Source organism: Schistocerca americana, chromosome 4 (assembly GCF_021461395.2).
Source record: "Schistocerca americana isolate TAMUIC-IGC-003095 chromosome 4, iqSchAmer2.1, whole genome shotgun sequence".
Classification (NCBI taxonomy): Eukaryota; Metazoa; Arthropoda; class Insecta; order Orthoptera; family Acrididae; genus Schistocerca; species Schistocerca americana.
In genome coordinates this window covers 139,329,033-139,401,121 of record NC_060122.1, presented here as the reverse complement: position 1 = coordinate 139,401,121, position 72,089 = coordinate 139,329,033, and the positions used below count along the sequence as shown (strand labels likewise).

General features: G+C 42.5%; 1 protein-coding gene across 1 annotated transcript; it reads left to right on the top strand.

Moving 5' to 3' along the window:
- Window positions 1-23,956: 23,956 nt before the first annotated feature.
- LOC124613304 lies at window positions 23,957-70,550 on the top strand. The gene is made up of 4 exons (XM_047141999.1): window positions 23,957-24,142; window positions 54,172-54,312; window positions 59,100-59,237; window positions 70,332-70,550. The coding sequence occupies exons 1-4, from the start codon at window positions 23,957-23,959 to the stop codon at window positions 70,548-70,550; spliced, it is 684 nt and encodes a 227-aa protein (XP_046997955.1).
- The last annotated feature ends 1,539 nt before the right edge of the window (window positions 70,551-72,089 follow it).

Below are 72,089 nucleotides of genomic sequence, written 5' to 3'. Positions count from 1 at the left end.
TCCGCTCTCAAAACTCTTTGTCATCTCCCTCCCCACATCCACCACTGCTGGCGGCTCACCTCCAACTGCGCAACGCTAGGCGCTGTTCACATCCAACAGCCCAACAATACAATAGCGAATATTCCAACAATGAGTCCAGCCAGCCACAGACTGCACACAACGCAGTCAGCGATTTTCATACAGAGCACTACGTGGCGTTACCAACATAAAAACCTAAACAGCCTACTTACAAATTTTACCTTTCCACTTTTTAATCGAAAAATTTCGTTCTCTCTTAATAAACATAGCCAACGGCCTTGCTGCAATGGTAACACCAGTTACCGTTAGACGGCGATGCTAAGCGCTTGGCTAGCACTTGAATGGGTGACCCACTGCGTCTGCTGAGCCCTGTTGGCAAGAGAGGCACTCTCAGCCCTTATAATGTCAATTGAGGAGCTGCTTGACTAAGAAGTGGCTGCTCCGGTCGCGAAAACTGACAACTGGGAGAGCGGTATGCTTACCAAACGCCCCTCCGTATCACATCCAGTGACGCCTGTCGTCTGAGGATGACGTTGGGCCTTCAGAGGCTTGTTCGGACGGAGTTTTAATGAACATATCAATCTTTATATACAAGCAGCTATCCATGCCCGAATTTACAATTCAATATAATAAATAGATTATTAAACACATAGAACCATGGACTATCACGTAGCAACGTCTACACTCTCTCGCTACAAAAATGGAGAGAGAGATTACATGAATACGCTGTCCGCCGTCGAGAGGAAAAATTAAAAAAATTGCTGACCGTCGAAAACAACTGAAATCAGGTAGCGATAAAAGACAGAATTCGTCTCTTTACTTGTGGCATGTTAATTATTGTCTTTGGCCTCTGCTAGATATAGTTTATTCACGTCAATATTCGAGGCAAAGAGGATAGTACACAGTGCGGCGGAAAGCCAGGTATGTGATCACTTTCGCCGTTCATGACAAATGCAAAGGCCTAGAATTTCAGATTTTGTTTTTTCACATATTTCAGCTTTCAGCCACTTGACTATTAAGCCCCTTACAATATTACATACACAAAAAAAACAGTTTTTACAAGAAGAGAACCTGTTATTTGTAAATGAAACAGAAACATCATATGCAGTAACCACTATAGAAACACATTAGGTGTCATATAGATATAGACTTCTCCAACATGGAAAAATTTTAGAGCAGTAGTATTAAAGAACAGATAACACATGTTTACAGAATTTGTAGGTTTAAAAAAAAACCTTTGACATTGTTGACCCGACTGCATGGGTTTGGGCGTTTGCAATGGCTCACTGCTTTAATCGCGCTGCTTACCGTAATCAGCTAGCACAGAATTCCACAACTGAGCCTGTCTCGGTACGCTGGCAAAACCCGTTTCTCAGTGACTGACAGTATTACCGAAACATCACACCGGTAGCGTTGCGGCAAGTGGACGACGTAGAACCTGGGACTTCCGCTGACAAGCCTGACCTGCCGTGTATAAACACTGGCCACCCGGCAGGCAAATACACTACTGGCCATTAAAATTGCTACACCACGAAGACGACGTGATGCAGACGCGAAATTTAACCGACAGGAAGAAGATGCTGTGATATGCAAATGATTAGCTTTTCAGAGCATTCACACAAGGTTGCCGCCGGTGGCGACTCCTACAACGTGCTGACATGAGGAAAGTTTCCAACCGATTTCTCATACACAAACAGCAGTTGACCGGCGTTCCTTGGTGAAACGTTATTGTGATGCCTCGTGGAAGGAGGAGAAATGCATACCATCACGTTTCCGACTTTGATAAAGGTCGGATTGTAGCCTATCGCGATTGCGGTTTATAGTAGCGCGACATTGCTGCTCGCGTTGGTCGAGATCCAATGTCTGTTAGCAGAATATGGAATCAGTGGGTTCAGGAGGGTAATACGGAACGCCGTGCTGGATCCCAACGGCCTCGTATCACTAGCAGTCGAGATGACAGGCGTCTTATCCGCATGGCTGTAACGGATCGTGCAGCCACGTCTCGATCCCTGAGTCAACAGATGGGGACGTTTCCAAGACAACAACCATCTGCACGAACAGTTCGACGAAGTTTGCAGCAGCATGGACTATCAGCTCGGAGACCGTGGCTGCGGTTACCGTTGACGGTGCATCACAGACAGGAGCGCCTGCAATGGTGTACTCAACGACGAACCTGGGTGCACGAATGGCAAAACGTCATTTTTTTCGGATGAATCCAGGTTCTGTTTACAGCATCACGATGGTCGCATCCGTGTTTGGCGACATCGCGGTGAACGCACATTGGAAGCGTGTATTCGTCATCGCCGTACTGGCGTATCACCTGGCGTGATGGTATGGGGTGCCGTTGGTTACACGTCTCGGTCACCTCTTGTTCGCATTGACGGCACTTTGAACAGTGGACGCTACATTTCAGATGTGTTACGACCCGTGGCTCTACCCTTCATTCGATCCCTGCGAAATCCTACATTTCGGCAGGATAACGCACGACCGCATATTGCAGGTCCTGTACGGGCCTTTCTGGATACAGAAAATGTTCGACTGCTGCCCTGGCCAGCACATTCTCCAGATCTCTCATCAATTGAAAACGTCTCGTCAATGGTGGCCGAGAAACTGGCTCGTCACAATATGCCAGTCACTACTCTTGATGAACTGTGGTATCTTGTTGAAGCTGCATTGGCAGCTGTACCTGTACACGCCATCCAAGCTCTGTTTGGTTCAATGCCCAGGCGTATCAAGGCCGGTATTACGGCCACAGGTGGTTGTTCTGGCTACTGATTTCTCAGGATCTATGCACCCAAATTGCGTGAAAATGTAATCACATGTCAGTTCTAGTATAAGATATTTCTCCAATGAATACCAATTTATCATCTGCATTTCTTCTTGGTGTAGCAATTTTAATGGCCAGTAGTGTAGCATCGAACTGGCGACTGTTGTTGATCGGGCTGCTGTCATGAGGTGGCTGTTGTTATCCACCCGTCACCCGGTGGACCAACTGTCTCCATACGCCTGCTGATGGGAGCGCCTGCTTCGGGGATCCAGCCTCCACACCAATGGGCCAAGGGTCGAACTGAGCCTTTCCCAGCCTCCGATAAGCAGCGTGTCCGCTGTCACTAGGCGTCGCCGGGGCCGAACGAGCCTTCCTCCCGCCTTCCTAGCAGTATAGAACGATCTGACTGCGCCAGCAGCATCTAACAGCTTCGCCACGAGCCTGAAATGCGTACCCGGCAAGGTCACTCCCCTCTCGAGTTTTACTCGTCGTAGCTACTGCATGCATCTTCTCGACTACGCAGCTGTCAACGGGGATCTTGGGTTCGACGCGCTCCACCAACCCACCGGACATTGGTATGGTACCTGTGTATTAAACTATTGTAAATAAATAAACGAATCAAATGTCTTCAGGCTAAACATCGCTGAAGCTACCCTCGCAACCCATTCGGGAACCCTATCCCCTACAGGGATACACTCTTTGGAATTCTGAAGGTATCAAGATAAAATTTATGAACGAAAAGAAGCAGACTACACTTCTAAGAATCAAATAAAATAAAATAAAAACTTTGTGTGCTGCCTTACAGCAGGTCTTGTCATGGGGAAGCCTCGTCAGAGAGGTCCACTGCATGAGCGTCTAGGGAAGTGATTCCAGTGGTGGTTTCCCGTTGCCTTCCACTGATGATGATGAAATGATAATGAGGACAACACTAAACCCAGTCCCTGAGCGGATAAAATCTCCCACCCAGCCGGGAAACGAACCCGGGCCCCTTGGCGTGAGAGACCCACGCGCTGCCCACTTATTTTATGACCCCGACGTGATTTTTTTTATTCCACAAAAACAGTAACAAAAATGGCAAGCTTACAATTCAGCTATCGGGGCGGACAATGAAATGAAGGGAAGACATTAATTGAGAATGAAGTGTGAGAGGATTGTAGCCGACATTATTCAGTTTCTACATCTATACAGCAAAGGAAATCGAGGAGAAATTTAGAAAGGAAGTTGATGGAGAAGAAGTGAAACTTTAAGGTTTACCAGCGACATTTCAGTTTTGTAACAGACAGTAAAGGACCTGAAATATCAATTCAACAGAATGGATAGTGCTGAAATGAGGTTACGAAATTAACATCAACAATATCAAACGAGGAGTAATGGAATGTAGTCGAATTAACTGAAACACTGACAAGGTGGTGGGGAGGCTTGCGTGCCTCAACGATACAGATAGCCGTACCGTAGGAGCAACCACAACGGAAGGGTATCTGTTGAGAGGCCAGACAAATGTGTGGTTCCTGAAGAGGGGCAGCAGCCTTTTCAGTAGTTGCAGGGGCAACGGTCTGGATGATTGACTGATCTGGCCCTGTAACATTAACCAAAACGGCCATGCTGTTGTGGTACTGCGGACGGCTGAAAGCAAGGGGAAACTACAGCCGTAATTTTTCCCAAGGGCATGCAGCTTTACTGTATGGTTAAATGATGATGGCGTCCTCTTGGGTAAAATAGTCCCCCATTCGGATCTCCGGGCGGGGACTACCCAAGAGGACGTCGTTATCAGGAGAAAGAAAACTGGCATTCTACGGATCGGAGCATGGAATGTCAGATCCCTTAATCGGGCAGGTAGGTTAGAAAATTTAAAAAGGGGAATGGATAGGTCAAAGTTAGATATAGTGGGAATTAGTGAAGTACGGTGGCAAGAGGAACAAGACTTCTGGCCAGGCGAATACAGGGTTATAAATACAAAATCAAATAGGGGTAATGCAGGAGTAGGTTCAATAATGAATAAAAAAATAGGAGTGCGGGTAAGCTACTACAAACAGCATAGTGAACGTATTATAGTGGCCAAGATAGACACGAAGCCCATGCCTGCTACAGTAGTACAAGTTTATATGCCAACTAGCTCTGCAGATGATGAAGAAATTGAAGAAATGTATGATGAGCTAAAAGAAATTATTCAGGTGGTGAAGGGAGACGAAAATTTAATAGTCATGGGTGATTGGAAGTCAACAGTAAGAAAAGGGAGAGAAGGAAACATAGTAGGTGAATATGGATTGGGGCTAAGAAATGAAAGAGGAAGCCGTCTGTTAGAATTTTGCACAGAGCATAACTTAATCATAGCTAATACTTGGTTCAAGAATCATAAAAGAAGGTTGTATACATGGAAGAATCCTGGAGATACTAGAAGGTATCAGATAGATTATATAATGGTAAGACAGATATTTGGGAACCAGGTTTAAATTGTAGGACATTTCCAGGAGCAGATGTGGACTCTGACCACAATCTATTGGTTATGAACTGTAGATTAAAACTGAAGAAACTGCAAAAAGGTGGGAATTTAAGGAGATGGGACCTGGATAAACTGACTAAACCAGAGGTTGTACAGAGTTTCAGGGACAGCATAAGGGAACAATTGACAGGAATGGGGGAAAGAAATACAGTAGAAGAAGAATTGGTAGCTCTGAGGGATGAAGTAGTGAAGGCAGCAGAGGATCAAGTAGGTAAAAAGGGCTAGAAGAAATCCTTGGGTAACAGAATAAATATTGAATTTAATTGATGAAAGGAGAAAATATAAAAATGCAGTAAATGAAGCAGGCAAAAAGGAATATAAACGTCTCAAAAATGAGATCGACAGGAAGTGCAAAATGGCTAAGCAGGGATGGCTAGAGGACAAAAGTAAGGATGTAGAGGCTTATCTCACTAGGGTAAGATAGATACAGCCTACAGGAAAATTAAAGAGACCGTTGGAGAAAAGAGAGCCACTTGTATGAATATCAAGAGCTCAGATGGAAACCCATTTCTAAGTAAAGAGCGGAAAGGAGAAAGGTGGAAGGAATATATAGAGGGTCTATGCAAGAGCGATGTACTTGAGGACAATATTATGGGAATGGAAGAGGATGTATATGAAGATGAAATGGGAGATACGATACTGCGTGAAGAGTGTGATAGAGCACTGAAAGACCTGAGTCGAAACAAGGCCCCGGGAGTAGACAACATTCCATTAGAAGTACTGACGGCCTTGGGAGAGCCAGTCCTGACAAAACTCTACCATCTGGTGAGCAAGATGTACGAGACAGGCAAAATACCATCAAACTTCAAGAAGAATATAATAATTCCAATCCCAAAGAAAGCGGGTGTTGACAGATGTGAAAATTACCGAACTATCAGTTTAATGTCACAGCTGCAAAATACTAACGCGAATTATTTACAGACGAATGGAAAAACTGGTAGAAAGCCGACCTCGGGTAAGTTCAGTTTGGATTCCGTAGAAATGTTGGAACACGTGAGGCAATACTGACCTTACGACTTATCTTAGAAGAAAGATTAAGGAAAGGCAAACCTACGTTTCTAGCATTTGCAGACTTGGGGAAAGCTTTTGACAATGTTGACTGGAATACTCTCTTTCAAATTCTGAAGGTGGCAGGGGTAAAATACAGGGAGCGAAAGGCTATTTACAATTTGTACAGAAACCAGATGGCAGTTATAAGAGTCAAGGGACAGGAAAGGGAAGCAATGGTTGGGAAGGGAGTGAGACAGGGTTGTAGCCTCTCCCAGATGTTATTCAATCTGTATATTGAGCAAGCAGTATAGGAAACAAAAGAAAAATTTGGAGTAGGTATTAAAATCCAGGGAGAAGAAATAAAGACTTTGAGGTTCGCCGATGACATTGTAATTCTGTCAGAGACAGCAAAGGACTTAGAAGAGCAGTTGAACGGAATGGACAGTGTCTTGAAAGGAGGGTATAAGATGAACATCAACAAAAGCAAAAAGAGTATAATGGAATGTAGTGGAAATAAGTCGGGTGATGCTGAGGGAATTAGATTAGGAAAAGAGACACTTAAAGCAGTAAAGGAGTTTTGCTATTTGGGGAGCAAAATAACTGATGATGGTCGAAGTAGAGAGGATATAAAATGTAGACTGGCAATGGCAAGGAAAGTGTTTCTGATGAAGAGAAATTTGCTAACATCGAATATAGATTTAAATGTCAGGAAGTCGTTCCTGAAAGTATTTGTATGGAGTGTAGCCATGTATGGAAGTGAAACATGGACGATAAATAGTTTGGACAAGAAGAGAATAGAAGCTTTCGAAATGTGATGCTACAGAAGAATGTTGAAGATTAGGTGGGTAGATCACGTAACTAATGAGGAGGTATTGAATAGGATGGGGGAGAAGAGAAGTTTGTGGCACAACTTGACTAGAAGAAGGGGTCGGTTGGTAGGACATGTCCTGAGGCATCAAGTGATCACAAATTTAGCATTGGAGGGCAGCGTGGAAGTTAAAAATCGTAGAGGGAGACCACGAGATGAATACACTAAGCAGATTCAGGAGGATGTAGGTTGCAGTAGGTACTGGGAGATGAAGGAGCTTGCACAGGATAGATTAGCATGGAGAGCTGCATCAAACCAGTCTCAGGACTGAAGACCACCACAACAGCAACAACTGACAAGGGGCGACTAGCAGGAAATGAGTGACCAAAATTAGTAGATGCGTTTTGAAATCTGAGTAGCACAATTCCTGACAATGAAAGACGATGACGGAAGTAAGTAGGATAACAAATAGATACTAAAATACCAAGTAAAAACATGTTTGTCTGAGAGAAATGTGTTAGCATCCAATATAAATTTCAGTGTTAGGAAATATTTTATGGCAGTATTTGTCTTTTATGGGAGTGAAGCATGGACAATAACCAGACAGTCAAGAAGAGAACAAAAGCCTTTGAATTCTTGTGCTACATAGAATGGTGAAGGTAAGATGTGCAGATCAAACATCTAATGAGGTGGTGTTGAGGAATCGAACTGGAGAGAAAAAAATTATGGCACAAATGGACTAAAAGAAGGAATCGATTGGTACGACTCATCCTGCGCTATCAATGAATAATGGAAGTATGGGGTGACGACTGGTAAAAATTGTAGAGGGTGATCGAGACTCGACTACAATATGCAGTCTTAAATGGATGCAGATTCAGAGGCGGATACATACGTGGAGCGCGCGGGGCGCCCCCCCCCCCCCCCCTTGCGGGGCAACACGCATTGAGCCCCCCCCGCCAGTCAGCCCGCACGCTATTCGTTCGTGTCTTTCGTCAGTCGAGTCGACTGAATCGGGTTATCAAGTAATTGTACCTTCCTATGTAGCACGCGCGCCCGCGTCATCGTATTTTATAAGTTTCTGTCTGGCAAATAGGTAGCTAACACATACCTATGAGAAAAGTCGCGCCCATTCTAGTGATCTCGATACGTTATTCTGTCTGTCATTTGTTCGAGAAACGTCGCAAATATTCTACTGTTTTCTTGTACAAAAAACGTTCGATACGTAGCGTTATAAATACGGACTATTCACCGAATAGGAAGCTAGTTTACATTCAGAAGCATAAACGCCCTTAATGATTGTGATTCTGTTACGCAAGCGTTGTCTGTTTGTCGTAGATCTGACTAACCTACTTTGCGCACGCTGAACAAAAAAATACTTGTCTGCCTGGATCTATTGCTACAGTAGAAAGAAGTTTTTCAACAACCCGGCACACTAAAAACATGGCTGCAGTCGTCAATGAAGGAGGATCGCCTTAATGGCTTATCTCTGTTGAACACTCCCCCTGACATTGATTGTCCTATTGACGATGCAATTAACCAATTTGCCAGGAAGAATAGGCGTATAGAATTAATCATTTAAGGGAGAGAACCACTATGGTAACTTTTTTATATCATAAGATGGCATTGTCTTGTTTATGTCTATATTCAGTTTAAATAAAACTTTCTTAAACTTTGCATGTGACTTGATTATTTTTATTACACTAAAAGTAAAGGTAGCTCAAGATATCTTTAGAGCCCCCCATCCCCCCCCCCCACCCCCCCTTGAGGTTTTTCTCTATCCGTTACTGTGCAGTTTACAGTAGTTATGCAAATATGAAGGGAACTGTACAGGAAAGACTAGCGTGGAGAGTTTGCATCAAGCCAATTTTCGGACTGAAGATCACAACTACAACAACATATGTACTGATAGCTGTTTAGAGAAACGATTGCTTCTGCTACCGCTTCTGTTAATATGAAAATGGCTGACAACTCGCTGAGGCCGCGACTCAGCTTATTAATTCACGTAATAAGTTAAGTGTAACTGGAAATGGTATGGACGTAGCTACCGACAACTAATATGTAGCTTAGAGCAACAACTTTAAAGTAAAAGGAGCTATTTTCGTGTTACAGGTAATTTTGTAACATTTTTTGGTAACTCACTTTGACCACAGCTGCCACTGTTGGCAGATATTACTGACCTACCTGTACTTTGATAATCATCTTACAACTGTCACGGAACTGCCTTTCGCTTCTCACAAAATTATCTATCCATACCACGAAATTACCTACAAATTTCTGTCGTATTTGATCATCACGAATATACCTCCCTTTGTCTTATAGTACTTAAAATAGACATAATTTAAAACCAAGTTGTAGTAGTTCATTCATCCTATTCCGGAAATCCCGTATGGAAGCAGAATCTCCAGTAGCGTGGAACAAAGCAATGTTACATTACTACACAGAGACAGCAGCTACATGCTAACTCGGCAGACTCTATTACTTTAGACTGACACTACACTACACTGTGAATTCCAGAGAAGGACTTTCTGCTAGCAGAGGACTTACATAAGGGGTAATGTTTTTTATTCCAGTCTTTGATCACAATATAATTTCTTTTGACGATGAGCGGTTTCAGTCAGTAATGACCATCCTCAGATCTACAATATAAAAATATATACACCTAGTGAGCAGTGTGTCCTTCGACACAATATGGCATTACGTATCACAGTATACTATTATACAAGCAGGGAAATGTACAGATAAAATATGGTAAAACGTACCTTTTCTACACCATGTCCTAAAGTGATAAGGCCATAATGGCGTCGTCAAAACATATAAATATACTCAACACAGCATCGTCACATAGATCTAAAATAATGTGTAGAATAGGCCACATCGTCCACACAGTCATTTTTGCAATTGGCTACTGAAGTACAGTAGCTACCAGAAATATGTTTGCCTACATCCTATATAGATGTAGCTACTGGGATCTTGGATGTAGTCATCATATACGTAAGAAACATAATCTGATAAAACACATTTTATGCCCAACGCCTACTTTGATATGTTTGATAACGTATTAAGATCACCAAATATATTTTTTTTCCTTTATTGATTTTCAATTCCCCCCGAAGGATCAGCAAATTTTTTTTTTTTTCCTTTATTGAGTTTCGATTCCCCCTAAAGGGGGCGGGCTGGCAGCAGCTTATTACGCCGCTCTTCAGCCTACAGAATTTGTTTGAAAAAGATGAAGATAATAAAAATAATAACAGTTGGCGATAAAATCGGTGACTTAAAGGTAAAATGGCAGAAAATACTGGAGCTTAAAACAGAAAACACAGGGTGGATGATGCTAATAAAATACACAGGAAGCAGAAAAAATAAGAGACAGACAATTAAAAAACACGGCGACAGTCTGGTTTCTGTTCGCAAGAGATATAAAATGCACACCCAGCGACATCATGATTTCTGTTCGCAACACTGTGGAAAGACGCACAACACTGAACACTCACTTAAACACTGCACTAAAAAATTGGCACAAATATGACATACCACACCTGAGAGCAGGTGGGGGGAAACTGGTCAGATGACGGGAAAAAGGGGGGGGGGAGGAGAGGAAAAGGGAAGGGGGAGGGGGGAAAGGAGCCAATGGAAGATGAGGATACATAAGAGGGGGGTGCTGAGCAGACGTGCCTGGGAGTGGGGAAGGCAGAGGAGGGGAGTCTAAAAGGACGCAGGAGGGGGGGGGGGGGAGAAAGGAGATAGGGAGAGGGTAGGGGGGGAGAAAACACAGGATGGAAGGGGGGAGGCAGAGGGAGCCCAGGGAAAGGACAGAGGAAAGGAGGGGGGTGAGGATCAGAGTTGATAGGAGGGATAAATGGAGGGAGAGAGGGCATCATCCGGGAGGGGGAGTTGATGGAAGCCGCCTTGGGAAAGGAGATGTAGGGTGTAGAGATGGAGAGTAGGGGGGACACAATGGTGAAGACATGGCAGGGGGCGGGGATCAGAGAGGAGAGGAGCAACCAGGGGGTGAGGGGGTTCAAGATGGCGGGAGGTGTAGAGGATGCGGATATGTTTGAGGAATAGGAGCAGATGGGGGAAAGGAATGAGATCATAGAGGATCCGCGTGGAGGACGGGAGGTGTATACGGAAGGCGAGGCGGAGGGCATGACGCTCTGGAGGGACTTATAGAATTTGGGGGATCAGCAAATACTGCCTCGCGTGTTTATACCTAGCCTTGCTTGATGATTTATATTGAGAAGAGTAGGCATTTGCCCTACTTCCATACATTCCTCACTCTAACACTGTAACTGATTATGTCCTACCTATTTATGGACTGTATGGCCAGACTAGATAATTTTATTTATTGACTGTTAATATGTTGCTTAAACGTTTTCTGTGGGAGACATATCATGATGTATGTAAAGCCCTCTAGTGGCTGAGTTCTTGAGATCGGTGCGCTCCTACATAACATCCTGGCGACCGACCCAACGGAGGTCACTGATCTGTCTTTTCTTCAGCTGTCATTTGGACATTTTATCTTTCATAGATAATTTATATGTTGCTACAAGCAATGTACTATGTATATTAATTTTTGACCGTAAATTCACCATAAAAGTATCACACCTATTATCTTTATGTATGTCGTTTTAATAATTTTATATGGGTAACTGTATTCGTCTTTTACCGTATCACTGTTGGTTTCTATAATAGTTATCAATATTTAAACGTCTGCTACATGTATTTTACCTAATGTGTTTTATCAGATTATGTTTCTTACGTAAATGATGACTACATCTAAGCCCACAGTAGCGACATCGATGTAGGATGTAGGCAAATATATTTCTGGTAGCTACAGTACTTCAGTAGCCAGTTGCATAAATGACTGTGTGGACGATGTGGCCTATTCTACACATTATTTTAGATCTATGTGACGATGCTGTGTTGAGTATATTTATATATTTTGATGATGCCATTACGGACTTATCACTTTAGGACATGGTGTAGAAAATGTATGTTTTACCGTATTTTATCTGTACACATCCCTGGTTGTATGATAGTATATTGTGATACATAATGCTGTATTGTGTAGATCTGAGGATGGTCATTACTGACTGAAACCGGTGATGGTCAAAAGAATTTATATTGTGATTAAAGACTGGAATAAAAAACATTTGACAATATTGGATCCCTGTTCATATACGCGATTATGTCGCAGCTGGTGAAATAGGGGATAATTTTAAAACTTAAAGTGTGAGTATCGTATTTATGCACGATAAAACGCAACTGAAAATGAAACGTTATTCAGAAGAGGCAATGCAGGCGTTGCTTTATCCTGCCCTTATAAAATTATATTAAAAAGAGTAAATTTTTTCTAATTTATTTTTATAAGGCTGCCTTGCAGTAATGGTGCTGGAAGAAGGACTTACCACTATTAAACAACGTTCGATTTCTGTTAACAGAACTCCGGTGTTGAGACGAAAGCGATGGCTTAGGAACTAGTAATGACAACTTCTAATTATAGTTCACAATGAGAAATATATACTGCTGCACACTTTAAAAGTCCCACAAGTGAAATCACTAGTCACTAGGAGAACAACTCATCAGTAGCAGAGAAGACGAATGAAAGAGTTAGGTTTAATGTGAGTATTCAGTGGAAGTGTAGCTCGTCTGCTAGAGGAACTCCATTAATGATCATACAGCTAGCTGTTCAAATGTACTGCCTTGTTTGGGGAACTTGTCACCTAGGCCTAACAGACGAGTTTGAAACGTAGCACTGTAAGGACAACAGCTATATAGCCCATGCGAGATTATAACGGAGACGATAAGGGAAATTTAATGGAAGTAGTTGGGATTCAATCCCAAATTTAGAAAACGTATTCGAAGCAGGCTTTGAAACAGTCGTACTGTCTACGTAACTCGTTTTTCAGATTGTAGTGCTCAAGGTGTCACTTGGCCCGTTCCTTTTCCCTCGCACAATGCTTGGGCAGTGGGGGAGGGAGATTAACTTTGATGCAAAGAACCCTCTACCATCCAAGGTGGATAATTATTTTTTGGAGATCTGCTGAAGAAATTATAAATATACTTCTTGTCTTTTTAAAAATTCTTTAAATATTTGAAGCGTATTTCTGTTTTCTTTACTAGAAAAACAAGGGAACTAAGAATTTCTGTCATGTTTAAAAATCGAATTTTAAGATATTAGAGAAGTTTTCATTTCTTTTTTTGAAATAACTAAGTCAGCAGGGTAATGAGATAACTAGCCTACGGCTTACAAAGTATCAAAAAACACCAAATTATAAGAAGTGCAACGTCCATGTTACGATATGGAAAAAGAGAACAGTAGCGCTCCTAGTGGCGTGTCAGCGAACTTGGGATACGGGAAAATATAGCTTGAAACTGCGAGTATTAGATGATAATATTTTTCGTTTATACTTTATGGCTGCGCTAGGTGGTAAAATGTATTCCTGGAAATGTTTTTGTTATCTTGCAAACTGATATATTCACAAAATCTCACTCAAAAACTAAGATTGACTTCTCGCAACTGGGGTTACAGTGATGCAAAATTTTGTAAATGAAATCGTGATCACTTTTTGACTGTACAATTATTTTTTTGTAAAACCAAATATTTATGCATTTTCAACTCGTGGCCATCATCAGTTAGCAATAATTGCAGTTTGGCATATGTCAAAACCTAAAAATCACGTGACATTTCAGAGCACAAGAGCTAGTTTCATTGTACTGCTTTCCTAATGATGGCCTTCTTGTTGTGCTGCACTTTTTGAATTGCACTCTGAATATGTTTCTCGTTTTCTGCACAATTTTTACTCGCTGCTTAGAACGAAACTGAAACCAATATAGAGGACTCAACCAATAAGAAAACGACAAACGGATGGTTAAACTTGTAGCGCTCCGATTGGCGTGGCAGCAAGCCGAGGTCGCGTTACTGGAAGTTCCCATATAAGTTTCAGCCCTGTAAAAAGTACTGATACCTTCCAACGATCATGAAATATGTGACTGCAACATTCAAACATCAATAAAGAGCATCTCTGTTCACAGTTTCTGCTGTATAGCTAAATTTACAAGTTGGATGATCAAAAATGTAAGTCTTTTATGTAGATGTAATTTTCAACTATTTTCTGTTTAGCAATGAAATCAGTTCTTTCATGCGTAGTCGGCATCCGGCATGCTTTCCTCTGCGTGTTTGTGTCACAGTCTGTTAATGTCAATCAACCAATAGATTTTTGTAGGGTACATTTCCCATTAGACTTAACGTGGAATTATGAGTATATTAGATCGAAGGTTCATTAAGCTATTTCTAGTCTATGCTATGTATAATATATGAGAAGAGCACAACCGTAATGGACAGTTTTTAATAATTTAATTTTTTTCGATATGGAACAGGTTCAGCTATGATGTAAGAGTCAACAGGAATTTGCAATAAATGCCAGTGGCTTTCACCAGCGACATAAATTTTTAATTTCTTTAAAATTTAGGAGACCATGAAAATTATATTCTGGATCGTATTGTATTGTACCGTATCTGGATCGATAGTTTTCACATTTTCGCTTAGATCGAAACAAGTAATGATTTATCTCTGCTGTGGATCCGAAAGAAATACTCGTTTTGTATTTAGGCAGTAATTTGAAGATTTCACCGAGTTGTCAGCCTTCTTTACTGAGAAAAATGAAGGTTATTGAAGGTCCGAGAACTGTACCCTATTCTGCTAGTATTTTGGAATGTGGCAGGAGTCTTATCGCGAATCTTCCTAAGTGCATTTCACTATTACGAAATAGGTTGACAAGACCAAGAACCCAATGACATTTACTACTGATGTATACATGTCCTTGCATCTGTGTATCGTTGATACCATTTCTATCAGAGAACATAATTTATATGTGATACTAGCTTCGAGTATTTTAGGTCAAACGTGTTTCTTTAGTTCGTACTCTGGATCATGGTCTCCACTTGAGCTGTGGAGTATTTCTAAGATACTAAATTCATTCCCTTTGCCATAAATATTGTTGAATTTTTTTTCTAATGGTCATTTACGTTTTCTCTATCCATACATACGTCCGTTTTAGTTTATCGTACTCACCGCTTGAGTTAGACAGCTAAAATTTGTTGCATGATACTAGCTTAGATTGTTTTGTGATAAATATGTATTTTTTAGTTTGTACACTATGCAGTGTTCTGCTCTCCGGTTGCAAAGTTTTTTTCAGTAATAGAGCCATTTTCTTTCCCATAAACATTATTACATTTCATTTTGCGATAAACGATTTCGGTTTACTCCTGATACATAAAACGCATTTCCAGGAGAAGTGCTTCAGTAGCCTTTGTTTATCTTTTTCAAATTTTGTTCCGTCCTTCTCTACATTTCGTACTCTCTACAGCTCCCTTTAGTACCATGGAAGTTATTTCCCCATTTTTTAGCCGGCTGGGTGGCCGAGCGGTTCTAGGCGCTACAGTCTGGAACCGCGCGACCGCTACGGTCGCAGGTTCGAATCTTGCCTCGGGCATGGATATGTGTGATGTCCTTAGGTTAGTAACGTTTAAGTAGTTCTAAGTTCTAGGGGACAGATGAGCTCAGAAATTAAATCCCATTGTGCTCAGAGCCGTTTGAACCATATTTGTACCCCATTTACATCATATGTCCTATCATGCTGTTCCGTCTTCACTCCTTAATTTGGCAATTCACCTAATATCCGTGGTCTAGGGCAGCGTCTTTGAGTAGAAATAAAAACGTCCAGGGTCCAGTTTCGAATCTAACACTGCTTAAATACAGAAAAAAATATCCTTAGCGATGTTGATAGTTAGGCAAATATTCCTCCAAAGGAAAAGCACGATGTACAGTTATATATTGTCCTACCTTGACAGCCCCGCTTTTGTTTAATGCAGAGTATTGTTCGCACAAACGAAGTTGACACTCGGCGCGGTGGCTCATGGGAGCGACTGTAAATGGGAAATGCCTTTACGGTCGCTCCCATCAGCCATCGCGCCGAGTGTCAACTTTGTTTGCGCGTGTAGTACACAGGAAGGAGAGGTACGTAGAACAGGCAATAGCCTATTAACATCACATTATGTGCCTTTTCACCAACAGCTTAATTTGAAATCATAAAATTAATAAATCTCTCACAATGATTAAATAGGTTATTAGCTTACTGAAAAAAGTCAATATTTTGAGGAAGATCTCCTTTAAGGACCAGAAATTTTTTTGCGTGTTTAACGTTTTAGTTTATGTCAAAGGAGAGTAAATCTTGATAACGGACACATTCTTAAACATTCTTTTACTGGAAGCCTGTGAAGGAGAAGATACGTGCAGATCAGAAGCTCAGCTCAGCATGTCTTACAAGTTTCATTCATTGAGTTGACGTAAGGGCAGAGGACAAGAGCGTTTACTTATTTTGCATGTTTTCTCTCCCACTGTATTGTGAAAATTTCTCTTGGACTCTGCACTTAATGTGAATAAAGTGTTTATTCAGCTGAAGAAAGCGGTAGGGTTATTGAGGCTATCGCGGCCGCTTGTTGGTATATTGCCTGCTGGCTTGCGTCTCGGGTTCTCTGGCGACGCTTCTTTGATGAGCTGAGCTGAGCTTCTTGATTCATTCATCTGTATGTTGACTCCATCTATTTGTTGATCTAAGTGGGACCCAGTTAATTTCGCACAAAGGGTTTCATTTAGCGGATGACCATTAATGTCCTCTAGTTATGTTAGCCATACTATCGCCGCTGGATTTGGACACTCATATTGAGATGAATGCTCCAGCGTTTCCTATTCAGAGATGGACGGTTTCAAGGTCTCACCACACGTGGCGTGGGCAGCGCCAGAGTTGGAAAGATTCTCTGGCGCCATAGGCAACGAGGAAAGTGAGTGCACATTCCTCGGCCAGTTTTGTTTATGTGTCTGAAACTTCGCAGTCGCTGATATTATTATTTGGCCACTGTAACACGCTTCTTCTGGGTTATTCTCTCTGTTTTCTATGTAGTCGTCCGTCATATGCTATTGGTAATTTTTTTGACTTCACATGTAACTTCCTCGGTTTGTCCTTTCGGGTTTATGGACGGCTAGCCATCTTCTACTAGGTAATTTCTGGCCACTTACTGTGTTGTAGCATTCTCCCACTAGGATAACCTGTTACGGAATTAGCAGGTCAATTTCTACTTGTTTGGAACTGCATAATACGAGTCTGTGTATGATTACCGGCAAATTTAAAACTGTTTGCTTTGAACTAGGTGTAGGTTTGTTCAGTTATGATCTACTCTGAGCCTAATAAGATTGAGTTTGGTCCCTTTATGAGGCTTTTTATTTATAACTAGCTTAGTGCCCACTGCTTTGCTCATGTAGACTGTATGGTCTGTACAGATTTAGTTTGTTTGTCTTTAATCGAGTATTTATGTTGTCCACAAATTGCAACACCTTCTAAACTAAGATTCTCTTCCGATTGTACTTCTCACCAAAAAGCAGTTATGGCAGCTGAGTTCAAGGTTTTTGTTAATTATGCGTTTTGAGTTCTTGTGGTGATTTTTCCATATAAAATTTCATCTCCTTTATGTCAGAACCATAAGTGAAATACCAGTTTTCATAGATTTAACCTCAAAAATTTTTAATATAACGAAATGCTTTATTGAAAATTTTCATTCTCTATTTTACCCCCTTAGGGGTTGATTTTCCAAAAACAGTGAAAAACTCATTTTTTATCTAACAGAGAAGCCAAATACAGATTTTCATAGATTCGCCCTGAAAACACTTTCATAATGAAATAATTTCATAAACTTTTCAACTCCTATTTGAGTTCCTTTGGGTATTGAAAATACAGTAAAACTGAACATATAGTTTTTACAATAACCAAGAATCAATTATCAGTTTTCGTAGATGTAGCTTTAAAATCAGTAATTCTTTAATAATTTATTTAAAAAAAACTTTCATCGACTATTTCACCCCCAAAAATGCTGGGACACATATATCCATACTGAGAAATGATATACAATTTTCTTAGGTCTAGCTTCAAAATTGCCTTAATACGAAATTATCCTCTATTTCACCCCCTTCTTAAACGACACCTACGTATAAGATCAACACCCTCTTCAAATTTCAAGTTTCTGGTCTTTGCGGTTTGAGCTGGGTGATGATGAGGCAGTCAATCATGACATTGCCTTTTATGTATATAGATTGCTAATCATACGAGGGCTGCGTTCCCACCATCCCCTACAAAATATTTCGTACAGAAGCTGAATACTCAACCTAGTATTATTGTAGTATCAGCAATCAATACAGTTTCTGAACCGCCCTTTACAATCGCTGGAATATTACTTATGTAGATTAAGAGCTAGAGCCAACTGAATCTAAAGGGATGGCACTTGTTCTGTTGCTACGTTGTGAGCTTAGTTTTATTCCTATGTTAAAGTCTTAGTGTGACACTCTGTCTTGTGTTATGAAAGTGAAACTACGTATGTGCAAAAATTATCATTAATGTCATAACATTTTAGTTTCCCAAGTGGAATTTTTGAGATCCACACAATCATTGTCTTTGGAAAAATCAAAGTAATATACCAACAGGATATTTTTTTCTTGTTTAGCTTGCCATGACTTCATCCATGATGTCATGCATGGGTTTCTTTGTGGAGAATCCTTAATAGAAACCAAAATAAGAGGCATTTACAATTTCCGCTCAGAAAAGTTACCGTGCAAGCAAAGATGTTCCTGTGAATCCATGGTAGCTATTTCATAGCCTTAGGTACCTGTACACACTAAATTCTGCGAGTAATCTTATATCAGCAATTAACATAAAAATGAAGGCCAAAGGCAACAAAGTCCACAATTTGTTAATTCCATTTTTAAGAAACAAAGATTAGTCAAAGACTTCGCCCACAATTCGTCTAAAATAATCATGGTTCTGTTTTGTGCACTGTCATCAAAGATATATACGCTTTATTTTGTTTTCCCTCCAGAGGTATCCATAGCACAGATGTACCTTCTACTTGAGTTGAGTGATTTGAGTGGCAATGACTGACAAGCTTGTGTGATTCGTTTCTTCATTTTCTTCCTGGTTGTAGGAGATAGTTGACACACTGTTTTGATGCTCCATCTAAAATTAAGATGATAATAATTTTAAAACAACAATAAAACTATAAAACTGTAATGACACTCTATTTGTCTATTTGAAAACGTTAACTTCCAAAGTTACTAGCCGAATTTTCATAGGGTTTTCACTGATAACTTGAACGTAGCTTGGGGCAAGATATAGGCTTTCTTTCATCGAAAGTGGAACACAGAATAAAAGATATCGTAATTTAAAGTTTACATCTAAAATCGCCTGCTCAGCTTACCAGTTCCGTTGTTTAATCATCACAGTGTAGTACACCAAAGAACCAACAGATGACGCTGGTAGTTTTTTTTACCTCAGTGACGGATTTATTTTCGGAAGTTTATGTCAATGACAGAATTAAGAGCCGCAATCTTATCTTTACGAATACGGAATAACAGAAAATTTACTTGGCTAGGACATATGGATCTACTGATTTCGCTTTGTGTATTAAAAACTTAACAACATTGCTTTGATTCTTTCACTAAGTTTTATTTGTATTTCACTCCTTTCCCTGGAAAGCTTTTTTTTTTTACCTCGACATAACTACTTTCGGAATTTCATGTGAGTGATGAAATCAAACGCCCCAATCTTATTTTTACGTATACAAAATAACAATGAATTTACCTGGCTAGGATATACATATTTAGTGATTTTGCTTTGTATATTAAAAACTTAGCAACACTGCTTTGTTCCTTTCGATAGGTTTTATTTTTATTTTTTGCTAGAAAAAACCATTTTACTAAGTTTGCTTTGTGATTTAGGTGCCTACTCATTAGATTTTGATTTAGTTTTGTTCACGAATAAAAATGTGTAGAAAACGGTCGAGTCTTTCCGAGTACATCAGAACAGCTAAAAGACTGAGTAATATGCGGGTTCAAAAATCCGATGAAGATTATGAGGCGAAAGTTGCTGTGGCTCAAGAACATCAGGCTTTTACTCGCTCTTTGGAAACTGCTTCCAAAAGCGCAGCATGATGATCCAGAGCGACATGCATCATCTCGTTGCTTAGAAGCCTTCACTACCTTTCAACAAAACATCATAGAAGCAGAAATTTAGAGCGCAAGTGACACAGCAAGCAGGTTTTTATACTATGAGTCCCGTTTATTCAAGACAATTTACCATTTCGCTTTAAATGTGTACAATTCCTGGTGAGCCCATGTTATGCCACAGCCATAAATAAAGCACAAGGCCAGAAGCTACGTGTTGTGGGCGAGGACCTTAATTTCAGTTAGTTTTTACATGGCCAGCAGACAAGCTCTTTGTTTGTGTCCCCAATCATGCTACTTGAAACATGCTATGTAAAGAAGTTTTATGAGTCAAAAATAAATTCCATGCTTATGAAATCTCGAAGACAGCTATACATAAATATCTGATCGATACTTGGTTTCTCAGTGGGTAATAATAATAATTACTGCGTCCTTTCGAAATCCATTGACAAATGGAGATTGATTTTTTAAATTTTTGGTTCTCCTCATCACCGATGAAAGATGAACTGGACTCACTTTGGTGAAATTCAGCATGTATACAATTTTTCAATAATTTCGATATAGAAGTAATATTTTTACTTAAAAAAATAATAATCCCTTACGATTGTGATTGCAAAAAAACACGTTTATTTTTATGTGGAAGGTTAAAAAAAGCTTTTCCTCACCACAGCAGTACAAATTTATTTCTTACTGGATTCGATGTCTTATAAAAAAATCTGTTTCTTACAGGAAAGCATTGTCAAACTCGTCAAGGTCAGGGTTCAAAAATGGTTCAAATGGCTCTGAGCACTATGGGACTTAACTTCTGAGGTCATCAGTCCCCTAGAACTTAGAACTACTTAAACCTTACTAACCTAAGGACGTCACACACATCCATGCCCGAGGTCAAGGTCAGGGACATCGTTTCAGAGATATAGTGAAGTCTTTACAATAGGGCAAGGATCTATCCAGAGAATATACATGGTGCATCAAAAAATGTATACACACTTTGAAGCGTCATAGAAAATTTATTTCCCATTCTACAACGTTAAATTTTTGGAAACAGAAAGCTTAAAGTCCAATTGGAAAAACAAATGGATTTTGCAAATGTGATTAATGTTCAAACTGGTGGCCTTCAGCATCAATACATTTCTGAGTACGAGTCACCACTGATTCCGTACATCGTACCAAAGTGTCCAATGAGATTTCTGCGCACATTGTCTGAATCTCATTCCAAAGTGTGTCCACGTTTCATGGTTTACGTTTGTACACCTCATCTTTTACTGTGCCCCATAAGAAGAAATCCAGCGGCGTGAGGTCTGGACAGCGTGCAGGAAACTCAATTGGTCCCCTGCGTCCTATCCACTGGCCTGGCACATTGTGATCCAGGTATGCTCGTACGTCCCTATAATAGTGTGGCGGAGCGCCATCTTGTTGGAAATAAAACTCATCATTACCGTATAATGCACGAATGGCAGGGAGTATGGAGTCAGCAAGCAATGTTAGGTATGTTTCTCCAGTAGCAGTACCTTCAAAGCGGAAAGGCCCAATGAGTCCCCTTGCAGACAAACCACACCACACATTTACACCAGGAAGATTCACAGCCTTTTCAACTGTAATGTGAGGATTATCTTCACCCCAGTACACACAATTGTGCCTATTGACAGTTCCATTGAGTTTGAATTGGACTTCATCCGACCAAATTATGCTGCCTATAAATCCTGGTTCACATCTCACCATCTCTTGAACCTATTCACTTAGCTGTTGCACCAGCTTTGGAATGTACACACGAAACTTGCCTTTCTTCAGAATGCGTAGCACACTACTAGCACTTACATTACTCTCACGTGCCGCTTGCCTCGAAGATTTTTGAGGCGAACGCTGAAACAGTTCCAAGACCGCAGTTGTGGAATCATCACTTGTAACTGTACGAGGTCGCCCTGATCGACCTTTATGCACATCACACACTGTTCCATGAATTTTGAATTTGTCTCGTAGACGTGTAATTGTTAAACTTGAAGGTGGTTCTGTATCATATTCACTTCTCCACTGTCTTTGAACCGCAGCTACATTCTCAAACTTCCAGTACCACTTAATTATCTGCTTCCGCGCTTCAAAGCTCAAACGCACGTCCGCCATGTTGCAGTTACTTCCTTGCCACTGCTGCCACCTGTTGAAGAAATATAACATTACTTTCTCACAGATATTTAACCATGGAGGTAGAATAAGGGCAGATGGCGCTACAGACTTACGCTGTAAGTTGTTTTGAAGCCAGTAGGCGGGGCCTGCCGCCATCTTGGATCCCCCAAAACAAATAACAGCAATTTACAGGGTAACATGACAATGCAGTGATTAATGTAATGATCTAAATAGCCTGGACTTAGATAGGGAACTTCACTTTAACAAATATGTAACCCTTTAAATACTTATAATTTAACCACTGTAACAGGTGTTCCACACATTTTACTGAAGATTTAATTAACTACATGTAGTTACATTACTTTTGTATTAAGTAATTGCATTTTAAAACATTAGTCCTCATTTCCAGGATATTTCTTGCCAGGACTTTTCAGTTACTTGGGATTAACCAAACAATGAAAACCAAGTATATTGCCCATCTCCAGAGAGCTCTTCGCGTTGGATTGATAGGAAGTCTAACGTCAAATCACAGAAATAAAACCATACTGTAAAACTTTACAGTGCATCAGAATTTCAAGTATATATAAGAAAATAGCGCTTAAATAAGCCCTTACGAATGAAATGTGATTTGTTTAAACTTTAGACTACAATCAGAACGATTAGTACAACCGTAAGCAACGCAAGCCGGCATTTTTTATAAAAAAAAACACTTCGCGACTACACGGAATCAAATCACTAGAAGCGAATGTTTTAGCGTAGCTAACATGGCGGATCTTCACTTTGGTCGGCTTCAAGTTTGTGACGTCATAACAACTCCTCTTATTTTTACCTCCATGTATTTAACTTTGTAGAACGGGAAATATATTGTCTATGACAGTTCAAAGTGTAAATTACAATGAAATGAACACCCTTAGCTGCTTACAGGCGTTGACATACGTCAACGGCGACAGATGAAAATGTGTGTCCCGACCGGGACTCGAACCCGGGATCTCCTGCTTACATGGCAGACGCCGTATCCATCTGAGGCACCAAGGACACGGAGGATAGCGCGACTGCAGGGATTTATCTCTGGCACTCCTCCCGCGAAACCCACATTCTCAACACTCATTACTCGCGGCGCGTTGCCGATTCCCGTAAGAGTTCGGGCACTGTTTGTGCATTCGCACAGAAGAAGAAGATGGTGAAGTGGCCGGTGAACCTTAACTATATATTTACTAAGATGGTATCTGTTCTTTCGGACATGTCCGAAAGAACAGATACCATCGGTGACCAAGCAGCTCGTTAGAATGAAATTACAATGAAATGAACACCCTTAGCTGCTTACAGGCGTTGACATACGTCAACGGGGACAGATGAAAATGTATGCCCCGACCGGGACTAGAACCCGGGTCTCCTGCTTACGTGGCAGACGCCCTATCCATCAGAGCCACCGAGGATATTGTAATTTCATTCTAACGAGCTGCTTGGTCACCGATGGTATCCGTTCTTTCGGACATGTCCGAAAGAACAGATACCATATGAGTAAATATGTAGTTCAAAGAGTGTATACATTTTTTTGACACACCCTGTATATTGAATTTTTAGAGCTCAGCTCAACAACACAGATTCTTGAACGCATGCAAATGGGTGTGAGGCAAACTGAGTTTCTTTTTGTTTTGCACCAGGCCAGACGACTGGATGCGCGTGCGACCCTCGGTGATGGTCCGCATGGCGAGGCCCGCCAAGTGGGAGAAGCCGTGGGAGGCAGCGCGCTGGCCGCCCTTGGCCGTCCCCTCCGCCCACGCCACCTCCATCACCGACGTGCCGCTCAAGAGCGCCACAGACGTCTGCCAGACCGTCGTCGCCGCCGCCAACGACGCCCTCGGCCAGCTAAGGGACTTCCTCAACAGATACGTGAGTACAGTTACACCACAAATCGCAACATTATATTCGAGAAACTTTTGTTAAATGGTGCCAGTAATAATCGGTTTTCCTCGTATTCAACTAAATGAAAGCTGAGATAATAATAATAACTCTGACGTTTATTCACTAATGCAAGTCTATCGCCCGTCATCCAAGATAGCAGGAAGTGAACCCCTATCACAGCTGTTCATTGCTGTACAGTCCGCCCCCGGTAGCTGAGTGGTGCCGGCACGGTAGCTCAGCGTGTTCGGTCAGGGGGTTAGCAGCCCTCTGTAATAAAAAAAAAAACTGAGTTAAACGATCAACCACGAAGTTAAACGAATGTCTTACGACGTCCGCCCCGAGTAGATACAACGAACAAAAGCGAACAAAATGAGATTTTTTTAAAAAAAAAAAAAAAAAAAAAAAAAAGAAAGGTAAGGCGAGCGCTCGCGATAAGCGGAAAATCCACGTTCAGTTCCCGGGCCGGCACCAATTTCAGATGGTTAGCCGCCCTCTGTAATACAAAAACTGAGTTAATAGATCAACAACGAACTTAAAAGGGTGTCTTACGACGTCCGCCCAGATCATATACAACGAAGAAAAACGAACAAAATTGAACTAAAAAAAAAAAAAAAAAAGTGGTCAGAGCGACAGACTGTCAATCCTAAGGGCCCGGTTTCGATTGCCGGCTGGGTTGGAGATTTTCTCCCCTCAGGGACTGGGTGTTGTGTTGTCCTAGTCATCATCATTTCATCCCCATCGACGCGCAAGTCGCCGAAGTGGCGTCAAATCGAAAGACTTGCACCAGGCGAGCGGTCTACCCGACGGGAAGCTGTACAGGACAGATGGCTTGTACCCTCGCAACGTACAATGAAGTGACGTATGTCATAGGATATGCACGTATACAGATGATGGTACCATCGCGTACACAGGATGTAAAAGGACGGTGCACTGGCGGTGCTGCCATTTGTACTCAGGTAGTCTACTGGCCATTAAAATTGCTACACCACGAAGATGACGTGCTACAGACGCGAAATTTAACCGACAGGAAGAAGATGCTGTGATATGCAAATGATTAGCTTTACACAGCATTCACACAAGGTTGGAGCCGGTGGCGACACCTACAACGTGCTGACATGAGGAAAGTTTCCAACCGATTTCTCATACACAAACAGCAGTTGACCGGCGTTGCGTGGTGAAACATTGTTGTGATGCCTCGTGTAAGGAGGAGAAATGCGTACCATCACGTTTCCGACTTTGATAAAGGTCGGATTGTAGCCTATCGCGATTGCGGTTTATCGTATCGTGACATTGCTGCCCGGGTTGGTCGAGATCCAATGACTGTAAGCAGAATATAGATAGAATCGTTGGATTCAGGAAGGTAATACGGAACGCCGTGCTGGATCCCAACGGCCTCGTATCACTAGCAGTGGAGATGGCAGGCATCTTATCCGCATGGCTGTAACGGATCGTGCAGCCACGTCTCGATCCCTGGGTCAAAAAATGGGGACGTTTCCCAGACAACAACCTTCTGCACGAACAGTTCGACGACGTTTGCAGCAGCATGGACTATCAGCTCGGAGACCATGGCTGTGGTTACCCTTGACGCTGCATCACAGACAGGAGCGCCTGTGATTGTGTACTCGACGACGGACCTGGGTGCACGAATGGCAAAACGTCATTTTTTCGGAAGAATCAAGGTTCTGTTTACAGCATCATGATGGTCGCATCCGTGTTTGGGGTCATTGCAGTAAACGCACATTGGAAGCGTGTATGCGTCATCGCCATATTGGCGTATCACCTGGCGTGATGGTATGGGGTGCCATTGGTTACACGTCTCGGTCACCTCTTGTTCGCATTGACGGCACTTTGAGCAGTGGACGTTACATTTCAGATGTGTTACGACCAGTGGCTCTACCCTTCATTCGATCCTTGCGAAACCCTACATTTCAGCAGGATAATGCACGACCGCATGTTGCACGTCCTGTACGGGCCTTTCTGGATATAGAAAATATTCGACTGCTGCCCTGCCAGCACATTCTCCAGATCTCTCATCAATTGAAAACGTTTGGTCAATGGTGGCTGAGCAAATGGCTCGTCGTAATACGCCAGTCACTACTCTAGATTAAGTGTGGTATCGTGTTGGAGCTGCCTGGGCAGCTGCACCTGTACACGCCATCCAAGCTCTGTTCGACTCAATGGCCAGGAGTATCAAGGCCGTTATTACGGCCAGAGGTGGTTGTTCTGGGTACTGATTTCTCGGGATCTATGCACCCAAATTGTGTGAAAATGTAATTACATGTCAGTTCTAGTATAATATATTTGTCCAATGAATACCCGTTTATCATCTGCATTTCTTCTTGGTGTAGCAATTTTAATGGCCAGTAGTGTAATTCAAGTGAGAAGGTTTCCGACGTGATTATGGTCGCACGACGGATATTAGCAGACTTTTAACGCGGAATGGTAACTGGAGCTAGACGCATGGGACATTCCGTTTCGGAAATTGTTAGGGAATTCAATACGCCGAGGTCCAAAGTCTCAAGAATGTGCCGAGAATACCAAATTGCAGGCATTACCTCCCACCTTGGAAAACACAGTGGCCGATGGCCTTCACTTAATGACCGTGTTGTCAGTGCTAATAGACATGCAGCACTGCGTGAAATAACTGCGGAAACCAATGTGGGACTTATGAAGAATGTATCCTTTAAGACAGCGGTACAGAAAATGGCCCAGAGGTCACCAGTGTGTGTGTGTGTGTGTGTGTGTGTGTGTGTGTGTGTGTGTGTGTAGTGAGTGAAGTGTTATGGAACAATGTGTGTGACTGATAGTGAGATATGAGTGAACAGTGTGGCATCAAATTATTTAACAAGTTATTTGTAAAAAAAAGTATTGTATACCAGGAGTAAATCTAATGACTGTCTCTAACTAGAAGTCTGTAAATATATGTGTATGCGAATTAGCTTATTTTAAATTGATCTAAAGTTGTAAATTCTTTGACATGTCCTATATCCTTGTAACAAGAGACCTACGAATGAATAAAGCTACTACTACTACTACTACTACAACATTGGCGCGAAATTTGGCTTTAATGGGCTATAACAGCAGACGAGGCTATGGCAGTAGCAGAGCGACGCGAGTGCCTTTGCTAACAACACCACATCTCCTGACCATAGACGACTGGAAGGCCGTGGCCTCTTCAGATGAGTCCCAATTTCATTTGGTAAGCGTTGATGGTAGAGTTCGAGTGAGGTGCAGACCATATGAAGCCATGCATCCAAATTGTCAACAAGGCACTGTGCAACCAGCTGTTAGCACCATAGCAAAATGGGCTGTATTTACATAAGTGGACTGGGTCGTCAGGCCCAAGTGAACCGATCATTGACTGGAAATGGTTCAAATGTTCAAATGTTTGTGAATACCTAAGGGATCAGACTGCTGAGGTCATCGGTTCCTCAACTTACACACTATTTAAACTAAATTACGCTAAGGACAACACAGACAGTTATGCCCGAGGGAAGACTCGCACCTCCGGTAGAAGGGACTGCTCAATCTGTGACATGGCTCCTCTAATCTCGGGGCTACTCCGCGCGGCTGGAAATGGTTATGTTCGGCTCTTGGAGAACATTTGCAGCCACTCATGGACGTCATGTCCCTAAACAACGATGGCATTTTTATGGATGACAAAGCGCCATGTCAACTGTGGTGTCACCACCAGACACCACACTTGCTAGGTGGTAGCCTTTAAATCGGCCGCGGTCCGGTAGTATACGTCGGACCCGCGTGTCGCCACTATTAGTGATTGCAGACCGAGCGCCGCCACACGGCAGGTCTAGAGAGACTTCCTAGCACTCGCCCCAGTTGTACAGCCGACTTTTCTAGCGATGGTTCACTGACAAATTACGCTCTCATTTGCCGAGACGATAGCATAGCCTTCAGCTACGTCATTTGCTACGACCTAGCAAGGCGCCATTATCATTTGCTATTTATCTTGTGATGCATGTACCGTCAGACCGATGTTCACCAATTATGGATTAAAGTTGAGTATTCCAACAGCTACGTACTTTATTTGCTAGACTCAAATCCTTTAACTGTTCCAGACCTCACGCCAGCCTGCGTGAGCTTAAACGCGTGCCTTTCGGCTTCACCTCCTAGTGGCTTGGCTGTCTTGCCAAGTCACAACATCAACGAACCAAGGTCGGTGCCGACTGGTTTGAAGAAATTTCTGGGCAATCCGAACGAATGATTTGGCGACTCAGATCGCCCGACGTGAATCCCATCAAACATTTATGGGACATAATCGAGAGGTCAATTCGTGCACAAAATCCTCACCGGCAACAGTTTCGTACTTATGGGCGACTATGGAGGCAGCATGGCTCAATATTTTTACAGGGGACTACCAACGACTTACTGAGTCCAGTTGCTGCACTACACCAGGCAAAAGCAGGTCCGACTCGATGTCTGGAGGTATCCCGCGATTTCTGTCACCTTAGTGTGTGCGTTCACAGCAACACAATATGAGACATGTAGTAAACATTTATTAAAATAACTGTACCGATTACTCAGCTTTAAGCATTGAAAGTGCATAGCACTGGAGTTCAAGTCCTGCCGCTAAGGTAACCTACCACATTAAAAGTGAAGTATCTAGTCTATAGATATTCAGTAAGCAGTGTTGTAATTTGACAGTTTTGAGTATAGATCTGACTACTTACTTTTGCTTGACACGTAGCGTTTAGCTGCCGGATGATCTCTCGTTTATAGTGGCTGGCTATAATGGTGCCAACGGATGATAATCGTCAGCTGGAAATGTAGAATGAAACTGTTGCTTGGCGAGTTGATAAACCGCAGTTGCTGAGTCTGTGCGGTGCGTCTCTGTTTATCCACGACCGGTGGAATAATTTTGTATCTGTGATCGTCGTGGGCGAAAACAAAAGATAGTTCCCAGTGTCAGTGCCCCCTCTGGCGAAAGGCCTCGTGGCAGAAACACATACTGATTCCAGACTATGAGCACCTTCTAGGCAGCAACTTGTAATGTTGTTACTTTAATTTGGTATGCTGATATCGGTGCTAATTGACAATGAAAGTGGGTTAAAAGCCGTGATCTGTCTGGGGACGTTAACCGTGGATTACTGGGCAACTGTTTCATCAGATATTTAGTCTAGGTTTACCAAGCAGACTAACATTAATGATAATCTTTTAACAGTCATACAAAACCGGTAATATATATATATATATAAAAAGAGAATTTAAATAAAAAGAAAGAAATCAGTTTATATTTGGAAATTTATTTTAAGATTGATCATCGAAATTTCAGCATATTAAATTCTATTCGTAACAAGCTGGTGCCTTATTTAGGATGGTGAAAATCTTACGGAACACATCAAATATGGAGCCAAGATTTGGGAGACTGCATACAACCCTGCATTCACAAAACAACACCCAAAGAAATTGAAACATAAGCAAGAAGAAATTAACCACAACCAACAGATTCAGTTTTTACCCAAAGAAATTACGTTTGTAACACAATCCTGTCCGTCATGTAATTACCACACACTGGTATACTAAATTCATATTAACTCTTTGTGAAATCTTCCCAAAAAGAATAACTGAAGGCTACTTTGATGATTACACCACATGCTCCACGTGGTCAACTTGGTTTATACAAAGCGTACAACTCCACAATAATTTTGATAATTAAAATACATTAGATCGAAAAGCAATTGACAAAAGCAAAACCTTGAACTGGTTACTAACGTCTTACTATTAACCTGATAGGTCAAACAGTTATATAAGCACGTGGTACTGGTCTCGCAAAGTACACTCCACGTGGGTTGAACATAAAGAAAAGCATAAAGAAAAGTTGTTATATTGTAAAATATTGTCAAGACGAGACGTTATAATCACACAAGCATTCACATTTAAGATTGATGAACTTAGTTAGAGTTACTGATCAACACGTGGTTCCACTTTACTCGCAAAGTAATGACAAAGCAACTACCCCAAAATAATCTGAACTTCACACGAGAATTACACTACGCTGCAATTTAAGATAACCTTAGATATTTTAGAGCTAAACCCGAGATAAAGATGATTAAATTTTCAGTTAGGCTGAACTTAACAAATCCATTGTCCTATGGACTTAGCAGACACGCGCTTAGCCGGAGATCTTACCACTTCAGACGCTCGCCACGGCCACCCTGCAACTGCCTACTGCCGAGCGTGCTTCCTGAGACTGCCTCACAAAGACAAACGGAAGTGGCCAGAGGGGCAGCTTCCTATACCAACATGACAACGGACGGACAGAACCATACTAAGGATAGAAACCTCTCTGCTTTAAGAAAGCGTAGCTACCTGTTCCGACGTTGGTCCTACTGTTCTCTAGCAGACAGCCTTGTCTGCTACCCTCAAGCATGCAACTACAAATACATTTGCTCATTCATCCTCTCACACAGAAGGGAAGGGGGATGACAGTATCTTATCATACACAGTATATAACAGAAAGCGGATGTAGGTTCCGTATGAGACTGTGTGACATGAATTACATATAAACTGTGCTTTAAAGTGTAGTAGTGTGACAGATCGTTCTTGTTTATGTGTAAAAGTAACACGTTCCACTACTCAGTCTCCTCCCAGATAGTCAGAAACGCCACAGTAAATTTAGGAGAGGAATTTACTCCATAAATGACAACAGATTTACGAAATCAAACATGAAAGGAATCCAACAGAGACCTTTCATAACCCCAACGCTCCGGGAAAAGACTGTGCAGGGAATTTTCTGGCCATGCTAGGACATTCCCAAGCAGGCTTCTCACACCCTACTTAAACCAAAAATGTAAAAAAAAAGGCAAAAGGTCACCAGCTACTTGCTAAAACACAATAATTTCAACAAATCTTTAGAATCTACCAATTTCAAACAGAAAAAAAAAAAACACAATCTGTGACACCTATTTAAAAGGTAGTGTAGACCTAATTCGGTCAGCAAGTAAAAACAATGGTTCCTGTGTCATTAATATGAAAACAATTTCTGGTTGTTACCCTTATGGAGTTCACCAGTATTTGCTCATTGCAAGAGCCAACTGATCACAGGAAAATTTATGACTGTTTATTAACAAGCAAAATTTATGAAAATAGCAAAGGTGCCACAGCAATTAAAAAAAAAGAACATCAAATAACATCGGTATTAAAAAGCAGAACATAACAATGCACAATCTGCAAAAGCAACAAAATGATAAGAGAAAAAACATGTTTTACAAAGTGGTTATCGCAAAAAAATTCTATATCGTATAAAACCAATAATTTGTAGAATTAAAATAACTATGTGGCACTCATTTAATCACTCTACTATATTTCAATTAGCTAGCAAACAATGAGCACTGTGTCATTATATTGAAACTACAATAATTATGTGATTATTACCCTTAAGGGGTTCCTCACAGTAAATATGCCCCATGCAAAGGCTAATCGATCACAGTTCAATGAGAATAAAAAGCTATCTGACTGATAAACGAAGCAATGCCACAGCAATGAATTTACGAAACAAAATAACACAAATCTAATACATCACACAAGAACAAACATTGATCAATAAAACAGTACAATAGTCAATATCTAATAAAAAACACCAATAAATAAAACACCTGCAAAATACAAGAGTCAAAGTCTAAACTAAACAATAAATAGAACACCTGCAAAATACGAGAGTCAAAGTCTAAAAAAAATTAATAAATAGAACACCTGCAAAATACGAGAGTCAAAGTCTAAAAAAAATTAATAAATAGAACACCTGCAAAATACAAGAGTCAGTCTAGTAAACACCAATAAATCGAATCCCTGCAAAACACACGAGTCAAAGTTTCTGTGACAGAAACACACGTATATGCATTGAACTAAGAACCGTATAATCAGTGTTCACTGATACACTCACTAGTTCCACTGTTCCGAGGCACAATATAAGGGGAGGGGAAGGGGGTGCGTCGCCGCAGCTGTCAGTAGGGATTTTTTGTCCATCTGTTGCGTGCAATCCCGCCGTCTCTGCCCTCTCATGAAGTTTCTCTTGGTGGTCTGTGTCACGTACATTTCGATTTGGTTCCATGTTTGTGTTGTCAAATTCGTGCGGTATCCTCGATTGACAAGCCAGGTTGATTTCCCTGGGCAAGGATGGCACTTAGTGGCTCTTCTTTTGTGCCACCCTTAGCGACCAGAGAACATCGAACCATGATTTACTGTCGCTTGACAGTAGGCATCCATCAGGAAATGTTGATAGGCGTCGTTGAAGTCTGCCAGTTTCTCTGGACAGTATGTGTCAAAAGGCTCCACGCCCTTTGTGTTGTTACATTCTTGAGTTATCCTCAATTGACTCGCCGGTTTGATATTCCTGGGCAAGGATGACACTTAATGGCTCTTCTTTTGTGCCACCCTTAGCGACCAGAGAACATCGAACCATGATTTACTGTCGCTTGACAGTAGGCATCCGTCAGGAAATGTCGATAGGCGTCGTTGACGTCTGCAAGTTTCTCTGGACAGTATGTGTCAAAAGGCTCCACGCCCCTTGTGTTGTTTCTCCGCGGCCGTCTCGTCACGGTCGCGTGCGTGCGGTGCGTTGCCAGCAGATGGATTTCCGCGCGGTGGACCGCTCGCCCATCTCAGGTCATCGCCTCGAGGAAGGGTCGCCCGGGGCGGCCGCCCATTAGCTCCAGGTACAAGGGAAAGTGTTTGCCGCGTACCTTCTTTTGTTGTCGGCCGCGCTCCCGAAGTGGCCTGGCTGACAGCGTGTCCTGCTGGGAAACCCGCCAGTTTACAACTAGTCCGGCTGCTCCCGCTGTCTCGTAAGAGTTTAGCCGGTTCGCTTTCACGTTCTCAACTGCATTCACAGAAAATTTTTCATCATCCTTATGTGATTACAAAATGTCATACATAATACCACTTCGTATTGTCTTTCACCATTTTTAAGAACAAAAGTGAGACTTAATTTTTTTTTAATAAAAAAAATTAAATGAATCGACAATATAAAATAAAATTTAAATGACTTGACAATGTAAAAGAATAAAAATGAAATGACTTTACAATGTAAAAAAAATAAGAATTAAATGAACTGACAATATAATATTTAAATCCACATCACTAATGTGGTTCACTTACGTTTTAATAAATCCAATGCTACTTATTAATTCACTAAAATGAATAGGATTATGCCTTGTGCAAGTATAGGTCAGGACAGCATAGGGTTTACATGTTATTTACACACACATACATGCACATCTGTTGTCTATTCTACAAACTAACTACCCATAAACATGCATTACTCAATATTCTACTTCTATCCACTACTAGTTAACCCAATAAGCTACTTCAATGCTATTTCAACACCGTGTATATACCACTACAACATTGTTCTAATTCGTCCTCTTCTTGACGCTCGCGGCATTCGTCTTGTCACATGATAAATATGGAGAAACTTTCCTTAAACATACACAGTAAAAAGAACAATGGTTATTTACACACCAAAACATTTATACCAGTTCGCACACCTGAAAAAAGAGACTCGCAATTATATATTTATCATACTCATATATTCACACATAAAACAGTAAGAAAATTTCATCTAAAATTACGTTATCACAAGAATTAATCACACAGATGGCTCTGAGAAGGGTACAAATATTTTAATTATACAGGTTATACTACATTTTCTTACCCATTTTGCTGCGATTTCGTTCCTTCTTTAAGTTACCTCTCGCTTCCAAATCAGTCATTTCGCCTGTGGTGGTTATTCTGGATTCATTTCTCATGAATGGCAAAATTGTGGTCACCTCTATTCTGTAAAACAGTATCATCTTAACATATTGAACTTACAACAGACACAAAAGATCCGAATCCTCCTGCAGTTTAAATGACAAATGTTTTGCTTCATCCTTATTACCTTAACCCAAGCTTTCCTTCGTTCCCATAATCAAAATTATTTAATCATCCTCTACCTTCAAGAGGGAAATTTCCTCAGTACAAATCATATAGGCTGCAGTGCATCCCGCACCAGCGAAAACGGTAAGCTGTAATGCTCACAGCATCAGCAAAAATACATAAACGTCGCTTTTCTAGGACAAGTAGTAACGCAGAATAATTTTTCCGGCTTTGGCTCAACATCAATCAAGACTACAAAAAGGATCCATATTTCTGTTCCATTCTCCATTAGCTGAAAAACTGCTCGTATTTGACTACCACAATAATATTTCAGGGCCACGTAAATTACACAAACCACAATTCTTCTTTCACCTTGAAGGGAATCAATATACTTACGAAATCCACAGACAGCACTTTACGTACTCAGCTATAAAGAACAAAAAAGACATATATCATCAATATTAACATATCATCGCATATTGGGAAGCCAATGGTTAAACAATCGTATTATCGCGTCCTGTTTTCAAGATTCCAGATTTACTCATTCCTTTCTCAGAGTTCTCCTGTCTTAAAATATTCATACAGCACGCATACTATAGTAAGAGATCCTCATTTATACTGACAGATATAGAATAGTAATAGATAGATAGTAGCACTGAAAGCAGAAAATCGGAAACAAGGCTACTAACAGCTGGGGACCTGGGTTTGCCAGACCCATAATACCCACAGATCGGATATTCCCCTGAGTTTATGCACTAATTCAGCAACGATCTTGCTTTCCTCAGGAGCGACTCTTTTCAATTTACACACAAAAAACATAAACAGCATTTTACTCGTTCACAAAGAAACCTTTTATCTTCACGTTTGAATCAAACTAAATCCTAATTGCAAAAGGAGAAAAAAAATTAAAACACCACTTCAATCCATCACATAGAAACATGTTTATCATAAATTTTTATCAACATATTATTCAAAATGCATTTATCATAAATGTAAACTAATCAATTGTTTCTCTTCACTATAAACCCTATGTACTCATTTGCCATGTCGCTCATTTGTTCCGATTGGCACCTTCTGGGCTGATCATTTGTCATTGCCGGTTTCGTTCATTTCCATTTACTGGATTATGTCTAGGGTTGGCCGGCCGAATTTCCACATCATGAGGTGCTCCGCCTACAGTCCTATTCCCACCGTGTTCACCGTGATATCGATTCTGGTTGCCGTACCTGTAGCGTTCACGATTCTGTCTACGTCCTCGATCATTTCTGTTGTTCCACCTGTGTTCGCGACTGTCACCCCAGTTTCTATACGGCCGGTCCCGATTATTGTTCCGTTCGCGTCGCGACGACCAGTCACGCCGTTGATTAGTAATACGGCCACGACTGCGGTCGCGCTGCTGTGCCCCGTAATAACTTTGTGCCTGATTAGGCGGGCATTCTCCTGTATTGTATTCCAACTCTTGGAGAAGCGTCTTAAACGTTTCCACGTCCTCTTTGCATCGTCCCGCAAGAATGACGTGCCGCAAGTGCATCGGCAATTTGGTGATGCATATCCTAATTAGTTCCGCAGGCCCGTATGGGTCGTATAGGAATTGATTTGCCTGCAGCATGTGGTCGAATAGGCGTGCAGGGCTGCCGAAACCAGACTGGTTCAAATTTGGAAGCATAATTATGCCATGTTTGACCCTATCTTGTGCCGCTTCCGACCAATAGGCGGACAGAAAGGCTTGTCGAAACTCCCGAGTGGAGTTGCAGTGACGCGCTGCCGACCTCATGCGAATCGCCGGTTCGCCTTCCAAATAGCCACACATATATTCTATCTTATGTGAACTTGCCCAGTCGGGAGGAAGACAGAACTCAAATTGCTCGAGCCATGCTCGTGGATGTATTCCTTTTTGCGAATTACGGAATATCTCAAACTTTCTCACCGTAAGGAAATGTTTGAAATCAAATCCCCGCATTTCCTCCTGGCGAGGCCCTTGAATGTTTCTATTATTCTCATGTCTGCCCCTCAAATTACATTCTTCCCTGTCGTCAAAATCTCCCTCGTGGCCGGAGTCCCTCTCTGCACTGTTCGTACGGCTATTTTTAATGCTATTGACGAGTTCGGAATCACACGCCATGCGGTTTTCCAGATGCGCCACGCGTTCTTGTAATTCGCCTGTTACAGCTCTGTTTTGCCTGTTCACTTGGAACTGTCCCTTCTGAAATCTCAGAAGCGAACGCACTTCTTCGGTCTCTGCGGCCGCTACCGGTGTAGTATTGTTCTCGCTTTCCGTCAGCTTCATCGTGCCTACAATGTCCGCTAATGCCGCAATCTTATCATCAATTTGTCTCTTGTCCTCCGCCCCAGTCTGCTTCAATTGTTCTACTTGCTGTTCCAACGCGTGGATCGCTAAACTGTTGTCCGCTATTGTGTTGCTAACGGACGTGGGACAATGCGTTTCTGCCTCTTGGACCCTCGAGAGTACCTGCTGGTGCTCCCTTTGGCATTCTTCCCTCAGCTCTTGGAAATTCCTAAGTAGCCGTTCTTCGCTTTCTTTAGCTTCGGCATCGCCCCTCCGCTTGCTCTGTTCTAAGGCTTGCAGACGATCATCGATTTGTTCAAATGTACGGCCTAATTCTTTCATAATATCACTTTTTATCTCACTTGCCAGATTGTTTATTCTTTGTGAGATATCATCGGACACTCTCTGCATCGACTTGTCGACTTTATTTGTCTGCTGGATTAGTTTTTCGTCTATTTGTTCGCCTAGCTCTCGGATCGATTTTTCAGATTTCTGCGTCATCTGTTCGAACGATTTTTCTGATTTCTGCGTCATTTGTTCCCCTAGCTCGCGGATCGATTTCTCTGTGTTTTCTTTATTTTGTTGCAATAAGGCTTTCATGAGTTCTGCTAAATCAATTTGGTTAGTTGGAGGCAAATTAATTTCTGGCTCTGCTGTGAGCCCGTTCGTGCTGTTTTGCATTTCGTCTGAAGTATTCCCCATTGCATTTTCGGAACCGCCCGACGCGTTAATATTGGAAATCAAATTATCCCCTTGGTCCATGTTGCTTAAGTTGTTGGACCGCTTACTTTTAGCTTGGTTACGTGTTTGCATTAGTGCAATTTATACTCAGTACGCAACACACTAATCACAATAAATGTGTCCCCCAAAAATTACGACAGTCACACGAAAGATACCCAACCTAGTACACACTTTTTCACACGCAAAACAAATTTTTATCTTTGATCGAAACAGTGGAATTTACAAGCGAGAATAAAAAACACACAGACATATAAAACACACAAATATAAAAAACAAAACAAGACAAACAACGCAACGCCGATCAACAACGCCGTGAATCTTTTGAAAGTCTGCTCGGAAACAACACAGAAGTTGTTTGAGCGCTGTAGGAAAAAAATTAAGATTATAACACGCTCGCAATCTAACGTTTCAGAGATTCCAGAGTCTAGCGGAATCACAGAACAGGGTCGCCATGTGTAATGTTGTTACTTTAATTTGGTATGCTGATATCGGTGCTAATTGACAATGAAAGTGGGTTAAAAGCCGTGATCTGTCTGGGGACGTTAACCGTGGATTACTGGGCAACTGTTTCATCAGATATTTAGTCTAGGTTTACCAAGCAGACTAACATTAATGATAATCTTTTAACAGTCATACAAAACCGGTAATATATATATATATATAAAAAGAGAATTTAAATAAAAAGAAAGAAATCAGTTTATATTTGGAAATTTATTTTAAGATTGATCATCGAAATTTCAGCATATTAAATTCTATTCGTAACAAGCTGGTGCCTTATTTAGGATGGTGAAAATCTTACGGAACACATCAAATATGGAGCCAAGATTTGGGAGACTGCATACAACCCTGCATTCACAAAACAACACCCAAAGAAATTGAAACATAAGCAAGAAGAAATTAACCACAACCAACAGATTCAGTTTTTACCCAAAGAAATTACGTTTGTAACACAATCCTGTCCGTCATGTAATTACCACACACTGGTATACTAAATTCATATTAACTCTTTGTGAAATCTTCCCAAAAAGAATAACTGAAGGCTACTTTGATGATTACACCACATGCTCCACGTGGTCAACTTGGTTTATACAAAGCGTACAACTCCACAATAATTTTGATAATTAAAATACATTAGATCGAAAAGCAATTGACAAAAGCAAAACCTTGAACTGGTTACTAACGTCTTACTATTAACCTGATAGGTCAAACAGTTATATAAGCACGTGGTACTGGTCTCGCAAAGTACACTCCACGTGGGTTGAACATAAAGAAAAGCATAAAGAAAAGTTGTTATATTGTAAAATATTGTCAAGACGAGACGTTATAATCACACAAGCATTCACATTTAAGATTGATGAACTTAGTTAGAGTTACTGATCAACACGTGGTTCCACTTTACTCGCAAAGTAATGACAAAGCAACTACCCCAAAATAATCTGAACTTCACACGAGAATTACACTACGCTGCAATTTAAGATAACCTTAGATATTTTAGAGCTAAACCCGAGATAAAGATGATTAAATTTTCAGTTAGGCTGAACTTAACAAATCCATTGTCCTATGGACTTAGCAGACACGCGCTTAGCCGGAGATCTTACCACTTCAGACGCTCGCCACGGCCACCCTGCAACTGCCTACTGCCGAGCGTGCTTCCTGAGACTGCCTCACAAAGACAAACGGAAGTGGCCAGAGGGGCAGCTTCCTATACCAACATGACAACGGACGGACAGAACCATACTAAGGATAGAAACCTCTCTGCTTTAAGAAAGCGTAGCTACCTGTTCCGACGTTGGTCCTACTGTTCTCTAGCAGACAGCCTTGTCTGCTACCCTCAAGCATGCAACTACAAATACATTTGCTCATTCATCCTCTCACACAGAAGGGAAGGGGGATGACAGTATCTTATCATACACAGTATATAACAGAAAGCGGATGTAGGTTCCGTATGAGACTGTGTGACATGAATTACATATAAACTGTGCTTTAAAGTGTAGTAGTGTGACAGATCGTTCTTGTTTATGTGTAAAAGTAACACGTTCCACTACTCAGTCTCCTCCCAGATAGTCAGAAACGCCACAGTAAATTTAGGAGAGGAATTTACTCCATAAATGACAACAGATTTACGAAATCAAACATGAAAGGAATCCAACAGAGACCTTTCAAACTCAGTGTGGCGCCACGGCTGAAGTGCCACACTCTTTAGGTTTTTCTGTGTACCATATGACTGCATACACAGCAATAATAGTAATAATAGTAATACATTACGATGCAACGGCCTGGTGTAAGTCTTTTAATTGGAAGCCACTTCGGCAACTTGAGTGTCCTTGAGCCAATGCGACCTAGAGTTCCCTGGCGGTCACCCATCCAAATAATAACTGGGCCCGAGGTTGTTTAACTTCAGCGATCCGGTGAGAACCGTTTCATAAAATTGTCAAGGTCGTCGGCATGTTAGATAATTCTATTAGTACTGATATGAAATCATTTTTTCTTGGTGTTTCACATGGTTCCATATTGGGTCCCACTGTCATTCCTCTTCTTCTTCTCCTTCTTTTCGCATATCCGGGCCATGCTGTCTCAACTGCACATTTCCTTTTCGTTGTGTCTCGACTTTAGCTTTAGCCTATTAATCTCACATTCGTTTCCTTCCTTGCTTCGTTTATATTTTTCCAGTTTTATGTTTTGGCTTTCCCTGGAAACCAAGGTGCTCTTGGTGTTTCACATAGTTCCATATTGGGTCCCACGGTCATTCCTCTTCTTCTTCTCCTTCTTTTCGCATATCCGGGCCGTGCTGTCTCAACTGCACGTTTCCTTTTCGTTGTGTCTCGACTTTAGCTTTAGCCTATTAATCTCACATTCGTTTCCTTCCTTGCTTCGTTTATATTTTTCCAGTTTTATGTTTTGGCTTTCCCTGGAAACCACGGTGCTCTTGGAGTTTATTCTTGAGCGGAATTCGTTTATTGGAATCGTCTAGTGTTATCCCCATCCCTTGCATGCCATTTTCTACCTCGGTGACAAAAGCGAGGGGTGCTGAGTGGTGACCTCTTTACCGACCCTTGAACATGCATATTACTTCCTCCCATTGGGCTGACAAAATTTAGGCTAATACGAAGGCTTTTACCAAGGGACATTTAACAGCTGAAGTTACGTCTTTGGTCTTCTCAATAAATAAGTAGGATGGAATAGGAAAGAAAGACGATAGTACTGCTGCGTTGTACGTCTATATACCTATGGCTGAAGTTTCATTGGAGGAACTGTTAAAGGTGGGGATGTTGGAAAAACCGGTATCATCCTTGTATATTAAAAATTAATGTCGGCCCACCTCCTATTAAACTGCACTGTGATGGTTGAAAGAAACTGGTCAGTCGCCAGTAGGACTCGCGCACTGAGGGTTCCGTGCAAACTCAATTATGTGTACAGACAGTTAATCGATTCTAGAAACCAGAATCTCGACCAGTTTTGCCTGTTATCGATTTTGATACTGGCAATATATCGATCCCAGGGATTCCAAGATTTTAGAGACTGTTTTAATTTCAATAATATAAATGTGGCGCAAAGTCATGGAGGAGACAGGCAACCATTATTATAATAATCAGTAGTTCTCCATTCACTTCCTGGTCGCCATATCTACGTGCAGCAACCGTTCCTGGAAATCTGATGATGGATAAATTCCGAAACACGTCATACGAGCAATAAAGTCATTCTTCGTCTGATGTTGACTTTTACCATTGCGACACAGCTAACCTGACTGCACAATTATCGATTGTTTTAATTTCAAGTTTACATCAGATAACAAATGACAAAAAGAAATGTGTTTTTCGTGTGATATAATTACAAATCAACAATTTTCGTATTTTTCCTTCACTTGTTCTGTGAAACTTTGCTCCTTCGCAAATTTCACGATTCTAGAACAACGGGAAGTACCCCATAGGTTTGATGAGTGATTTAGCGAGTATCAAAAATTAGCCGCATCGTTTGTTTTCATTAACTCAGAAGCTTACATTTATTACACCGCTGTGGGACTATAGACTCTAGACATAAGTTTCAAGTTGATACATCTGTCTGTTCCCGAGAAGAAGTAGACTGATGAGCAGATAGTCAGATAAGAAAGGAGAAATTTTTTTTCTTGTGATAAATTGCAGATTTGCTGTTTTCAGATTTTTGGCTTTGGTTGTTCTGAGAAACTTTGTTTCTTCTCAAATTTCATTACTATAGGCCAACGGGAAGTGCCCTGTAGCTTTTGATGAGTGAGCTTGCGAGTGTCAAAATATGTGACATACATGGTCGCATCTTTTGACTTCATTGACTTAAAAGCTTCAGCTTTTTACACCGCCAAGGACACGTACGTCTTAGTGTACGATACAGATTTCGAAAGGATACGTCTGCCCCTTTCTGAAAAAAATGGTTTTAAACTGTCGGGCAGCCAGCCAGATAGACAAACAGACAACATATTGATATTATGAGGGTTCAGTTTTTACCGATTGAGAAACGGAATCCTAAAAACGTATCGAATAAAAAATAAAATCTTCTTTAATACATCTTCTTTTTTTTGAATAAAATGTGATTTTTCAGAATCAGTTGCTAATGGGGCCCATTCCTTCTTCTCTCTTTGCAACTATCTTACTGACTGTGCTCGCGTAGTTAAACAAGCTGCACGTTTGTACACCCTTTAAATAAGATGCAGATGACGGAGCAGGTTAAGAGACCGGCTGTTGTTCTGTTACGTCATGGATGATCGTAAAAATATCTGAAAGCAAGCATCCACAACGATTTAAAGTGTAATGACAACAAATAGCAAGTAGTAGGAAAAGCAGATGCCATGCTGAAGGGGAACTGTACCTACGAAAAAAGCATGGGGTCAAGTGATTAAATAATGTGTAAAGATTTCGCAATAGTATATAAGTGGGCGAGTAATGTAATAGAGACATTCTACGCCGTTACTAGTTGTAGGTAAATCATATTGTTTAAAAAACAACTTTCTTCGATGCTTGGCCAGGGAGGGACAGTCCCAACTACCGGGTCTAATGCAAGCTTGAGGGTGAACGCAACTGTCACAAACAGCAAGAATCGTCAGTAAAGCGAAGATGTTTGTTTCTAGACGACATTTTTGCGCTGTATGTGAAGATTGTCAGTGATTATACTCAAAGCTATGTATGAAACAACGTCTTTCAAATTATTTCAGTGCGAGTTATATGCTGTTGTTATTCTAGGATGATACGAAAAGCACCACAAGGTGGGGCACAAATTCGCGCACGCGGTGTGCTGAAATGCGTTGTGTTACGGGTAGGAAAATGGTCAGAGGAAATTTTTTATTGTGATACATGTAGAAGGCTTGCATAGAGCTGGACGAAGGCGTGCCGCCTCGCGCACGGAGACGGAGGAGAGGGCTACTGCGAGCGATTTGTCGCAGCGGGCCGCACACTGCGTCCCTGCCTTTTACGCCCGCTGCATGTGGGCAGGAGGGATGGCGCTGCTTGTTGTTTCACACGTGGCAGCCCTCAGCCGAGGCAGCTTCTCGTACTCAGGGACGCTCTGGAGCGTGCAGCGAAGACATGGAGAATACCACGGTGCGACTGAGAACTGGTTCTTTTTAAAGTACAGGTCATAGATCTCCTGGTTGTGGCCCAAGTCTGGAGCATATTAGCGAAGTAGTTACGTTTCTCTGTAAAAGTGTTCCAGCCGTTGTTGTCTTTACAAGTCCAGTATAATCGTATAGCGGCGTTGAGTCAGCTGATAGGTACGTCACACACTAAAAGTGTGAGTGGCGTGGGGTGAGCGGGGGGGGGGGGGGGGGGGGGGGGGGGAAGGGGTGGAGAGGGGAAAGGGAGGAGGGGGGGGCTAAGTTCGTTTTAAGCGAAACATAGACTTGCTGCGTATTTCTTGCTGTGCTCTGTGTCCCTGAAAAAAGTGGCTATTTGAGAAGTAATAGAAGAAAATAAAAAGGTATTTAAGGAATTACTGAAAACCGTGATCAGTCTAATATACTGTTGTGTTTCCAGAGTATGTACAATGATGTTGGTTGTTATACACGTAAATCTCTGTGAGACTTCCTGCAAACGTAGGTACTTGCAGAGAGTTTTAAGGGGGGGGGGGGAGGTGGAATCGATAAAATTTTAAACAAATTGCCTAAAAACATTAAATAACGTCATAGGTTAGTTCTGATGGATTTTAAACATTTAAATTTTACGGAAGGTTCCTGAAAATGGATAAAATAGGTGTTAAACCCATATTTCACATGAGAATTCTTAAAAAAATCTGTAAACTTAGTCATGAAACCCATATTTAGCTGCATCTTCTTATAATATGGGAGAAACCAGCAACGAAACCCTTATTTACATGTACGAGTATCTTCTTAAAATGTGGGAACAAAATTCGTGAAATAGCAATGAAATGTGTATCTTCCTAAAAATCCGTAAAATTAACCAAAAAACCGTAATGGTATTTTATGCTGCAGAAAATAGCATTGGGTGTGATATTCACCCAAAAATTCGCGAAAATTGGACCAGAACCGCTGGGTGCTATACTATGTTGGAAATTTGCTATATCGCCTGTATTTTCTGATGCTGCTGCTACCGCTGTTGCTCGAGCGTGGTCCATACAATGAATGACAATCTCAGGATGCTGGGGAGACTAAAGGGAGGTGGGGGAAGTTGTGGGGGGGGGGGGGGAGGACCAGTCGTAGTACAGTGGTGAGGGGAAGGGGGCATGCTACTTTTTGGGTCATAAATTACCATCACTAAATGACAGTTACAAGGTTATTGATATGGCGCGCGCCGCTATCCTGTGATCTTGTTCAGAGCGCGCACTGTAATCGATTAAAGTTCGCTGTCCTGGTGGGGGTGGCGCTCCGGTGTCGATTTGCTATGACGTCGCTGGCGTGTGTTTGCGGTGGCCGGCGGAAAGCGAGAGGGTTTTCCGGGTATTGCACGGAACGTGAAGTTCGCTCTGCCTGACCTGCTAGTGACTAGCGCTGAGGTTGTTGTGCCTCGCAATATGAGCAGAGTGGTCTGGGGCGGAGGCGACTCGCCGCTGTGCTGACCATGCGGTGGTGATTAATTGGAGTCGGCGTACTTGTTCTTCCTGCCTGTCTGATATGGAGGTTCGGTGGGGTCCTGTGGTACTCTGGCCCGGAGACAACTAGTTGCTGAATTTTGGAGTCGTCTGCCAGGTTAGGGTGTGGGCTCGGTTGGCTCTTCAGATTTTCCCCTGGAAGCTCCAGCAGCGGTTTCTGAACTTTTCTGATGTGGGACGGTGTTGTTGGAACTTTTTGCTGTGTGTGTGGCTCGTTACGATATTTGTTGGTACTAATTTATTTGCTCAACTGGAGTCCTGCTCGGAGTTGCGTTCATGTATGGTTCATTTGGCATTCGATGTGTTAGGTAAAGTCTGCCTAAGAAGGGCGGTTTTGTACAGTATATACATAGTGAATTACTGCTGCTTGGTATATGTGATCTTCTGGGACCTGAACATCACGATCTCGTCAATTTGGTTGTGTAATACCATTTAGTGGTATGTTGTTGTTGTTGTTTTTTTTTTTTATTTGGCATTCGATGTGTTAGGTAAAGTCTGCCTAAGAAGGGCGGTTTTGTACAGTATATACATAGTGAATTACTGCTGCTTGGTATATGTGATCTTCTGGGACCTGAACATCACGATCTCGTCAATTTGGTTGTGTAATAGCATTTAGTGGTATGTTTTTTTTACTGTGTTATTGACTTGGTGGAATAGTTGCGTTTGGTGTCGTTAAGGCACTTCTAAGATTGTGGTTTGACTATTCATGTGCGCTTGGCTTTTATTGTTTCGTTTTAAGAAGCGACAATTGTTTGAGATTAGTGTGTTGGCTTCCGGCACTTATTAAGATGGTTCAAATGGCTCTGAGCACTATGGGACTTAACATCTGAGGTCATCAGTCCCCTAGAAGTTAGAACTACTTAAACCTAACTAACCTAAGGACATCACGCACATCCATGCCCGAGGTAGGATTCGAACCTGCGACCGTAGCGGTCGCGCGGTTCCAAACTGAAGCGCCAGAACCGCTCGGTCACTCCGGCCGGCACTTATTAAGAGCGCCCGAGTTAACGGCGCTGGGGTTATCATGTGCTGTCGGAATGTTATACTGTATTTTTGAAATTTATTTTGTGTTGATATTATCTGTCGTGTGTTGCAGAACATAACCAAAGTGCGTAAGTGATGGGCGGTTGTGGGAGGCATGTCGGGCAGCTATCAGCGGTTTATTTGGGGGACCGTTTCTAGTGGGAAGGCTCCAAAGTGTTGAGAGCTCGCTCTGTGATTGCGTTGGGAGTTGCCTTCGCCCTTTGGTTGTATCGCTTCTTTCATTTTACGGTGCCAAGCGCCATTATCTTTCTAAAAGTTTTATATATAAATCATTTTAAGTTGTAATGCCAAGATAGCTTATTATTGGATTTTGTCCTTTGGGTGAACTCTAAAAGCACTAGTGTAAAAGGTTCTTGATTGTTTTTTTAAAGCTCACTCTTTAACCATTTGTTAAGTTTTGTAAGTTGTATGAATTTGTTGTTATTTAAAAGAGTTTAGTATTGGCAATTTAATAAATTGTGTACAGAGTCTGCTGTTTGGATATTATCGGGTAGAACTCCTTGGACAGTTGTCCTATAAGAATACTCATTTCGGTTATGTTAAAAGCATTACAACACCTGGGTGAAAATGTACGCATGTCCCACACTCGGTTGCCAACTTGCACATAAATTATGGAAATTAACTTTACAATTATTGAGCATTAATCGTCATTGTCATGTCAGGTGTTGCCCATTCAGTACGCCCTAAATAAACAAAACATAGGCACAAGCGAGCAGTTTGTTTACATGTCATTAAAGTAGGCTAGGGAAATTGGTTGGTTTATTTATAAAAGAGAACAATGCCTCCTATTTGACCAGAACCCGCCAATACCACTACTGCTAGCGTACAACAACTGATGGCAATACATCTATTTTCAAGAGGCTAGGCGATTTAATAGAATTCTTTTAAAAAAAATACAAATAAATAAATAAAAATTTCCATAATTTTCTGGAAACACCTCATAAAAATCATTCTAGTCTGCAGCCATTAGTTCCCAGACAATTTCTATCTTCATAACGTTCCAGATCATGGTTTGCGCCTAGCCTCAGATGCGCTTAGGAAACATAGCTCTACTGGGAGTCTTAGATTTATCCATATACCGGCCATCCCAGTATAGGCTGTTTGGCGTCTTCTTCACCGAGTGACGGCGGCTTCTTTGCGGAGGCTGCGGTGAGATGAGATGCAATTTTTCCCCAGAAGACTCCCTGTGCTCTACAGCGCTGGGCGTCCTGATGTTTACCTACCGGAGTCGCAAATGGGTCGAGGAAAACTGTGAGTGTTCACTTCCTCTGGCCTCGGCAACCTCGGCGGTGTACAGGTGTATAAAAGAAAGGTGATCCCGCTGGAGAACGCCGGATTTATGTCTTCCGTTTTGAGCTCCCGTGTGTGACGGGTGCTCAGTATCAGCTTCTTGTTGGTATGGACGGACTTGCTGTCTTTGCTGTCACGAGATTTTATACACTACTGGCCATTAAAATTGCTACATCAAGAAGAAATGCAGATGATAAATGGGTATTCATTGGACAAATATATTATACTAGAACTGACAAGTGATTACATTTTCACGCAATTTGGATACATAGATCCTGAGAAATCAGTACCCAGAACAACCACCTCTGACCGTAATAACGGCCTTGATACGTCTGTGCATTGAGTCACACAGAGCTTGGATGGTGTGTACAGGTACAGCTGCCCATGCAGCTTCAACACGATACCACACTTCGTCGAGAGTAATGACTGGCGTATTGTGACGAGCCAGTTGCTCGGCCACCATTGACTAGACATTTTCAGTTGGTGAGAGATCTGGAGAATGTGCTGGCAGGGCAGCAGTCGAACATTTTCTGTATCCAGAAAGGCCCGCACACGACGTGCAACATGCGGTCGTGCATTATCCTGCTGAAATGTAGGGTTTCGCAAGGATCGAATGAAGGATAGAGCCACGGGTCGTAACACATCTGAAATGTAACGTCCACTGTTCAAAGTGCCGTCAATGCGAACAAGAGGTGACCGAGACGTGTAACCAATGGCATCCCATACCATCACGCCAGTATGGCGATGACGAATACACGCTTCCAATGTGCGTTCACCGCGATGTCGCCAAACACGGATGCGACCATCTTGACGCTGTAAACAGAACCTGAATTCATCCGAAAAAATGACGTTTTGACATTCGTGCACCCAGGTTCATCGTTGAGTACACCATCGCAGGCGCTCCTGTCTGTGATGCAGCGTCAAGGGTAACCGCAGCCATGGTCTCCGAGCTGATAGTCCATGCTGCTGCAAACGTCGTCGAACTGTTCGTGCAAATGGTTGTTGTCTTGCAAACGTCCCCATCTGTTGACTCAGGGATCGAGACGTGGCTGCACTATCCGTTGCAGCCATGCGGATAAGATGCCTGTCATCTCGACTGCTAGTGATACGAGGCCGTTGGGATCCAGCACGGCGTTCCGTATTACCCTCCTGAACCCACTGATTCCATATTCTGCTAACAGTCATTGGATCTTGACCAACGCGAGCAGCAATGTCGCGATACGATTAACCGCAATCGCGATAGGCTACAATCCGACCTTTATCAAAGTCGGAAACGTGATGGTACGCATTTCTCCTCCTTACACGAGGCATCACAACAACGTTTCACCAGGCAACGCCGGTCAACTGCTGTTTGTGTATGTGAAATCGGTTGGAAACTTTCCTCATGTCAGCATATTGTAGGTGTCGCCACCGCCGACAACCTTGTGTGAATGCTGTGTAAAGCTAATCATTTGCATATCACAGCATCTGCTTCCTGTCGGCTAAATTTCGCGTCTGTTGCATGTCATCTTCGTGGTGTAGCAATTTTAATGGCCAGTAGTGTAGTTAGAACGGTTAGGCAATGTACTGTTGTGAACTTATACGATTCTGGAGTTCGCCTCCGGGTTGGAAGTCGTCGTTGAGTTTTGTTGAACGTATCACACACTTCAGTCAAAAAATTGTAAACAATTCCACTATGAAAGCTAAACATATACTATTTGATCAAAATTATCCAGATATCTATTAGTGGACATTAATATGGGTTTGTCCACCTTTCACTTTTAGGGCTCTGCTGGGGACACTTTCAGTGAGGTTTCGGAAAGTCTGTGGAGGAATGGAAGGCCATTCTTTCGCAAGAGTCGAAACAAGAGAGGGTAGCGATGTTGGAAACTGTATTCTGGAGCGAAGTCGACGTTTCAACTCCTCCCAAAGGTGTTCCACTGAGTTCAGACTAGGAATCTGGGCACGCCAGCCCATTTCACGAATGTTATTGCGCACAAAGCACCGCCCCACAGGTCCTGCCTTATGATAGGATCCATTGTCGTGGTGATACAACCAGTCATCGCCTCGGAGATGTTTCTCCACGCAGTGCTGTAAAATGAGTTGATATCCATCCGCAACGTTTTCCTAACGACAATAACGGGTCTACATCCTAACCACCGATACCTCACACCATAAAATCACCCCCTTCTCCCTTCACTGTTGTCACTACAGATGATGTCAGTTAACGTTCCCCAACCCTTCGCCAGACCCAAACCGTTCCATCGGATGGCACAGGGTACTGCATGATTCAGCACTCCAAGTCACTCATTTTTAGTCACCACTGTCCAGTGCCGTCACTCAAGCACCTATTGTCTTGACTACCAGAAATATGTGGCTTATGAGTAGCTGCTCGACCGTAGTACCCCATACTTTTTAACTCCATCCTCACAGTCATTGTATTAGGTAGACTGTTGTTAGCACTTTGGAACTCAGGAGCGATTTCTTCCTTTGATTTCATGAGGTGTTTATTTATTTATTTTTACCCGTCCGCATTGCTCGACGGTCCCTGTGCGTTAGCACATGTGGTCTACCTGCTCTTGGCTAATCTACGGTTGTTCATTTACGTTCCATCTTCAAAATCACATAGCGAACCATCGATTTGGACAGCTTTAGAAGCGTGAATTTGTTACTCAGGTAACATTCAATGCCTAGTCCACGATCCAAGTCACTGAACGCTCATGACCGACCTTGTGATGTACCGACGGTAGCAGAGCCAGGATGGGGAAGGTGTAGGCACATTTATAGTGGTCCAAGCCTTGTTGACACAAATCTGTTATTTAACAATAATTGGTTATACATCCAAGTTAATACAATTAACAGTTTAGAAGGAAATTTTAGCAATAAATTTTTTTTAAACATTCTCTAGAAGAACATGTAGCCCCACTCTGAAACATTACATAAAGGTACTGTTAGTAAAAGATATATTATATCATACAATAGTACAACATGCACAAATATTAACAATTACACCAGAAAAATATTGAACTTATGAATTGTACTACATGTAAATCAAACCTTAAAATTTGGCAAGAGTGCAACAAATTCCCTACTGCCTACCCAAAAAAAAAAAAAAAAAAAAAAAAAGTGGCAAGTGGCAATGATAATCAGTGTTTTTTTTATTTTTTTTTTTACCGCCTGATTTCACTTAAGCTTACGTAAACCCTACACAAATGTCAATGTTATGTGACATTAGTTCACCTTTCGTGACAAATACACAAAATTCCTAAATTATTTTATATCAGTTAAGTAAGCTACAAGACAGAAATAACATTAACGACTGATGACATGAGTGAACACTGTCAAGTCTTCAATTTCACGACTGTTGTGTTATCTAGCAAATTTTCATTTACATACTCCCCCCCCCCCCCTCATGTGTTCCAAAATACATTCAGTCAGTCTCGAGAAGAAACAAAACTTAATACACAAATAGGGCAATATCAAGAAATAGATGGGTTTATCCCAAGCAATATTAGTAGAATTAGGAAATTTGCAATTTAAACGCACCAATTTTAACAAAGTCTAGTGTAATGATTGTAGTGGACTGACAAGGCAGCCAGTCCACAGTGACGGGTAGCCAAAAGAAAGGCACGCGTACACACACGCCGACTGGCGTGAATTCTGGAAAAGGATAAGTAGTGAATGGTAGCAAGAAAAGTACGTAGCTGCTATACTTAACTTTTATATAGTTCATGTGAATACAGCATTCTTGATGTGACATTTCATACGATAACTATCAAACTATGTAAGGCTAATGGCGCCTTGCTAGATCGTTGCCATGGACTTAGCTGAAGGCTATTCTAACTGTCTCTCGGCAAATGAGAGGAAGGCTTCGGCAGTGTAGTCGCTAGCAAAGTCGTCGTACAACTGGGGCGAGTGCTAGTCCGTATCTCGAGACCTGTCTTGTGGTGGCGCTCGGTCTGCGATCACACAGTGGCGACATGCGGGTCCGACATGTACTAAATGGACCGCGGCCGATTTAAGCTACCACCTAGCAAGTGTGGTGTCTGGCGGTGACACCACATTCCTCCCCCGCAAATCGGCGAACGGTCGTGTTATAAGGCTTCCGCCCGCTGTGGGGAGAACCCCATGTTGACGTATGCGAGGAGGTGGGGAGCCTAACAACAGGCGACGCTGTGCCACCCGCACCCGGCCATTCGGTCCGAGGGGATCTAGGAAACGCCTGAAAACCTAGTCCAGGGTGCACGTCAACATGCGGTGTATGCGCCCGGAAAGAGACAGGAGGGGCCGAAAGGTCGACCTCCATTGCGTCGGGGTACCCGACGCGCGAAGACGCCATGGGGTCCGGAGCGGGCAAGAGTTCCATGGCGGAGGACGGCTGGTCACGGGAAGCGTTCGGCGGCGCGTGACCCAGGGAGGCGTTTGGCGGCTGCAGCGAAGCGTCGAATGCGGGCGGCGCCGGCGGGAGAACAGGCGGCGGCGGCGGCGGCGGCTGCGGCGGCGCGTCGCCATGGGGCAAAATGGAAGGCATCGTCGGTAACACCTGGGGATGAGGCGAGCCAGTAGATGGGTCCCCAGGGCGCTGACCGGACGGCACCGTCGCTGAAAGCAGACGGGGAGCGGCAGAACCCGTGCGACGACAGAGGCACAGCTGATTGAGATGCCGACGCACCTCACCAGAGGCCCCCAAAACCAAATACATCGTGCGGCCGAGGCAGCGAAGAACGCGCCCTGGGAGCCAACGCCGTGAACCGCGATAGTTGCGATAGAATACTACGTCGCCTGGAGCAAAAGCAGGAGTCTGCCGCTGCACAGGAACCTGATGCGGCGGATGCAGCAAAGACATCAAGGTTCGATGAGGACGACCGTGGAGCAACTCAGCCGGCGAGCGACCATCTCGGGGCTGAGAGCGATACGAAGACAAAAAGAGCAACAACGCGTCCTCCCGAGAATGCGACTCTTTTAACTTCAACATCTGTGACTTGAAAGTCCGGACCAATCGTTCAGCGGCACCGTTTGACTGAGGCGAAAACGGCGCGGATGTCAGATGTTGAATACCATTGGCCTGGCAGAATGACTGGAATTCTGCGGACATGAATTGTGGGCCATTGTCGGAAACAATAGTCTGCGGAAGACCTTCAATGCAAAAGATAGCAGACAACGCTTGGATGGTGGCAGAGGACGTCGTGGAAGACACCCGGACAACAAAAGGAAAATTACTGAAGGCATCTACCAGAACCAACCATCGAGCATTCCAGAATGGACCAGCAAAATCGATGTGCAAGCGTTGCCAAGGGGAAGTGGCTTTTGGCCAAGCAAAGACTTTCCGCAGCGGTGCGGATTGTTGTTCGGCACACGCCATGCAAGAAGAACACATATTCGTAATCGCAGCATCGATTCCGAACCAAGTACAGTGCTGACGAGCAAGTTGTTTCGTTCGCACTATACCCCAATGTCCTTGGTGAAGAAGCCGTAAAACAGAGGACTGTAACGAACGTGGGACCACGACTCTGGACTGATCATTATCAGAACGCAACAACAAAACACCACGTCGAACAAAAAGTCTCTCCTTATGAGCAAAAAATCGGCGAACCAACGGATCCTCGATCCGAGACTTTGACAAAGGCCATTGCGTTGCAACAAAACACAAAACGGTAGCAAGGACCGGGTCAGCAGCGGTGGCTGTAGCTACACGACGAAAATCAATCGGAAACGATTCGACCACTTCATCGGTTTCCGAATCAATGAACATGCAAGCAAGTTCAGAAGAATCGAATGCTTTATCCTCAGCAACAGGCAAACGGGACAACGCATCGGCGTTTCCGTGCTTAGCAGTGGACCGATACAAGATATCGTAGCGGTACTGCGAGAGGAAAATAGACCAGAGAATGAATTTCTGCGCTGTACGTGGAGGTACAGGCTTGTTCGGATGAAAAAGCGACATCAAAGGTTTGTGGTCTGTGATGATGGTAAAGTGACGACCATACAAGAAATCATGGAACTTAGTAACACCAAACACGAGAGCCAAAGCTTCTTTCTCTATCTGTGAATAATTTCTTTGCGCAGACGAGAGCAATTTTGACGCAAAGGCAATAGGGCGATCATGCGAGCCAACTTTGTGCGCAAGCACAGCACCGATCCCGAAATCCGATGCATCTACCATCAACAAAAGGGGTTTCTGGGGATCGAATGGCGTAAGGCAAGTATGAGAAAGCAACGCCGATTTCAACTGGCGAAAGGCGCGTTCGCATTCCGTTGTCCAGACGAACGGAACACCCTTACGGCGTAAGCTATGAAGCGGAGCTGAAATGGAAGAGGCATTGCGCAGAAAGCGATGATAATAGTTAATTTTACCCAACACACTCTGTAGCTGCTTCACATTTTGTGGCGAAGGCAATTCTTGTATGGCACGGAGGTGCTCTGGACTCGGATGTATGCCTTGGGCATTAATGACATATCCCATCCTCGTCGCCAATGTAGTGGACTGACAAGGCAGCCAGTCCACAGTGACGGGTAGCCGAAAGAAAGGCACGCGTACACACACGCCGACTGGCGTGAATTCTGGAAAAGGATAAGTAGTGAATGGTAGCAAGAAAAGTACGTAGCTGCTATACTTAACTTTTATATAGTTCATGTGAATACAGCATTCTTGATGTGACATTTCATACGATAACTATCAAACTATGTAAGGCTAATGGCGCCTTGCTAGATCGTTGCCATGGACTTAGCTGAAGGCTATTCTAACTGTCTCTCGGCAAATGAGAGAAAGGCTTCGGCAGTGTAGTCGCTAGCAAAGTCGTCGTACAACTGGGGCGAGTGCTATTCCGTATCTCGAGACCTGCCTTGTGGTGGCGCTCGGTCTGCGATCACACAGTGGCGACACGCGGGTCCGACATGTACTAAATAGACCGCGGCCGATTTAAGCTACCACCTAGCAAGTGTGGTGTCTGGCGGTGACACCACAATGATAATTTGGATAGAACTTTCATAAAATGATCGATGATAGTGGATACCGTGCCACACACTATGAAACAAATTAAGAATTATTCACAGTAGACACCTGGCACATGATGATATTCTCTGAAGTATTTCAAATCACAAAATGTTGGCTACAAGTACCAACCCCATAATAAAGTATTGATCATGAAATATAATAAAAGTATATGAAAATTTCGGCCTTAGCCAGGTGACGAGAACCGCACCAGTGCAGCTTCCTGTTACACTCGAGCGCTAGGCCCAACAAACAACAGCTGGTCATGGAGAACCACGCTAAGCAAGCGAGCATTCCGTCCTCCGCACACGCTCGCAAACAGCCACACTCGTCGCAGTCCTTAATCGGCAGGCACAAGTTGACTCCCCGCCGCTTCCGTCCTCTCGCCATCCATCGACCGAGCCGTCCTCCCAAAACGCACCAGCGCTCATCGATCACGCCTCCTATCGCTGCGGCGAAAACAAGTGATATAATCTCGCAGGTAAATCAAAATGCTGAGCCGTGACACGGCTCAGACCGATTGTACTGTTACTGCTTCTCTACTGACAAGAAAATACTGCCCTCGCCAATCTTTTATATTGACGCGTCTACCTCTTGTGACATCTAGTGTCATTTTGGCATTACATAGAGGTGTCTGGACGGTTTTGATCAGATAGAGCAGGTCTCACCATTTACAGGTCCAGAAATGTAAAGAAAAAAGAAAATTATAAACTTTACTGAATTACCTTTTCTGTTTTCTTACAGACGAAAGTGATACACGGAATGAATTTTGATCAAGTGGATCGCCCATGGAAATCCCTTTACGTTGGGTGGCTGTACACTCCTGAAGAAGTACCAAAAAGTCTTGGAGAAACACTGAACTCAGAATACTTTTATAACATTTCCGTAAGTACCTAACGCAGCTATCATTTTCGAGACACTGAGCGTTTTGGACGTAAATTGTCTCCAATTGAAACGTCCACTTAGAACAATTATAGATGACTGTGCTTAAACTGACACACAATGTTTTTAGCGCAACGCAATCTGACTTTCAAAAATCCCTACAGAAGAATGGCCCTGACTAACATTAACCTATACCTTTCACAAATCACTTACCTCACCAAAAATCTTCGTTACTCGAACAACTGCAATACAGCGAGCGCCACTACTACCGGCTAAATAAAAGATTCAAATTACTGAAGGCACTAACTTCTAATAGGCATAGTTAGCAAATTAAAGATTTTGATAGAGAACAAACAATGTATTTACCTCAATAGTGTTCAAAAGTCATAATGTATATAGCAGTTCATGACATCCAGTCTTACAAATTTCAAAACTCCGCCATCTCTCTCCCCACATCCACCACTGCTGGCGGCTCACCTCCAACTGCCGAACGCTATGCGCTGTTAACAGCCAACAGCCCAACACTACAATAGCGAATACTAAAACAATGCCACCCAGCCACAGACTGCACACAGCACAGCCAGTGATTTTCATACAGAGCGCTACGTGGCGTTACCAATAAAGAAACCTAAACAGCCTACTTACACAATGACTATATTGTAGGTAGAATATATTATTATAGTCTTGATTTCCTTTTTACATGTAAAAGTAGTTTCATCCTTAAAGAGATAATTAAAATATTTCAAACATTGTATCCTTACCGGAGAAGGTACACCAGCTTGGCCATATATCATATGCACTTTGCTAAGGAAACTGCTTATAGATTGAGCGGCTCTGCTATAGTCAGTTACGACAGCAGTGGAGCCGTAGATTAAAGTGGTATACGCCCTGTTAGGTATCTCAGATTTTCCTGACATGGTTTGTAGATTCCCAGTAAGAAGTGCATAGGGAGGTCATATATCAGAAAAACGTTTGCTGTGAACCTCCAATATTCTGCAGTGCCCTATCTGAAAAGAGGTTATACAGGGCGTTTGTGGAGGAGAGGTCAGTATTTTAAAGAGTGATAGTATAAGTAATTCTGAACAAAAAATGTTATATGAACATTGGTGCACAAATGCTTCGTTAGGGAGGTATGGGTATTGAAAGGAGCCTTAAGACTGCAAACTTGATACGCACAACGTGAACGTATACGCAATACAAATGGACCGTTACCCGATTTTCTTGCAAACAATGCACGGGTACATGCCATTTTTACGCTATGCAGCCTACCACATATTATGGTCATGTGACGTACATAGTACAATCACCCGTTGTTTGCGCAGTTGTGCCGTGTAAGCCGCATTGTGTAGTGTACCGGTGACGGATCGGTTAGTAGTGTAGGGTGTTAATTGCGTTCGTACAAGCGCAGCTAACAATGCCACACGTCTACAGTAATGAGGAATACGCAGATATGGCGTATGTTTATGGATTCTGCGATGGTAGAGCTACCGCTGCGAGAGAAGAATACCACAGGCGCTTTCCGACTCAACGATTACCTGATCGCAGGGTGTTCACCAAAGTGTAATCACTTTGCGTGCAACAAGCTCTCTTCCAAGTAGACGTTTTTCGTCCGAGCTTGCACTTCAACAGACTTTGCATGAACAGGAAGAAATTATCGGAAGTACGTTAAGTTTTAAAGCTGTTTGTAAAAGACGTGGTATGTCTTTTTCAACTTAATACATGTAACAAGCATGTTGAAATGCATTACGTACTAAATGCAAAATAAAAAAAACATTATGTAAAAATGTGTAACATAACTGTACTTTTCTGTAACATTGTGCCAGTACGAGCATACGAAGAATGTCCCTGTGTATGAATGTCCCACAGACACGTGTATGGGAAACATTACATGCGGAAAACCTGTATCCATTTCACATACAGCGGGTCCAAAATCTCCACGCTGGCGACAATACCCAACGACTTCAGTTTGGTCACTGGGTAATTGAGAATATTCATTTGTTTCCATATATACTATTCACTGACGAAGCCCAGTTTTCACGACGTGGAATAAACAACACACGGGAAAATACGCACGCTTTAGTGGATAGCAATTTCCAGGTTCGTTTTGCCATAAACGTTTGGTGCTGCATGATCGATAACCTTTTGTAGGTCCATTTATTATCAATCAGCAATTTAAGGGAGAGAGGTGTCTGCAATTTTTTTGAAAATTCATTTGTGGAACTATTGGAAGACGTTCCTTTAGCCAAGCGAACTGGAATGTACTTTCAACATAACGGTGCCCTCCACATGTTACCTTACTTGTGAGGGACCATCTCAATCGCACCTACCCTAATCGCTGGATTGGCCGTGGCAGTGCTATTAACTGGCCTCCAAGACCACCTGACCTTTGTTCATGGGGTTGGATGAAATCAGAGGTGCACAAAGTGAAGGTAAATACACGAGATGTACTGCTTCGTCGCATCATGGACGCTGCTGAATTGTTTAGGAACCAACCACAGGCAATTGAACAAGCAACACAACATGATATCGCTAGAGCGGAAAAGTGCATTGACGTTCATGTGGCATATTCGAACCTGTTCTGTGAACTGTACAACATCTGTACGATAAGTGTTAAAGATGTTTGTAAAAGACGTGCTATGTCTTTTTTAACTTAATACATGTAACATGCATATTGAAATGCAGTACGTACTAAATGCAAAGTAAATAAACATGATGTAAAAATGTGTAACATAACTGTACTTTTCTGTAACATTGTTTTCAAGAAAATCACATTACGGCCCAGATGTATTGCATATACGTTCACTTTGTGCACATCAATTTTGTAGAATTAAAGTTCCTTTCAATACCCGCACCTCCCTAACGAGGCATTTGCGGACCTATGTTCATATACCATTTTTTGTTCAGAATTACTTATACTATCACTGTGTAAAATATTGACCTTTCCTCCCCGAATTCCCTGTATAGAATCAATTATATTTCAGAAAAAAACTGGGAAACAGTACGTAGTACTGATATAATTTGATATTTTTTTATTTTATCCATCTCAGTTACATGAATATACAATTTTAGTGCAGAGGTTACCGGTTTGGGGCTGACACGGCCATTCTCAAACCACACACGTAAAAATTACAAATTGCAGTTGTTTAAAAAAAATGCCTTTTTTTCAAGCTGCACATCGAAATTTTTATTTTTATATATGCACCCAGACGCGTTTCGCCTTTTTTACAAGGCATTTTCTGTGAGTGTTCTGAAATATTACATGATTTGTCCATTTTTACACAAAGGTTATGGTTTCACATCTAGGTTATAGATTTAAAAACAGTGTACATACAGCATGCATGTCCACATTACAAATACTTATATGCGTAAAGGCATGGCTTGTTGTTAACTGTAACTAGTTATACAACATTATGTGAAAAGGCACGAATAGCTTTTGTAAAGAAAGTCAAACTGTGAGCAACAAGTTCTCTCATTGATGAGACAGGTTATGAATGTACTGATTCGCCTGAACGACACAACCAAACTGACAAATATAACTCTAGTAGTTTGAGGCGCACAATGTCGTCGCCTCCTGATTTTGTATGTTACATTTGGATGTTACTTTATTTTGTAATACAGAATTGTTAACATTTCTTGTAAAACTGGTATTTTTCTACTTTTCAAAAATGTTATCAATGAATGACAGTGGGTGCGGAAGCACCATAGCAGCCTAAAAGGCAGCCATATGCACACACTCGTATGTGTGAGGGTGACGCTGACCAAGGTGTCCTGTTGACTGCTAACAGTTATATTTGTCAGTCTGGTTGTGTCTTACATGTGTAACAATTGACATATAGGTTATCTTATCAGTGAGAATATTTGTTGCTCACAATTTGACTTTCTGTACAAATGCTATATGTGCCATTTGACATCATGTTGTGTGTCTAGTTACCATTAATATCGATCTATGTATATAAGTACTTGTAATATGGACAAGCATGCTGTGTGTAAACATGGCTGTACATGTACTTTGTAATTTTTACGTGGTTTGAGAACGGGCGTGTCAGCCCGAAATTGGTAGCCACTGCAGCAAAAAATTGTACTCATGAACTGAGACGGACAAAATAAAAAGTTATCAAATTTGCTCAATATTATACAGTTGCGAACCTAACATCCCGAAGCAGCACGCCTCGAATCAGCAAACACGTAATACGTTTTGCGACATTAAGCAATTTTAGCGTTCTGCATTTTCTACGTGGTTTTGTATTATAACGTATGTACTGACATTTTCAGTTTTGCTTTCGTGGCAGTAGTCACACCTAAGGGGAAAAAAAAACAAGAAAGAAAGAAAGAAGATCCTTATGAAGAATGAAAAGTGAAGCACTGAGTGAAGAGGATAATATGTAATGTCCGTAGATATAATTTGACATGTGATTAGAATATGATTTGTCTATGGTGTTTATTTACATTTAAGGTTCAAATGTTCGTTTCTACATTTACTTAGTCACGTCCTGTGATCTAGATTTCATATGCGTTTTATATGCTTTGTGTCATATCATTGTAGAAATGTTGAAAGCGGTAATAATAGATGATCAAAGACCTGTGGTGCAAAAAGTTCAGTTCTAGATTTCGTTTACTAATTTATGCAAATAGCTTAGCAGGTAGTGGATTTAGGAATTTTCTGAATGTGAAACGTCATGCAAAATGCTGGTAGGCTACATATGTAATCGAACTTTGTCCATCTGCTGATCTCGGGATAACATTTCCCTCCACATGTTCACTAATTCTCATTGCGTTGGCGTGTGTTGCAGCTAGACGCGGAGCTGGTGAAGACGTACAACCTGATGCAAAGACACGCCGTGGCTCTGGAACAGCTGGCCTGGGACCACGAGGAGCTGCACACGCAGTTCGCTCAGGACTTTGAGGACACCGAGCACCACCTCCTCTGCGTGAGTACCACGCATTTGGTCCAGATTCTATGCAATGAGAGATAAGACGCTAACATTGATGAACAGTCCAGCACTTCAACACCCAGAAAGACCAATCCAAATGAATTCAAAATCGGAGGATTTGTAGAAAAGTGAATAATTATTGTGCGAAATGTCAGTATTACGCTAAGTTAAGTCTCTGAAAAGCCACGAAACTAAGTAGAAGCATGAAAGAAAATGTTGTATTGCTTATCGACGCCGAAGAGCGCAGTATTGGCTAGCTTAGTCGGAGCAAAATGATAGTTTTCCAAGAAATGGTTTTTTACACTGTAACATTTCGGCATACCAAGGATAGGCTGCATCGAGTGTGATACATGTTTGGAATCGACACCTAGCTATACACTCTGCAGCAAGTAAGCACAGGATCGAACAATATTATCAACCTACCCGATGACACGTTGTTTTGTTTTCGTGTTTGTAACTCCTTTAATCCTTGACGCTGAACATTGCAGAGGGGAACCTTGCCGCAAACTCTGAACGAGGGATGATACTGTAACAAAAAATGATGGGACGGTATGACGCAGCCCTCGATCATTGTTATATCCTGCATTTGGATGTTAGCAACCTGTGCAGGTCTGCCATGCTACAATTTCCACCTACTGCAGACTTCCCACGATCCAGTGGCACATGCATGTGAGAAGAAAAAGAAAAGAAAAAAGTGGTATATATTTTCTGAGTGTGCAACAGGACTCGGATGAATGTCGTCTCAGCATATCTTTATAGGATGCACGACGAGCATAGTGGTGTTCAGTTTATGCAGGTCTGCGAAACTTCTCAGGTTGTTGACTACAAGTTCTGGAGGGAACAGTTTGTATATCGTTATAAGAATTTCCAGCAGTACCTCGATTTCATGATGGAACTAATTGAAATCCACGGCGTGGTGAAATTCAACCATAGTTTCTGGTTGGGAATTTTATTGATTTAAATACCACCAATTAATTCGTGAAGTGATCTTCTGAAAAATGTATTTTTAAGGCAACGAACAAATCAAGTTTTAAAAAGCAAGTAATAATATTTTGATACGCTATGGTATTACATTGGTCGGCCATCGCAAATTGTAAGGGTATCATTATCCATAACAGACACAACAAAAAAAGTTTTGCATCACCCCGGTTCCCAGAACTCCTGAAGACAGACATTGATTGTGGATATTGTATCACAGACACAGTCCCTTTGACTGTTCAGAGATGTCACTAAACCCGCCCAAAGATGTAAACAACCATGCATGAGCAGCGCCTATTAGACGGAGGGGGTCATTCCATTAGGAAGGAGTGAACCAAAGCGATGTTGTTCGGACATGGAGGAGATACAGAGAGACAGGAACTGTCGATGACATGCCTCGCTCAGGCCGCCCAAGGGCTACTATTGCATTGGATGACCGCTACCTACGGATTATGGCTCGGAGGAACCCACTGACAGCAACGCCACCATGTTGAATAATGCTTTTCGTGCAGCGACAGAACGTCGTGTTACGACTCAAACTGTGCGCAATAGACTGCATGATGCGCAACTTCACTCCTAACGTCCATGGCGAGGCCCATCTTTGCAACCACGACACCATGCAGCGTGGTACAGATGGACCCAGCAACATGCCGAATGGACCACTCAGGATTGGCATCACGTTCTCTTTACCGATGAGTGTCGCATTTGTCTTCAACCAGACAATTGTCGGAGACGTGTTTGGAGGCAACCCGGTGAGGCTGAACGCCTTAGACACAATGTCCAGTGAGTGCAGCAAGGTGGAGGTTTGATGCTGTTTTGGGATGGAATTATGTGGGGCCGACGTACGCCGCTGGTGGTCATGGAAGGCGCCATAACGGCTGTATCATACGTGAATGCCATCCTCCGACCGATAGTGCAACCATATCGCAGCATATTGGCGAGGCATTCGTATTCATGGACGACAATTCGCGCCCCCATCGTGCACATCTTGTGAATGGCTTACTTCAGGATAGCGACATCGCTCGACTAGAATGATCAGCATGTTCTCCAGACACAAACCCTATCGAACAAATCTGGGATAGACTGAAAAGGGCTGTTTATGGACGACGTGACCTACCAACCACTCTGAGGGACCTACGCCGAATCGCCGTTGAGGAATGGGACAATCTGAATCAACAGTGCCTTGATGAACTTGTGGATAGTATGCCACGACTAATACAGGCAAGCATCAATGCAAGAGGACGTACAACTGGGTATTAGAGGTACCGGTGTGTACAGCAGTGTGGACCACCACCTCTGAAGGTCTCGCTGTGTGATGGTACAACACGCAATGCATGTTTTTCTTGAGCAATAAAAAGGGTGGAAATGAGGTTTATATTGATCTCTATTCCAATTTTCTGACAGGTTCCGGAACTCTCGGAACCGAGTGATAAGAAGAATATTTGGGTCGTGATGGCCACTCAATATTCGTGGATAATAATTTGTTAAAGCTAATTATGAAGAATCGTGAGCAATTTCAAGATCGAGAAGTGATATGTGTGTGGCAGCCATTAGTAGCATATGACAAATTAATTTCTCTATATCCCACGGTACATAAAAGTTAGATATCGGAAGTAGCCTTAAACTATTTTGGGAGGAGCAACCAAACAGATGAAATACTCATAACACCTACTAGATTATAGGAACTTACTATGTGGCTAAGCAGGCTGAGTGATATTGGACGGAGAGGGACTGATCAGGACCCATAAACTATGTGAAATAAAACTGTGTTTCAATTAAAAACTTTTATCAGTTCAGAACATTCATTTAACATAATTTCTACAAGTTAGGATGCTGTGCACAGGTCGGTTTAGACATAATTCAATTCTACAGCCACCTGCCAATCTGATGTAACAAACCCATTTCACTTGTCTGAGTGTCACAAACTCTAGTGGACATTATTATTCTAAAACATATAACAAGGGCTTACAAACTATCATGATGAAACGATATACTTAAACATCAATCCCAAAACTGAATTACATACTGTTCCTCATTGTGAATTTGCTGTTCTACAGATGGCTATGATTAGACTGGAGTACGCGAAATGTGTATACGTCGACGTGTTTGTATATGGCCTCTCAATGTTGTACATATAGTTCTTCCAGCATGGAGTTTGCAAAAATCCAGTTGAATAATTCTGTTATATGCTATGGATATGGGTTGTTTCATCTACAGCGTGAAAGATTGTGAACCATTCGAAGAGTAATAGTGATGACCAAAGACATTTATAAATACGTACGCAGTATCCATATCATATAACATTAACCTAAAACAGTATTATCAAACTAATGAGCCAGAAGGCCAATGAATCGTTGTATGAGGAATTCGTAGGTTTAGATCAATACGTACATATACCATATAGAAGTGCAACCATGAGACGGGCTAAGGAGTTGTAGCATGCTGCCACAAGATAATTTTTGCTGCTATATTAGGCGGGAGAATCAACGCTTTCACATCATCCTGCAGTCTAAGCATCGAAGGCATACCGCAGTCCAATCCAAAATCGACTGTCTCGCCAAGCCTATAGAAAGAAGAACGATGTATCATCTGTGCTGGTTGCTTTGAGTCCCGGTGATATGACTTCTTTGAAGGTTGCCTATCCTGTCACACAACTTTGGTTACATTGTTCAAACTTGTTGAAACTTTTAAAGATGTGTACATGTATCTTCTTTTTGTAGGGATACCATTTGCGGTTATCTCGCATTTTCATAAATAGTGTACACATCGTAATTGAGCGATATAAAAAATTTCGTAGGTGTAAGCAGAATTACCCAGTAAAATGTATTTAAAATTAGATTTCCCTGATTTTCTTGCGGCGAGGTTAGTACACACTACCCCGAAGTTTGAGCTTATCTCAACAATAAAATGCTTTGCCGATATGGGAGATCCAGATTAATTATCTATTGTCCTCCTGATGATTAAAATGAAGTACACCAGAAAAGAAGTCATTGTAAATCAGCAGTTTTGAGGCCAATATAATTTTTAGTAATGAAGAATGTAATAATTCCAGTTCAAAGAAAGGAGTTGCTAACAGGTGTGAAAATTACCGAACTATCAGTATCATAAGTCATGCTACCAAAAGACTATCACGAATTCTTTACAGAAAAATCAGAAGAACGGAAAAACGGGTAGAAGCCGACCTCGGTGAAGACCAATTTGGATTTCGGAGAAATCTAGGAACACACGAGGCACTACTGACCCTACGACTTATCTTAGAGGATAGGTTAAGGAAAGGTAAACTTACGTTTGTGGTATTTTTAGATTTAGAGAAAGCTTTCGACAATGTTGAATAGATTAATCTCTTTAAAATTATGAACATATCGGGGGTAAAATACAGGGAGCGAAAAGCTATTTGCAAATTGTACTGGAACCAGACGGCAGTTATAAGAGTCGAGGGGCATGAAAGAGAAGCAGAGCTTGAGACGGGAGCCTATCCCCGATGTTATTCAGTCTGTGCATTGAGCAAGCAGTAAAGGAAACCAAAGAAAGATTTGGAGTAGGAATTAAAACTCGATGAGAAGAAATAAATACTTTGAGGTTTTCGGATGATATTATAATTCTGTCAGTCAGCAAAGGATTTGGACGAGCCATTGAACGAAACGGACAGTGTCTTGAAAGGAGTGTATAAGAGGAACATCAACAAAATTAAGACAACGATAATGGAATGTAGTCAAAGTAAATCAGGTGATGCTGACGGAACAGGTTAGGAAACGAGACACTTAAAGTAGCAGATGAGTTTTGCAAAATAACTGATGGCCGAAAGACGAAGTGTATAAAATGTAGACTGGCAATGACAAGAGAAGCGTTTCTGGAGAAAAGAAATTTGTGGACATCAAATATAGACTTAAGTGTTAGGAAGTCTTTTCTGAAGGCATTTGTCTGAAGTGTAACCATGTGTGGAAGTGAAACATGAACGATAAATAGTTTAAGAGAATAGACGCTTTTGAAATGTTATGCTACAGAAGAATGCCGAAGATTAGATGGATAGATCACATAACTAATGAGGACGTACTGAATATAACCGAGGAGAACAATTTGTGGCACAACTTGATTAAAAGATGGGCTTGGTGGATACGACGCATTTTGGGATATCACCAATTTAGTATTGGAGGGTGGGAGGGGGGGGGGCGTGGGAGCAAAAATCGTAGAGGCAGACCAAGAGATGAATATAGTAACCAGATTCAGGAGAATGTAGGCTGCAATAGTTATTCGGAGATGTAGATGCTTGCACGACGTAGAGTAGCATGAAGAGATGCATCAAACCATTCTTCAGACTGAAGACAGCAACAACAACAACAATGATGAATTACTTGAAAATGTACTGACTCGTGGAGACCGAGCAAATAGCTGCAGAATACATCTAGAAATAATATCCTGGAACCAAAATGTTGCACAGTTTCATTTGAAAAAACGAATTTCATTCTCAGTGATTTGTAAGATTAAGATACAATGCTACTCTTTATTTTGTGAAGTTATAGTTGCTATTCGTCAAACTGAAAATAAACTATCAATTTTTTTAGGATATCAAAAATTATAAGGTGAAGTACATGTCTGACCCTATATGTGGGATTCGAGAAGCAACGTTAATGGGGGACTATATGTACCAGCTGTTTGAAATTCCCTCACTCCATCTTCAAGCGGATCAACACGGAGGCTCCGACTGAAATAACGTGAATGGTCTGTCAGTTCTAAATTCCAGATGTTGTTTATCTGATCGTGACACCCTAAAGGTTGAGTCGCACTTGACAGAACGTAGCGTCAAAACATTCAACAATGCATTTCAAATGGCTGCATTCAAGAAAGCTGTCAACAGAACAGGACGATAACGTCAACTTTCTCGCGAAGAAAGTTTGACGTTGACTTGGTGGAGGGGCGTGGCATAGTCTGCTAACACCGGAAGTTGAACCGCTGTTACATGAGAAACTTTCTTGTCTGGATCGACAGCTCAAGCAAGTGAGTCTAGTGCAGCGCCCCTGGCGTTTTATTCCTGCCTTGAGTCTCACATGTCGCGAATGGTCGTTTTCATTTACATATCAGTGCCAAAGGTGCCAAACTGCTTGAGCTGTGAGGACTCTCTGCTGTTCAGTTGAACGGTAGAAGTGAGATTGTATTTGAGCGACCATCCTACATTTAAAAAATAATATAAATATGGTTCTGAACTCTGCAGACTACCACCTGAAGACGCTACATTTATTAGAAGACGCCACGTACCGCAACCTTAGTCGTGATCCCACACAGGCCATTGTCAGAAAGACAGGGACGTTATTAAAGGATTCTGATTTACTAGATGAAGTGGTGAAGAAATTAACGCCTCGTGCCGCCAGACCTCCCAGACTTATGGATTACCAAATATCCAGAAGGAAAGTGTTCCTCTGAGGCCCATTGTTAGCGCAATCAGTTCGCCCACCCACAGACTTACTAAACATCTGGTAGGATTATTAGCACCAAAAGTGTGACATGGTGAACACCATGTTGTCAACTCGCAGAAATTTGTTGAGACACTCAAGAGAATGAAGATAGACCCAAACGATCTAATGGTTAGCTTGGACGTTGAGACACTTTTTACGAGAGTGCCAATACGCTGGATCTTTTGGCCCAACATTTTCCATATGGAATCATTAAGTTGTTCCGTCACGTCCTAACGACAACGTACTTTTTGTACTGCGATGAATATTATGAGATGACGGACCGCACAGCTATGGGATCACCACTGTCTCCAGCAGTCGCAAATTTCTTCATGGAGCACTTTGAGGAGCAGGCTCTCCAAACTGCGACATTGCGGCCGTCTTGCTTTCTACGATACGTTGATGACACCTTCCTGATATGGCCTCATGATGAAGATACACTACAGCAGTTCGTCGATCACATGAATGGTGTCCATCCCAACATTAAATTTACTGTCGAGATGGAGGAGCACGGTAAGCTAGCATTCTTGGCTGAGTTGGTTGAGCGGATGGCAGAAGGCTAGCTTGCCCATTCAGTGTACCGGAAACCAACACACACTGATCGGTACTTGTACGCCAATGGTTTCCACCACACTGTACACAAGAAAGCGGTCTCGAACACGTTGGTTCATAGAGCCAAGATTATCTCTGACGACGACCAGCTACAGTGTGAATTGCAGAACTGAAAACGTGTTTTCGGGGAAAATGGATACAGTAAAAGAGAAATTGCAAACGCTTTCAAGGGCTGCCGACGACAGACACCTGGTGAATCAATAGAAGAGGCCAAACGGACTGCATTCCTGCCATACTGTGGAGCAACTAGCAGCAAGTTAGGACGTCTGCTGCAGAAACGTGGGCTAAGACCAGTGTTCCGGCCCGCCTCCAAGATACGCGATATGTTGCGCACTGTTAAAGACAACATTGCTCTTCGAGTGTCCGGCGTGTATTGTGTACCCTGTGAATGAGGCAGCATATATATCGGACAAACAATTCGCTCGGGTGTGGAGCGTTGTACTGAGCACAAGCGCCATATGAAACAAAGGGAGCTTGACAAGTCGGCCCTAGGGGCCATAGCGGAGTTTACCCGCATAACGTCCGTCTTCCACCTTGGTGTGTATTTTTTAAGCCTAATAATTTTACTTAACATTTTATAAAAAATGTTTTCTTGCTAGAAGCTCTAGCTCCGAATGAGGCAGTATTGAGTGTTATATGGGCAGCCTCTTTATCTGAAATTACAGTCCTGTGTTTTTAATGTTCTCGTTCTAATGGTATATGATACGAAAAATCTGTTTATGTACTGCATCTGTGTGTTGTATTACACACCTTGTTTTCTCATTTTAAATTTACGGCCTTCATTAATATTTTACTTCGTCAAAATTTTAGGACAAGCTATTGCACAGGTGTTGCCCCTAGCAATTCCATCTTATCAATGTTTTATATGCATTACATTTATAAAGTTTTAGTGGGTATGTATATCCAGTTTACGATCTCTCACTTTTAATCACTGCTGCGTCGCAGCGTCTGTGTTGAGCTTCAGTACTGGCACACGACGCTGTCGTCCATTATGCTTACTACAGGGTGTTTCAAAAATGACCGGTATATTTGAAACGGCAATAAAAACTAAACGAGCAGCGATAGAAATACACCGTTTGTTGCAATATGCTTGGGACAACAGTACATTTTCAGGCAGACAAACTTTCGAAATTACAGTAGTTACAATTTTCAACAACAGATGGCGCTGCGGTCTGGGAAACTCTATAGTACGATATTTTCCACATATCCACCATGCGTAGCAATAATATGGCGTAGTCTCTGAATGAAATTACCCGAAACCTTTGACAACGTGTCTGGCGGAATGGCTTCACATGCAGATGAGATGTACTGCTTCAGCTGTTCAATTGTTTCTGGATTCTGGCGGTACACCTGGTCTTTCAAGTGTCCCCACAGAAAGAAGTCACAGGGGTTCATGTCTGGCGAATAGGGAGGCCAATCCACGCCGCCTCCTGTATGTTTCGGATAGCCCAAAGCAATCACACGATCATCGAAATATTCATTCAGGAAATTAAAGACGTCGGCCGTGCGATGTGGCCGGGCACCATCTTGCATAAACCACGAGGTGTTCGCAGTGTCGTCTAAGGCAGTTTGTACCGCCACAAACTCACGAAGAATGTCCAGATAGCGTGATGCAGTAATCGTTTCGGATCTGAAAAATGGGCCAATGATTCCTTTGGAAGAAATGGCGGCCCAGACCAGTACTTTTTGAGGATGCAGGGACGATGGGACTGCAACATGGGGCTTTTCGGTTCCCCATATGCGCCAGTTCTGTTTATTGACGAAGCCGCCCAGGTAAAAATAAGCTTCGTCAGTAAACCAAATGCTGCCCACATGCATATCGCCGTCATCAATCCTGTGCACTATATCGTTAGCGAATGTCTCTCGTGCAGCAATGGTAGCGGCGCTGAGGGGTTGCCGCATTTGAATTTTGTATGGATAGAGGTGTAAACTCTGGCGCATGAGACGATACGTGGACGTTGGCGTCATTTGGACCGCAGCTGCAACATGGCGAACGGAAGCCCGAGGCCGCTGTTGGATCACCTGCTGCACTAGCTGCGCGTTGCCCTCTGTGGTTGCTGTACACGGTCGCCCTACCTTTCCAGCATGTTCATCTGTCACGTTCCCAGTCCGTTGAAATTTTTCAAACAGATCCTGTATTGTATTGCTTTTCTGTCCTTTGGTTACATTAAACCTCCGTTGAAAACTTTGTCTTGTTGCAACAACACTGTGTTCTAGGCGGTGGAATTCCAACACCAGAAAAATCCTCTGTTCTAAGGAATAAACCATGTTGTCTACAGCACACTTGCACGTTGTGAACAGCACACGCTTACAGCAGAAAGACGACGTACAAAATGGCGCACCCACAGACTGCGTTGTCTTCTATATCTTTCACATCACTTGCAGCGCCATCTGTTGTTGAAAATTGTAACTACTGTAATTTCGAAAGTTTGTCCGCCTGAAAATGTACTGTTGTCCCAAGCATATTGCAACAAACGGTGTATTTCTATCGCTGCTCGTTTAGTTTTTATTGCCGTTTCAAATATACCGGTCATTTTTGAAACACCCTGTACCTGAGCCTCCATCTTACTCTGTTACTCGCTCCTGTGAACGGGATCGCGTTATGCAGATCTTGGTGCCTCCCGCGTCCATCTAGAAAAGGTAATGATTTTACTATTTTATATTTCTAGTTTTTACTGAGTTTAACGAAGGCGATGTTGGCCTGATATATTCGACGATGCCCGTTGGCTACACTGACTAAAGGACTCTTCTAAGAAATACCAAATTAAGGTATTTTCTCTTTCAATAGTTGATCTGTTTATACATACTTATAGGTTATCCAAGTCTGCACAACGCGATCGCAATTCTTAAATAGATGTATTTGTTCTCTGTTTTCTGTGTAGATAACCTGAAGATGCCTAAATAAGGCGAAACGCGTCGTTGAAAACTAAAAAACTAAAATTGCAACCAAGACTGTTTTTAACCAATACTGTTAAGCACTGGTTTGCTGTATGCCATATATGGATTGGAAGAATTAAAAGCCTAATGAACGAGATAAATCAAATTAAATTGACTGTAACTGCTATCGCGTGATTAAATTTCAGTAGGAAGACATGTTGTGGAGATAGTACTAACACATGTCACTCGATTGTGGGACTAGCGAAAACTCGAGAACTGAACTGAATCGTGCTTACGATCTTTTGTTTGTTGCTGTTGTTACGTATCACTTGCAGCCTCTCGCATTCGGGAGGACGACGGTTCAATCCCGCGTCCGGCCATCCTGATTTAGGTTTTTCGTGATTTCCCTAAATCACTACAGGCAAATGCCGGGATGGTTCCTCTGAAAGGGCACGGCCGACTTCCTTCCCCATCCTTCCCTAATCCAATGAGACCGATGACCACGCTGTCTGGTCTCCTTCCCCAAACAACCACCACTTGCAGTCTAGAAGACATGGCAGTCCGTGTTTTACGCTTATTTTTATTGTTAAAAGCCATAGTACGTAATAACCCTAAGAAACTGCTTAGAGATACACCAACAGAAGCCGCCAAATTTGCGAGTAGTCGAAAACTGGAGCAGCATACGAGATTTCTCGAGGTGTGATGAAGAAGGCAATTGGATAGTTTGTAGGTGAGAGAAGGAGGGGGCAAGCCCTGGGAGTATCGTGCATTTTTCGTATTTTGGAAGAGGAATGGCGACTTATAAGTAGCCATAAAAAAGTTCCAGTTGCGACCCTGTTAAAAACCTGCGTAATACCATCTTGAAAGATAAACACCTGATTCACTGTAATTTTTCCTTTCTTTAAGAGCTAGAGGGAGGGGTAAGGGTTGGGCACGGCTTCCTTGCCTCCGAGTATGGGTGCCTATGGGTGTGATGTAAACTGCTCAAGCCGGTCGAGTCGTGATCCAGCATAGCACTGGTGAATACATCTATCTGTATTCGACGGTGACGTCGCGTTCCGTCCCATTCTAGTGTGACTCGACGTTAAGGGTGTAGTACTGCACTTGCGAGTATTGACCAGTTAACAGAAAGGAAGTGCTTGACGTGTCGGCCACTGAGCTGCAACCCCTGTCGCAGGTGCTGGCGGCGCTGGACGTGGGCGTGCGCTTCCTACGGCTGGAGCAGCCGCGGCCCGTCGGCCGCGAGGCCATGAGCTTCGGCTGCCGGCAGATGCGCGGGCCCGCGGCGCGCATGCGCGACTGGCTCATCCTGCGCCACTACACCAACCTGCTCGAGTACGTCGCGCAGGTGTTCACCGGCCTGCAGGGGCACCCGGCCGCCAGGTTTAACTACTGACTGCCTGGCTCCTGTAACCAACTCACACACAGCGTCTATTCGCACCAGTCTTCTGTATTAATTTCTCACTAAATGCAAAATACATCGACTCATTATGTGACTCATGGTCCATCTGAACAATTTTATTTTCAGTGTGGTGATTATACGAGGGACGTTCAATAAGTAATGCAACACAGTTTTTCTCACCCAATTTCGGTTGAAAAAATGCTGAATTTGTTGCGGGACGTCGTGGGATATTCCCTCTCCAGCCCTTATAGCTTCATGAAGTTCAGATACGTGGCGGCAATATACACTACTGACCGTCAAAATTGCTACACCAAGAATAAATGCAGATGATAAACGGGTATTCATTGGACAAATATTTTATACTAGAACTGACATGTGATTACATTTTCACGCAATTTGGGTGCATAGATCCTGACAAATCAGTACCCAGAACAACCGCCTCTGGCCGTAATAACGGTCTTGATACGCCTGGGCATTGAGTCAAACAGAACTTGGACGGCGTGTACAGGTGCAGCTGCCCATGCAGCTTCAACACGATACCACAGTTCATCAGGAGTAGTGACTGGCGTATTGTGACGAGCCAGTTGCTCGGCCACCGTTGACCACTCGTTTTCAATTGGTGAGAGGTCTGGAGAATGTCCTGGCCAGGGTAGCAGTCGAACATTTTCTGTACCCAGAAAGGCCCGTACAGGACGTGCAACATACGGTCGTGCATTTTCCTGCTGAGATGTAGGGTTTCCCAGGGATCGAATGAAGGGTAGAACCACGGGTCGTAACACATCTGAAATGTAACGCCCACTGTTCAAAGTGCCGTCAATGCGAACAAGAGGTGACCGAGACGTGTAACCAATGGCACCCCATACCATCACGCCAGTATGGCGATGACGAATACACGCTTCCAATGTGCGTTCACCGCGATGTCGCCAAAAACGTATGCGACCATCATGATGCTGTAAACAGAGCTTGGATTCATCCGAAAAAATGACGTTTTTCCATTCGTGCACCCAGGTTCGTCGTTGAGTACACCATCGCAGGCGCTCCTGTCTGTGATGCAGCGTCAAGGGTAACCGCAGCCGCGGTGTCCGAGCTGATAGTCCATGCTGCTGTAAACGTCGTCGAACTTTTCGTGCAGATGGTTGTTGTCTTGCAAACGTCCCCATCCGTTGACTCAGGGATCGAGACGTGGCTGCACGATCCCTTACACCCATACGGATAAGATGCCTGCCATCTCGACTGCTAGTGATACGAGGCCGTTGGGATCCAGCACGGCGTTCCGTATTATACTCCTGAACCCCCCGGTTCCATATTCTGCTAACAGTCATTGGATCTCGACCAACGCGAGCAGCAATGTGGCGATACGATTAACCGCAATCGCGATAGGCTACAATCCGACCTTTATCAAAGTCGGAAACGTGATGGTACGCATTTATCCTCCTCACACGAGGCATCACAACAACGTTTCACCAGGCAAAGCCGATCAACCCATCCACCAGTTGGGGTACTGAAAGGAGTGTGCCCGCTGGATTTCTCGCT

Bases quoted from the DNA above. Each gene is read 5' to 3' on its own strand.
- LOC124613304 (XM_047141999.1), top strand. From the start codon at position 23,957: ATGGCGAGGCCCGCCAAGTGGGAGAAGCCGTGGGAGGCAGCGCGCTGG. The intron at 24,143-54,171 runs GTGAGTACAGTT...GTTTTCTTACAG, and splicing joins GGGACTTCCTCAACAGATAC to ACGAAAGTGATACACGGAAT. The intron at 54,313-59,099 runs GTAAGTACCTAA...CGTGTGTTGCAG, and splicing joins AATACTTTTATAACATTTCC to CTAGACGCGGAGCTGGTGAA.